General features: G+C 38.3%; 8 protein-coding genes across 16 annotated transcripts in view; 5 read left to right on the forward strand and 3 right to left on the reverse strand.

Annotated features, from left to right (window-relative positions):
* Window positions 1-2,523: 2,523 nt before the first annotated feature.
* On the reverse strand, window positions 2,524-4,071 carry LOC116246103 (LOB domain-containing protein 7-like). Its single transcript, XM_031617808.1, has 3 exons — window positions 3,955-4,071; window positions 3,203-3,874; window positions 2,524-2,755 (listed from the first exon to the last, which is right to left on the reverse strand). The coding sequence occupies exons 1-3, from the start codon at window positions 3,987-3,989 to the stop codon at window positions 2,665-2,667; spliced, it is 798 nt and encodes a 265-aa protein (XP_031473668.1). The 5' UTR covers window positions 3,990-4,071; the 3' UTR covers window positions 2,524-2,664.
* Window positions 4,072-6,397: 2,326 nt separating this feature from the next.
* Window positions 6,398-13,061, forward strand: LOC116260455 (chaperonin CPN60-like 2, mitochondrial). The gene is made up of 18 exons (XM_031638812.2): window positions 6,398-6,554; window positions 6,657-6,675; window positions 6,816-6,947; window positions 7,049-7,208; window positions 8,131-8,306; window positions 9,613-9,708; window positions 9,791-9,895; window positions 10,399-10,485; window positions 10,588-10,677; window positions 10,786-10,866; window positions 11,153-11,221; window positions 11,286-11,363; window positions 11,459-11,554; window positions 11,662-11,761; window positions 11,838-11,941; window positions 12,023-12,128; window positions 12,450-12,528; window positions 12,614-13,061. Exons 1-18 carry the CDS (start codon window positions 6,514-6,516, stop codon window positions 12,720-12,722), a joined length of 1,728 nt encoding a protein of 575 aa, XP_031494672.1. The 5' UTR covers window positions 6,398-6,513; the 3' UTR covers window positions 12,723-13,061.
* A 1,555-nt stretch (window positions 13,062-14,616) lies between these two features.
* On the forward strand, window positions 14,617-20,730 carry LOC116260461 (mediator of RNA polymerase II transcription subunit 9-like). 9 transcript variants are annotated; one of them, XR_007573938.1, is made up of 7 exons: window positions 14,617-14,813; window positions 16,320-16,382; window positions 17,145-17,225; window positions 17,433-17,491; window positions 17,583-17,675; window positions 19,881-20,251; window positions 20,335-20,730. XR_007573938.1 is itself a non-coding variant. In XM_050078908.1 (6 exons), exons 1-5 carry the CDS (start codon window positions 14,691-14,693, stop codon window positions 17,647-17,649), a joined length of 393 nt encoding a protein of 130 aa, XP_049934865.1. In that variant the 5' UTR covers window positions 14,617-14,690; the 3' UTR covers window positions 17,650-17,675; window positions 18,448-18,719. The 9 variants fall into 9 exon arrangements, 4 of the variants coding, with proteins under 4 accessions (XP_049934865.1, XP_031494704.1, XP_049934856.1 ...); XR_007573947.1 differs by having other exon boundaries at window positions 19,971-20,251; XR_007573945.1 differs by lacking the exons at window positions 19,881-20,251; window positions 20,335-20,730 and adding exons at window positions 18,008-18,098; window positions 18,435-18,719.
* Window positions 20,731-22,533: 1,803 nt separating this feature from the next.
* LOC116252609 (protein ROOT HAIR DEFECTIVE 3-like) lies at window positions 22,534-36,057 on the forward strand. Its single transcript, XM_031626990.2, has 23 exons — window positions 22,534-22,688; window positions 24,642-24,791; window positions 25,388-25,454; window positions 25,561-25,663; window positions 26,727-26,797; window positions 26,882-26,945; window positions 27,017-27,082; window positions 27,166-27,213; window positions 27,289-27,351; window positions 27,449-27,505; window positions 27,709-27,867; window positions 27,984-28,052; window positions 28,149-28,240; window positions 28,910-28,988; window positions 31,193-31,358; window positions 32,225-32,349; window positions 32,544-32,806; window positions 32,890-32,986; window positions 33,097-33,261; window positions 34,178-34,282; window positions 35,093-35,187; window positions 35,281-35,377; window positions 35,467-36,057. The coding sequence occupies exons 2-23, from the start codon at window positions 24,644-24,646 to the stop codon at window positions 35,722-35,724; spliced, it is 2,457 nt and encodes an 818-aa protein (XP_031482850.1). The 5' UTR covers window positions 22,534-22,688; window positions 24,642-24,643; the 3' UTR covers window positions 35,725-36,057.
* A 1,715-nt stretch (window positions 36,058-37,772) lies between these two features.
* Window positions 37,773-39,220, forward strand: LOC116255021 (phospholipase A1-IIdelta). The gene has a single exon (XM_031631065.2). It carries the CDS (start codon window positions 37,890-37,892, stop codon window positions 39,135-39,137), a length of 1,248 nt encoding a protein of 415 aa, XP_031486925.1. The 5' UTR covers window positions 37,773-37,889; the 3' UTR covers window positions 39,138-39,220.
* Window positions 39,221-45,811: 6,591 nt separating this feature from the next.
* LOC116254728 (transmembrane 9 superfamily member 7-like) lies at window positions 45,812-52,532 on the forward strand. Its single transcript, XM_031630281.2, has 7 exons — window positions 45,812-46,054; window positions 48,130-48,294; window positions 48,414-48,523; window positions 48,644-48,746; window positions 48,835-48,947; window positions 50,837-50,990; window positions 51,064-52,532. Exons 1-7 carry the CDS (start codon window positions 45,938-45,940, stop codon window positions 52,219-52,221), a joined length of 1,920 nt encoding a protein of 639 aa, XP_031486141.1. The 5' UTR covers window positions 45,812-45,937; the 3' UTR covers window positions 52,222-52,532.
* Window positions 52,533-54,556: 2,024 nt separating this feature from the next.
* Window positions 54,557-59,420, reverse strand: LOC116252180 (L-ascorbate oxidase-like). Its single transcript, XM_031626288.2, has 5 exons — window positions 58,853-59,420; window positions 58,584-58,676; window positions 58,086-58,298; window positions 57,772-57,978; window positions 54,557-55,787 (listed from the first exon to the last, which is right to left on the reverse strand). The coding sequence occupies exons 1-5, from the start codon at window positions 59,117-59,119 to the stop codon at window positions 54,831-54,833; spliced, it is 1,737 nt and encodes a 578-aa protein (XP_031482148.1). The 5' UTR covers window positions 59,120-59,420; the 3' UTR covers window positions 54,557-54,830.
* Window positions 59,421-67,213: 7,793 nt separating this feature from the next.
* The window catches only part of LOC116260730 (probably inactive leucine-rich repeat receptor-like protein kinase At5g48380), a 3,048-nt gene continuing 1,254 nt past the window's right edge, over window positions 67,214-69,007 (reverse strand). Inside the window, exons 1-2 of the mRNA XM_031639179.2 lie at window positions 68,672-69,007; window positions 67,214-68,433 (exon numbers count right to left, since the gene is read on the reverse strand). The exon at window positions 68,672-69,007 is cut by the window's right edge and continues 1,254 nt beyond it. Coding sequence (XP_031495039.1) covers window positions 67,423-68,433; window positions 68,672-69,007 — 1,347 coding nt within the window. The 3' untranslated portion in view covers window positions 67,214-67,422. The remainder of the gene's footprint in view (window positions 68,434-68,671) is intronic.

Raw genomic sequence — 69,007 nt, forward strand, 5'->3', positions numbered from 1 at the left:
GGATCACACTTATTCTATTCTTTATTCTTGATATATTGAACCCAAAATTGAGGTCCAATAAAGACCAAGGTTCCCGGAATTTAGCTGAGCATGAACCAATTCCAGATCCGAATTGATACTTCCTGGTTCTGGGCAAGAAATGGGTCCGGTCAGTTATATGGGTCAGGCTATAAGGAGCGATTGTAAATCTCTGAATCTTAATTATATGGTTACCTGATAATTCGGTGTTCAAAGTTTCAGGTGAGCCCTGTTTTGGATAGAATTTTTTCCTTTTTGTCATCACGCAAACGGTCGTCAGTCAGCCTTCTGTTTGATTGTTAATTACGTCAATCCGATCGTGTCGTTTCCTCTCTGATTTAGATCAGACCTTTTTGCAAGGCGGGATCTTAATGTGGATCTTAATTAGGTTCTACATGAGTTCTCTAATTTGATGAACTGGTTCAGATTTTTTGTCACATAGATCCAGGTACTTGAGATCCTTGGCTCTCAACCATACTCTTAAGCATATGTCATTGTTTTGTGCATCTACCCCAAAAATTTGTTGGCTTCATTGGATACTTTAACAAATTTTTTGGGAGGTGTCTAATGAATCAAACAAATTTTTGGGGCCCATGTATAAAACAGTAAGGTACTGGTTCCAAACAACTTTTAGGATTGTTATTCTGCTCTTGCATATACTTATGCAGAACCATAATTTGGAGTTTTACCTTCTTAAACAAATGCTTAAGTTATGATCCAGCTCTCACCAATCTCTAAATTTATGTTTTCTCAAACACTAATAGTAATGAGTTTGCCTCTTTAGTCCTATCATTACTTTTGTCTGGCTTCTCTTCTCCTTGCAGGCCATATCATATCAGTACCTTTGACTATCTCCAATGCCTTGACCTTTTATCGATCTTACCAATGCAAGTTGGTTTTCTTTGCCACAGTTTGACCATCCCTCTACTTGCCTGCTCCTTGTATTTACCCCTTCACACTTTAATTCTCGGCTTTGGCTGTATTCTTGGTGGTCGTGGCTTATTAGTTGTTAGTGGCCGATTTAGGAAGAGTCCAACAACAGGATGTTCAGAGATACTGCCGTTCTCTACTGCCGTATCAGCAGACCCAGTTCACTACTTGTGAAAGCTGGCGTTAATAATGCACTCCACGGTCAGCATTTGTCTTGGGCCATGGCCTAGCTTCTCTTTCTTTCTCTCTCTCTAAATATATATATATATATATATATATATATATATATATATATATATATATATATATATTTTTTTTTTTTTTTTTTTCTCCACTACTTCTTCTTGATTCGGTGGCTTCTTTATCTACTTTGTTTTCTTCACTTTTTTGCTGACACTTGGTTTTCTTAGTGACTACTCGGCACTCAATTTTGTTAACGAATTCTTATTTTGTCGTCAAATATTAATAATGATGGTACTAGTACTCATATTCTTCCCTATATAGTAGGCTGTTGACATCTCCATGGCTATACATATGTCCCATCTTCTGTTTGTATTTTCTAAATCAGTCTGCGTTAAGTTGTTGCTTTCATCTTAGTGAAATGACATAACTGACTTTTGAAAAAGAGGAATTTAAAACTAAATCAATGTAGTTCTAAAAAGTAAGTTTGAAAACGACATAAACTCATTTTATTGATCGTGTATATATATATACATCATCACCACCACCACCATCATCGTTCTCATTCTCTTCAAAGCTTTTAGTACTCATACATAAGAAGAAGTTATATACATGCATTTGGTATTCAATGCTTGGCCTTAACCAAGCCAATGGAAATTCAATCCTAGATTACTTAAGAAAATAAATTGCAAAAAAGAATTTCTGTTTCTCAGCGTCACCTTGTTGTGTTCTATACAGCCTCTCACACTCCATTAGCTTCAATGTAAAACCTCAACCATTAAACATGGTTCAGACCTGCTAGAGAACTAGTGGATCCATCTACTGGAAAAACATTGTGAGTCACTAAAGTTAAATATGGAAACTATGGCAAAAATTAAGTTACCTTGCAACAGACAAAAAAAAGTTAACAGAGATAAATGCGTCGTCTAAATCAAAGAAGATAATGATGAAAATCAAGATATACTATAGAACTGGGGACAACGATATCTTGATTGTATTAAATAACATATTGGTTAAACACTTGCTTACAGTAACAGGAAAACATTGTGTTAATGAGAGATGTTAGGATGTAGGTTCTCTTACACTGCAACACTTTTAGATTCTGCTCAAGGGACAGAACATCTTGACCGCCCAATGGTACAAGAGAAACATGGAAAACAGGGACTCTGTGATTAGTGATTCAAAGTTTTTGTTCTCTTTAGAAAGAAAGAATACAACATGTGGCCTTTGTATTCTTTCTGAGCTGAAGTAAGATTGAAGCATAGCCCTTGCAGCTTTGGTGTGAAAGATCATACTCTCAACTAGAGTGAGAAATTCCATTTCTAGTCGCTTCAAAAGTCATGACCTGTTTTACTTCTCTTGCACATGAAAATAAAGGCAAAGGCATTCGTCTACCATACTCAGAAAAAGCATATGCACTAACCTTATTGGCCTTCAACTTTTCATTCGCTTTTTTTATATCAATAGTTTAATTGCATCTTAATATAAACATAGTTTACTCAACAGAGTTTATTGGGACAAAGGGAATGCATGGCCCTATTTAGCAAGAATTGAAGGCTGTAGAGACTTGAGTTCTTCCTCAGGCACATGATCTGCTGATTGCACTTCCTTGAATGAAGATTCAGCACTGCATTCCAAAGGTAACAACTCTATTAGATGATCAAGAGCTTGTTGGAGAAAACTACAGGAAGGAAGCAGCATTGCACTTCTAATTAACTGCCATATGCCCAAAATATCTTTTTACATTAAACCATGATACGTACACTTTCATACAGTCTGTCCTACAAGAAACTTGAAACCTCACGTACAGATAATGTTCTTCTCGTTTACATGGATGTATGAATTATGTATGTCCTCGTTCTTTGAAACTGGTTTTTGATTAGTAACAGCCAAAAATCAGTTAATCAAAGTTCATTTCAATATGATGGCACATTTTATTTATCAAATCCTGGATAAAATGAATGTTGATGAATTTCATTTTGCTTTAAAAACTTTGCAATATATTTCAGCTATTAATTTGGAGCATTTGACCTACTGCATGGGAATAGAATAATTGCCAGCAGAAATAAATTACCTGGATTCATAAGCATCTTTGTAATCATTGATGTCATCCTTGGCATCGAAAAAGAATTGATCGAATGGCTTAATATCTTCATAGTCTTGGTCAGGAGTAGCCTGATAAAAACTCTGTGAATTGAAATCCTTCAAGTCAATTTCGCAAGGTATCATGGATTGTTGAAATGAAGAAGAATTCAGATACTCCTGCGTCATGTGGCCATTACTATTCAATTCTATGACATCACCGTACTCTGTTGCCTGATAGCAGCTCTCTCCAATAAAGGATGTCATCTGCTGCCTCTGATGATGCTCCTTTCTCGCCTGGAAATCTGACTGTTGCTGATAAAATAGGATCTGACACTTAACCAAATTGAGCTCCCTCTGTGTGTACTCTATCTCCCTCTGTAGCCTGACAATGACTCCAAGGCAGCCATATACTGGGTCTCTTTCCCTGGCATTGGCTTGATATATGATAGCCTTCATTGCCTCTGATTTTTGGGATTCATGTAGTCTCTGCAGATGCTTCTGAACATTACTTACCCCAAAGAGACGATGGACGTTCAGGAATTGCTTTAATCGATCTGGTGGAAAATATGGCGCCATTGCACAATCATCATGGCATCTTCTTCTTTGGTATTTGCATGATGCACAAGCTTGACTTGTCCCACCTTTAACTGTCATATTAAACCTGATGTTCAAATGCCAACAAGAGAATAATGACTCAGAAGATTGGAGGAGACAGAAAAATTGAAAAATGAAGAAACTTACATGAGAGAAGAGGTTTGTGGAAGTAAGGCAATCATAAAAGAAGAGAAGATGAAGATGGAGGACAAATTTTTTCATCAGAAGACAGGAATGAAAGTGAGGAAAGAATATGAAGAGAGATAGAGAGAGATGCTAAATTTGGATCATAACCAAATTATTATGTTACTTTTGAATTTAAATGGTTGACGCTTTCTGATGATACGCGTCCAAGATTGGATGCAGAAGAGGAAACGGGCCTCCGATTCAGGAGGAGAAGCCTGCACGAAAGTTTCTAGAGTCAGAGTAACAGATAGAAGATCACAGTGGTGCAAGGATATCAAAGAAAAACTGGTGAAAATATTGAAAATTTGTAAATATTTGCTTGCCATCTTTTGGCATTCATACCCTTCAAGGAGATGTGGAATTACAAAACCCTGTCTGGGAAAGCTTTAGAAGAAAAAATACAATCTAGAAGTTATTGCACTCGATCTCTTACTCAGAAAAATGTAAAGATGAATCAATTATGTAAAAGAATCCCAGAAATCTCGTGCACTTTAATTTTGTTTTGGATTAAGCTGAAAGTCAACTAAGCTTCACTTTTTACTTTTTAGTAAGGATGATCAGTTGGTTCTTGCCACTAGTTAATTAAACAGTGAATCTTTTTCACTTTGTTGGTTGGTAGCTGACATGTGGAGTTTCCATTCCTCAGAGTAGCACCTTGTACTCGTAAAGAGAGAGAGAGAGAGAGAAAAAGAGAGAGGGAGAGAGAACACTTTCATTCAACAATGCCAAATTAGCCATTATGGCTTAATTAATTAATTAAATTCGATGAAGCGACACAAGCATCTGGGGGACAAGAAAGAAAGAAGCGAGTTCATCAAATGGCATATATTTTTCAAACAACATAAACTCTTTCTCATTCTGGTGAACGTATGACTACGATAACCAGCTTAGTGGAAAAGGAAGATGCATTTATCTTGAACCTGCAAATTTCACGATGAATTTGTCCATCACAGTAAGGCAAGAATGGATCATGTGTAAATTCCTTAAAGACAGGTATGAATATAGAAAAAGAAGACTATCTTTTTTTTTAGGAGATAATTAGAAGATAAATCTTTTGTCCCGATTTCCAAAATAGAACTCTCATTTTTTCAAGTTATTAGCTCTGGTGGCAAGTTTTCCGAAAAAACTGAATAGAGATCTGAAATTAATTGACTTCAATTATCATGGAAAACATATACGTGATTTTTTTTTTTTTGTTTATCAGGATGACCATTTATTTATTCACATTTAAAAGTACATAACAAGGCTGAGCTATTTAACCCAATTTGATCGGACTGTGTATCAATGGATCTGGATCGGGTCTAAATCTGATGCAGTTAATAAGGAGAGTTGTTCTCCGATGCAACTGTGCTGGGACATGAGGCTCCCTACCCTTTTACTATGGAAGAATAAAGAAGTCAGGAGAATCTCTATCAGAAACTTGCTATATATCAAAAGATGCACGACCATACAAAGTTTCAGGTTAATTACTCCCATTGTTTAAGGGACCGGAGCAAGGGAAGGCAAGATATTGGAAACGAAATTAAATATATACATAAATCAGGAACTAATCATTCATCGATCCCAACTAACAAAATAAGAATTTGACTCGCTTGTCTTGAAAATCAGGCTGTAGGATGAACAAGATAATTGCCTTAATAAAGATAATTACTTTTTAAACAGATAAATATGAAATAATAATATTTTTTCTCAGTTAATAAATATCTTCTTAACTCAATGTCAACTCATCTCATATCCAAAAACAAATTAGGAAAGAATTACAAACTCTATGAACCTCACTTTAGATAATCAGTGGTGATTTGTCTTATAAAAGGCCATACTGACTACATGGCAGTGGTAATTGCAGCTGAAGTTTCATAGACTTCAACTTCCTTCTGCAAACCAAAGCAAAGTGTATCTCTGAGAGTTGGAGAAGTGCAAGCTTTACCACTGCTAATCAGGGTTCAAAACGAAGTGTTCCTTGGACTTGTTGAAGAAAAAAAAGGGTGCTGTGATATTTAAATTCATTACACGTCTCCTGATAGAAAGAAAACTCTTCAATTGTGCTAACACCTTGAGTTCAAGCTACGTTAAGTATTAAATGAAATGGTGCTCTTAGAAATGCAAATGGGTCGGTCATACATGAGGCAGCTAGATAAAGGTTGGGACAAAATGGAACCAAGACGAAGACGAGCCAAAGATAAGAGGACCATCAGAACTTGGATGCAACCTACCACATCAGGAATCTTCATGTTTCATTTCTGAATGCGATCGATATCGTACTTTGCAGGTGTAGCAGAGTCGAGGAACGACATCAAAGATGTTTTTGTTCATTAATTTGAAGCCCGCGGCCAGGCCACATGACCAAACAACTGTACTGACTTTACTAAGTTGACTAGAGCCTAACTAAAAGATATCTTGGTTCTAACACTGAGGCTCTTCTCTCGAACCTTCGGTGCCCTTAAACCCTTCCTCCCTTCGTCTTAAACCCTGTACCGCGCTCTTCCCATTCCACGGGTTGAGAAGACAGAGAGAGAAAGTATGTATCGGCGTGCTGTTGCTTCCCTCTCGTCGGCTCTCAGGTAAGATGCTGCTCCCTCGATAATCCCATCCGTGTTTTTGTTTCATTTTCTCTATTTGATCGTATTCTGATCGGAGGTTTCTTTCTTTGCTCCATTGTGTAGGCCGCATTGGCGAAAACAGGTACCGATATGATTCATTTTCTCTTTTGGCATCTTGGTTGGAAGTCGTTTCTGCATTTGATTTTTCCTTGCTGCTTTTCTTGTGTTCTTTTTATGTATTCATTTTGTTTTGTTATGTTTGAATTTGAATCAATCTGGAAGGTGGATAGTTCCACTTTATGGAGAAGAAATTATGCCGCAAAGGACATCAGTTATGGCGTTGGAGCGAGGGCAGCAATGCTGCAAGGAGTCCAGGAGGTCGCCGATGTCGTGAGAGTGACAATGGGTCCTAAGGTTTAGTTGTCCTCTCTTGGAGTTTTAGGTGGTGAAAATTTTATGGGCAGTTGTGAATTTGTTGCTTTTGACTCTTTTGAGGTGGATTGTGCTAATATCAGGGCAGGAACGTGATTATTGAGAGGGAAAAGGGCAGCCCGAAGGTGACCAAAGACGGCGTAACGGTTGCAAAGAGCATACAATTCAAGGACAGAGCCAAAAATGTTGGTGCTGATCTTGTTAAGCAGGTTGCAAAAGCTACAAATTCTGCTGCTGGAGATGGTATTCTTCCTTTAGGATACAATTACCTATTTGATTTGGTATTGATTAGAAGTTTCTGTTTCATCTTTGCCAAGAAAACGTTATGGTTATTGCAGACCTGATTTTGATAATATGCTGGAGTCCATTTCGTCACTTCATATATAGAGTTGCTGTTGGGATCGTAAGCACCTAAAATCGGATTAATGGGAGTAATAATTTCTTGTGGTCGTGAAGGTTAATAGGAGCACTTGCGTGATGGACCAGCATTTATCTAGCTTAGGGTTGGGCATGCTAGTGCATAGCTGAGTTTGTAATCCAAGATAATTTTTTTTTTTTTGCATTTACATTTTAGAATTGCCCAATATAAAAAAATTGCCGTGGGTATAGGCTTAGTGCAAAAATTGAAAATTGAGTAACAACTTTTGTTCACTAATCAATAAAGAAAGCATGAATAATTGATATTGACCTAAAAGATCAAACCAAGAAAAAAACTACACATTGAAGTTTTTGAATTTTCTACTATCAAAAGTAAAACAAAATTTACAAACGGTAGAGCAAAAGCATAACCTATACATTGTTTATGAGAATGAGCTAATGGACCTAAGAATTTATTACTCGTTGAGTCATTTCTGATACAACATTCAAATCGAGTCAAAGATAACTCTAATACATACCGAGATGTGAAATGATTTGGATGATCCAGTGGATGCATCCAACAGGATTGCACAGTGAATGTGGAAAGTTGGCGTTGCACATGCACCTATACCAGTGCCTGTTGCATGTGCAACATGGGTGTGTTAAAATCCATGTTATATGTGCCACATCACTTTATTGTGCTAGAAGATAATTGGTTTATGACCTTTTATAGATCATTATTCTTCTTTCCAAGACAATTTTTCTTGAATATTGCTTTAAAATCTCATACATGTTGTCTTCTTTGCAGGCACCACCTGTGCCACCGTCCTTACGCAGGCAATACTGGCTGAGGGAGTCAAGTCAGTGGCAGCTGGCATCAATGTCATGGACCTGCGTCATGGTATTAAGATGGCCGTTGATGCTGTCATTTCCCACCTAAAGAGCAAGGCTCTAATGATTAGTACACCTGAGGAAATCACTCAGGTAAACTTTTTAAGTTTTAACAGAAGAAAAGCTGCTAGTTGTTTTGTAAAATTATAATTTTGTTTATTTCCTGTCAGTATGATGTATGTTAGAAGAACATTTAATTTGTGAAATGTTTCTTCTTCTTTTTTTTTTCTAAATGATATCCATTAAGCAAGCTCATCCAGAAACACTTGAATGATCTTCTTCAAGTGGGCATATGTAGATCAATTAAATTTGTCGGGAAGATATTATCATATTAATGTACTTACCCAGTTAATTATAGTTGACGATGAACTTATATTTTACAGCCCTGACATAGTTACTAATAACATTTTTGGCAATTTCTTGATAAGGTTTTGTCAGTTTTTTGTTTTCAAACTGCAATTTTTTTCTTGGTAAAATTTTGGAACTTCTGCAAAAGATATATGAATTGTAGAAAACTGTGACATAATACTTTAGTGTGATATTTTTCCTACAAGATGGAAAACAAGAAAACCATTCATGCAAGTTGTCCAAAATACAGAAGCATGAAAATGGAAAGCATTCACCTAACATGTATAAAGTATGATTTTATTTTTCAAACTTGCAAAAGCATCATGGTATTGTTGCATTCTAAGTCACACGGGTGCGTCAACTATGGTGGCGCATCCACACTGATGCGGGTGCGGGTGTGGCTCGACATGGCGTCAAATGAGTTTTAGCCATTGGCCGAGTATTCATTGATATATTGATTCAAGGTAACATTAAAAAAAAAGTTTTAAAATATAGATAAATAAAATTACTTATATGATAAATAACATATATACGTATACAATATATATATATATATATATATATATATATATATATATATATATATATATATATATATATATATATAGTTGCATTTACAATCACATCATTGTCCTGATATTCAAAGCTGCTTCAAAATATTAAGTTATTTTTTGTCGGTGGCCGTGCCCTGACTTTACAAGTCTACCTTGATCATAATCATTTCCTGATTCAGATATTTCTGCTTTCATCTTGTTTACCTACATTCAGTCCTGGTTTTTTATGTTGATGATTCATGAAATGATTGGTTGATGATTTTTATTTGTAACCATATATCACATATAATTTTATTTTTTTGTTCTCCTTGCTCTGGTACACATGAAATGATCTGACCAACCCAGAGTCAATTTCTTGGGCCGTGCAAATATGATTCAAAGTTATGACTAATTCATGAACTTGCTGAATGGGGAAAACATGTTTTCCTTCAATTCATTTTTTTATGTTCCATGTTTGACTTCGCCTTCTGCACTTTTGTCATATATCCACAAAGCAGGTGGCAACAATATCAGCAAATGGTGAAAGGGAGATTGGAGAATTGATAGCAAGAGCAATGGAGAAAGTTGGAAAAGCCGGAGTTATCACTGTCTCTGTAAGTCTTAAAGCTCTAGGGATATGTTCATTCTGGGTGTATTCTATGATTGGTGTTTTATGACAGTTCAATCACTTTGCAGGATGGTAATACATTACTTAACGAGTTGGAAGTGGTAGAAGGGATGAAGCTAAGCAGAGGTTATTTATCACCATACTTTGTTAACGATCAGAAGACTCAGAAATGTGTAAGTCTGAACTGGTGCAAGATTATTAATGTCTAATCCCTTTTTCTAATAGACAGGCCTGAACAGAGAGCACGAACAGAGAATATTCATTCAAATTTTAGATCCAGAAACGCTTCTGGGAAACATTAGATGTGCCCCTTGTCATGACAATGCACTGGTTATATGAGGTTTTTCTTTTCTTCTATAGTTGTTTACCTGAAAGAACCACCAATCCATACATGAATTGACTCATGGTGTGACTATTTTCATTTATTTGTTCTCTTTTTTTTTTTTTTTTTTTTTTTTTGCATGCCTGACCAGTTTTGCTTCTTTTGTTTTATCCCTTTTCAGCCAATGTAGCAATTTTGTTTTTTCTTTTTTCCTTTTTTTTGCTATGAATCTAAATCCTATGTGTGTATGTTTTATTGTAGGATGTCATTCACCTTTTTCCTGATCATATGGGTCTAGCTAACACTAACTGTTGTTGCATTCTTGAAATCTAAACAAATTGTTCTATTGAACAGGAACTAGATAATCCCCTCATCCTTATTTATGACAAAAAAATAAAGGACATGGATGTGATGGTGAGGATATTGGAGTTAGCATTGAAGGTAATCTTCGTTTGTGATGCACATGTTTGTGATGCACATGGAAATAACTTAACTATTGGAAATGTGATGTGAAGATCAGCAAATACTTTCTTCTTTGTGCAGAAGCAAAGACCTCTTTTGGTTCTGGCTGAGGAGTTGGAAAGTGATGTCCTAGCTATGCTTGTCCTGAACAAGCATCGTGCTGGTATAAAGGTTATTCATATAGCTCCCTAACCTAATGCTGAAGTGGATGGTACTCGTTTGTACATCTGATTTTTCTATAGTATCCATGTAGTTAACATTCTTTGTTACTGAATGAAGGTTTGTGCAGTTAAATCTCCCGGATTTGGTGATAACAGGAGGGCAAATTTGCAAGATCTGGCCATATTTACTGGTGGAGAGGTGTGTATACGCCTAGGCACAAGACTACTAGTTGATTTACTTTCCAAATTCCTTGAAGCTCGACCTTTTTGCACATGGCTATCAGACTTAATGGCCTTCTGGTTGCAAAACTTAGTTTTTCAGGAGATCTTCTGAAGACTTTTACTTTTTCATTTTCTTCAAGTTCCTTAGCTGAACAATGCTAAGTATGCCTGCATTTTTGGTACAGTGATGTTGAAAATAAATGGTTCAAAGTTCGTTTGATTAATCAGATTTGTCAAGGGCAATTTCTTTCTTTTGTTTGCAGGTTGTTTCTGATGAACTTGGTATGAATCTTGAGAAAGTCCGGGTTGAAATGTTGGGTACTGCTAAAAAGGTCAGTGCTATATTTCTTCAATCAATTATTTTTTTACTAGCATACTGATGTTTATGAATGACAGGTTACCGTCTCTCTAGATGATACCATTATTCTTCATGGTGGTGGTGATAAGAAGTTAATTGAAGAAAGATGTGAGCAGGTGCCTAAATCCAACTGTTCCTTTTTTTTGTTTCTCTAGGTTACTTTCTATACTGAAGGGATTTTATCATTGTAAATCCATTTAATCTTTAATAGCTGAGAACTGCAATGGAGAAAAGTACTGCAGCGTTTGATAAAGAGAAAGCCCAGGAACGACTTTCAAGGCTATCTGGAGGTGTTGCCGTTATTAAGGTTTGCAAGAATCGCTTGTTTCCATTTTTCTCTTTGGTATTGTCATCTATAAAGTGTGTATGAACCACTAGATGAGCAGTTTAGGACATTGTCTTCTTTCTTTATAGGTTGGTGGAGCGAGTGAAGCTGAAGTTGGGGAGAGAAAGGATCGGGTTACAGATGCACTAAATGCTACGAGGGCAGCGGTGGAAGAGGGTATTCTTCCAGGTAGGTTTATCTTCCGATTTCTTCCTTTAAATAGGAGATATCTTTTAATATCCCATTGAGAGATTGTGCCTTCCAGGTGGTGGTGTAGCACTCTTGTATGCTTCAAGGGAGTTGGATAAGCTCCAAACTTCAAATAGTGATCAGTTAGCAGGAGTTGAAATAATAAAAAATGCGCTGAAGGTTCCTAAATTAATACTCTTTGATGCCTTCAGATTAGAGTTTTTTAGGAGTTAGATTGATGTTGGAAGCAATCTCATGCAGATACCTGCCTTCACAATTGCTAAAAATGCTGGTGTTGATGGATCGCTGGTCGTTGGTAAACTGTTGGAACAAGATGACTTAAATATGGGTTACGATGCTGCTAAAGGTATGGTAATTTCAATATCAGTCCTGTTTACCTTTATTGTCTCATTTTTTCACTAGTTTCTAAGGCCACACGGAATATGGTAAGACAGTAAAATTCCACAAGTTAAAGCAGGCAATTCAGTTGTTGTGCTGTTATCCTTGCTTGTCTTGCCATCCTCCAGCGTAGGTTGATGCTGGGTAGCTTGGCATCAGATTTGCAGTTTCTGCCAAATTACGTCGGTGGTTGTGCCTCATAACTGATGAAAAGATGCTGACTTATTTTTTATATTTGTTCTGAACCATTGATTTTGTGAATTAATGATAATGCTAAACACATTTCCAGATCAATATGTTGATATGGTTAAGGCCGGAATTGTTGATCCACTCAAGGTTATCAGAACTGCCTTAGTGGATGCTGCTAGGTACACCTCTATTCTCTTCTTATTGAATCTTAATTTTGTGTCCAAGTTTGCTTAATCACACCGGGCTTATGGCTTTTAATTGCAGTGTTTCTTTGTTGTTGACAACAACCGAGGTAGCTGTTCTGGAACTCCCTGATGCAAAATCCTTCAATCCTCGAGCAGGCATGCCTTCACCAGATGATTATGATCTTTAATGACCTCCACAAATGATATTTTCTACGATGAGAATTTGGATTTGAGCACGAGAGCAGGAATTGGAATTTTTCGGCTTTGATAAGTGTCAACTAATCACCTGGTTTTCCAATGTGAAGCACAGTAACGTGGGTCGTGTGTGTGTTAGATTGGTTGGTGAGAGGAACCGTTGGCTGATCCTTGTTGATGGCTCCCTATGAAATCTCGGGAGAAGTATGGGCAGTGATTGATCCACTGCCCATTTATTACTTGGGCAGAATCCATTTAGGTTCATGTACACTTTTAAACGCTGTAATCGTAATCATTAATGGAGACACCAGCAATTTCATGGTTGCCTTTTAGTTTGATCTAATGAATCTCTGAATTCTTAAACCTATTTCCGATAAGATCCCGTTTTGTCAAAAAATCGGATGTCAGATCAGTTTTATCCCAAAGTGAAAATTCGGTTGCTCTTTCAGCAGAAAAAAGGCCACATTTCTTCTCCGCTTTTACGACCTTTTCGGTTTCAATTGTGAATGAGACGTACTAAGATGGGAACCCACCACCTGGAGCAGGTTAAGAACAAGTGAGCTAGGTTCAAGCCTCGCTCAGCTTTACACTGAGTCGAGCCAAGCTAAAGTTCATAAAGAAATTGAGCTAAAGGAGTCGAGTATTGTTTCATCTCTAAGAGTGTAGGTCTATATGTCACAATCATTCAAGCAGTCATTTCAATAGCTGATAAATGGATTCTAAACTATTTATTTGCCAACAAACATTCAAGCATTTGTTTTAATAGCTCATATATCTACTCTCAAAGACTGGATTTTCAACTTTATAATTGTGAAAAAAGGAGAGAAAAAGTAGGTGCGAGGATGAGAAGCAAATATAAAGAAGGAAATCTCAAAATGAGATTGGTAGTAAAAGAATCATTTGGTCCGAGGAGAATATATTTTTGTACTTGGGTTTCCTCAATCATTTGATCCGTAGAAGGTAACACTTATTTTCAAGCCCTCCTTTCTAATGACCTGTCATATAAGTTTGACTTAAAGCTATTTACATCTTTTTAATCTTAGTTTCCTGACCCTTTAAGTGATTAATTGTGGAGCACTTTCATATACCGAAACTGTAAGAAGGAAGTTATTTTTTTGAATGAAACGTGGGATGTTAGGGATGAATTGAAAAATAGGTAAGAGAAGGTAGCGCAAATGCACTTTTCAATAGTATCAATGCATTTCACTGAGAAGATAGCTGCAAACATGCTTCGGAAACGGGATTGCCAAATCTTCAATTATGCAGAGATGGGTTTTCTTAGTCGTGAGGACATCTATTAGGTGTCTCAGATTAACGTCTTCCTGTTTTGAAGATCACTAAATTAAGATTGAACTCCTCTGTTGCAGCTTTTTGATCAGACCTCTGACAATGAGAACAAAGGTATATGTATTGATGAATTTGAGATCATTAGGTTGCAAACACATTCGGTCTTTTAGCAAACTCTAAAAGTCATTAGTTGTTAATGTGAGAAGAATTCTTCAAAAGGAAAACTTCATGTTAAGTCACAAAATTTTGTGAAGACAACACCCGTGAGGAAGTTTTGGTAGCTGAATGACGATTTGCGATCTCTTCAGCTTGACATCCTTCCCATTCTCTTTCTTACCTTTGAAGCTTGAGTTGCAAAATGAAAAGGCCATTATTCTCGAAGATTGATGATGGAAAAATGTTCAGAACTTTGGGAAAAAATGGTATTTTTGAAGGCAAATTTTGAATATATCAGGTGAAAGACATGAATTTTAGCTTTTAGATTGAAACATTTCGTAGAAGAACCAAAAGAACAACTTAATTTCAGAGAAGGCATCATGTTTCTGAATTTTCATTAACACGACCTGGCGACTTTTGTGCCCTATAAAAGATTCGCCCTCCAAGTGTCTCAAGAGTTCTCCTCTGGTTGTGTCTTTCACCGATCAGGGGGCAACGCGAGCGTGTGAAAAGAGAGAATGGAACCCCAGGTAGGTGGAAGTTCGTTAGGGAGTTGGTCTTCCATCCCAGCAGGCCTTCCAAACCCTAACATCGACAGCACCACTCACCAGTCTCTGGCTTCTCACTTCCACCTCTTGCCCGTACTTCTCTCTCTCTCTCTCTCTCTCTCTCTCTCTCTCTCTCTGTGTGTGTGTGTGTATTGATCTAATGTTTTAGTATTCTGGGGAAGTCCTCCCACGTTGGGTCTTCCTTTTGCTTTATTTGATATCTTGTTTACGGTTTATGATGCATATCCCATGTTTCGGGTTAGTGTTTAAAACATTTTTTCCCTTTTTGTGAATGTATTAAGCTTGTCTGTTGTTTCGATATCTCCTGAGTTGGGTGCTTGTTTGCTTTTGTCTTCCTATTATGGTTTCTTTTCAATGAATTTGGAGAATATGGTCAAGTTGATCTGCTGTTGAAATGAATATGTCTTTGGTTGTGCTTCCTGACTGAGGATTAGTTGTGTTTTTGCTTCCCCTTTTCTTTCTTTTCTTACTTCCTTCCTCCAAGTTTTCATTGTTCATTTGCTTTTAGCTGGTTGAAAGAAAATTTCATGACCGAGAAGCCTCTCACTGACATTCCTAGTGTCGTCAATCGCTCTCAGTTGTTCAAATACGATGCACCATTTCTTATCGATGCTTAGGCTGTCATCATTGTTATTGTTGTCATCATTATGATTCGTTGTTGTTGTTTATATTATTATTGTTGTTGTTGTATTGTTAAACATATCCAACTGTTACCAGTGAATGAGTAATGCTCATGTAGTAATTATGCAAGGTTCATAATCAAATTTCCGGATATTGCTTGAATTAGCTTTGCAACAAGATAAAGAAATATAATGCTGCAACTAGTGCTTGTATTCCTAAAAAATTAGAAATATTTTTTAAATAAATTACAGGAAAATCTTTCTTTCATTTACTTACAACAAAAAAAACATCTATCTTCATGCCCAAGTTCTAAGTTTTGTACTTCGGGTAATTGTGTTTATTGGTGAACCACTAGCAGCCCCTTCACTTGCAAAAGCTTGATGATAGAGTTGGTGTTCTTATCTGGATTTCAACTATGCATGGTCAGAGTGCTTGGGCCTTTGAATTTGTATAGGGGACTATTCTTGTTAAAGATGGAATGCAAGGCCATATTTTAAATTATTGTGTCGCACAAAGTTTTGATGGGTGCATTGACTGCCCCAAGTTTCCTCCTATTGGAACATGTTCATCTGGCCTCAATTCATAGTCTGATTAGAAAAGTAATCATTATTTTTTTCTTTTGATTTAGTCAATGGGATGGAAAATTTTTCATTTTCACCTGATCTTCACCAGTAAGATCAAGGTTCTCCCTACCTGATCCTTAAGAATCGAGATTCATTTACCTCAACAAGATAATTGAGATCCCTCGACTCTGTTCATACTTGTAAAAATTCCTTTTTCTTGTGTACTAGAACCTGCAGATTTTAAGACCTATTCTGACTTTGAGTTGGTTAAATCTCCTATATGTAGTAATGGAATTCTGATTGAGATCTATTTAAGTCCCATTTACCTTGTGCAACACCTGGCTGATAAATCATTGATTACTTTTGTATTTACATTATTTCCTCTTTGTTACAGCTAATTGACAATTTAGCAGAAGCAGTAGAAAATGGAACACGTGACCAACATTCAGACGCGTTGGTTAGTCTTTTTTCTGTGATTTTATTGCTGAATAATTAGCAACTTTGTCTTATGAAAAGTGAAGTTTGGAAAAATGGTATTTGAAAGTGCAAAATCTACAAACTAGAGCAGAATATGGCTACAGTTATCAACATTAGGCTGGGCCCATGAAGTTATAAGTATAGATTTTTCTAACATTAGACAGGGCCTTGCAGTTTTGCCAACAGTAAAATTTCTCAAGAAAATATCCATTTGTGTTTTCACGTGTATTTTTTTGAGCTACTACATGAATATGACAGGACTAATGTGATATTCCGAATGAAAATCTCTGGATGTTTTATTTTATGATACCCGTGATAGAGGTATTTTTTTGAGTTACTACATGAATATCACAGGACTAATGTGATACTCTGAATGAAAATCTCTGCACGTTTTATTTTATGATATCCATGATTTGTATCTTGTACTCCACTATGGTGGTTTCTAGTATGTGTTGTAAGGGGATTTTAACAAAACATAGCCCTTTGTGGTTTCTTGTGGCCTGCTTTTCAACAAAATTGCATGCTTCTCATTTTTTTAATTACATTCTTTCTTCTTGAGGTGCATGAATTATCATAATAATAAATATCAGCTGGAATCTCTCAGATTATGTTACAGTGACAAGCAGTTAAATTTTTCTTAGTTGCATTCAAAAGGTCCAGCATGAGATTTCTGAACGGACTTTTGTATGCTAACTTTTGAAGCATAATTATTTAGTGATGATTCATGACTAACTTTTTGTAGGTTGCTGAATTGACCAGCCATTTTGAGAGGTGTCAACAACTACTGAACTCCATATCAGGAACTATAAGTTCCAAATCTGCAGTAAGCAGAAAATATATTTTGTTGTGTGTCCTCTTTTTCCAGTTATATAAATGGATGCGAACTTATGAGGCTTTGTCAAATTCTAAATTACCCTGTGTTGCCGGCTATTTGGCACCAAACACATAACTGCACCTTTGATCCTGTGTCCACTTGTCACCACCTAACTTACTGTCATATATACTTTGTTCTGTTTGCTGCTAATATTAGACTGTGGAAGGCCAAAAGCGCAAGGTAGATGAATGTCAGCAACTTCTGAATCAACGGAGGTTTGGATATTTATTTTTTCTATACTTAAATGTAAATTTTATGATCGATGGTTAACTGTATTTGATGTTCATTTATGAGTCATGGTTTCAGGGATCTGATCTCGCAGTACAAGAATTGCGTGGAGGACTTGATCAAGTCAGACACTAAAAAGCTGTAGTGCTTTCCTGCCGCTTCTCTTGATGAGTAATACTTTTTTTCCTCCGCTGACGGTCCTTCTGAGGCACAGGCATTGCCTCTTTTTTTTTTTCTCCTGCTTGCACTTTGAGAATTTGTGGCTCTTATTTGGAGATCAGTTGGAATCTAGTCTGGCATAAACTTTTGCTACCATACCTGGTCTCTTTGTTGATCAGGGCCCTATAGGCGTCACCTGAATATTTAAATGAAACCTCTTCCTTTCATCCCCAATCCAGACCTTTCCAGATGTGTTAGGTGCTGGAGTTAGGCCCTACCTGATTTTTAGGTGACCCTGGAACCAAATTATGGATTATGAAATTTTATTTCTTGATTTATTACAGTAAAATTCTTTGGCGGAATGTACAAGTTTGCAGTATCAAGTGTTCATAAACTGCAGTTTTAGGAGCTACTGATAGATGATACGATATTCAGGTAGGATCTCTTTGATGTACCGCTTGGTAAATAGTAAGGTTTAATGAAAAGCATACCTGTCTGAAGAATGCTAGAAACTTTGTTAGGCATTTATTCGTGTATCACTTGTAATTCTTTAGAAATCATAAGTACTTGACATCCGGGATTCTGGTAGTAGTCTAGATACAGTTAACGGTAAATTCTTGAACACCCAATTCTCGGTAACCTTTGTATTGTCTATTTGCAGGAACCACTGCATGTTGATGGAATATGAATCTTTTTGTTTGTACAAGATGTAGTGCTTCCTAATATGTGTCATACTCTTCGCTATTTTTTAAAATCATAGTGCTGTGGTAGTTTACTGTTACAGGGGCGTTAATTTATGGAGGCAAACCATAATGTCCTGCATCTTTTCGCGTCCTATTTTCTCGTGTTCATCCGTGGTGGAAAATGTTCTAAATGTTCGACCTTGTAAAGTTAAAGGCTGAGAGGGCCCTGGGTTCGTGTTGGTTGCTTCCCATTTCTTTCACGGGGTTGTGGGTCTAATAATGTTGGCTACCACCCTACAACGAGGGTATCCAAGCAGTTGCACTTGTTCGTTCTCCTTGTTCAATATATGATCCTTTAGAAAGGATTATGATAGATTATGCTTGTATTTTTTTTTACTGGCAGTCTTTCTTGGCAGTTCTTATATGTTTGCTTCTAACTTTTATGGGGAAAACTTTTTTCGTACCGAACCAGCCCGCCTGGCCACTCCATCCGCCCCTGCCCCCTCTAAAGCTTATCCGCTAGATTTGATTGGCTTTCTTTCACTTTTCCATTATTCTGCATATTGAACCTTGTGAGTACGGTGCTGTATGATTTAATACAAAATTAGTCTCCAATAAAATTACGTAATTTTGATTAGCTGTAATCTATGCTGTCCAAGATTAAGATAACAAAAAGAATGCCTTTGTTTGATGTGACTGAATTAGCAATTATTTATAAGTCCGCAAATCTAGTTGAGCACAGAACCCAAAAAAATATGTTGCAATCGGTAATTGCTTTCAAGTAGTTGATGGTAGACACTCTCGCCGGCCTGGTGTCGTTCAAAAGAGGTTTCGACCGGTTTGGTAGGTTAGGGCGGCGTTCTTTTTCACAAAGCAGAGAATGTACAACCCTATCAAAAGAATTTCTTGGCCTTGCTTGCTTTGCTGAGTGAAAAGTGAATGAATCATGACCACCATAGTGGGATTGGCCCAAGCACATCAGCATCATCACCAATGACATCCGTAGATCATCAAAATTCAGGTGCTAAGTTACGTGAACACTTCATGTTGGTCCTCATATGAGTCATGGCACGCCTACATGGGAACTTTGGTACTGGAATACATTAGGACGTGTTTTGGATCGTGTCTAGAACAGGCCCGATCCCAAACACATTAAATTCTTTTTCTTTTTAACAAAAATGTATTTCTTTTGCAGGATTTTGTATATATATATATGGTATACCCCACTTAAAATGCATTATATATATATAGTTGTATTTGTATCCCTGTGTTCACGTTTTCCAAGTATCTGCTTCATGTATCCATACCCGCACTGGTTTCCATGTAACCTAGTTCAGATGAGTATTTTGTGTACTGTCATGACCCTGTTAATTGAAAAGATGTCTGACGTATGAGGATGTGAACATCCACGTGATTCCTTGCATGCATGCCTTCTCGGAAGGATGGTGTGTGAGTGTGTGAGATTGTGTACGCTTGTCACTTTGCATGACCTCATTCTGTCTGGCCTTATTTGATTTGCATGTGGAATCCACAGTTAAAAGACTTGAAGCTGTGGATGCGGATGCATATGCTTTGTTCTTTTTGCCAGTGACTGAAGGCCCATGTTCTACGGATCTCATCGCAGGGAAAACGTTGCCGTGTGCTTCCTTCACAGTTGGATTTCCTTTTCTTTTTCCCAGTTAGATTTCATATGAATAAGCCGAAATGTAAGGTGCACCTCCAAAGGTCAGGGAAGTTGAACCGAAAGGATTCTGCCAATGTGACCTCCAGGGTTGAGGACCATCTCTTCCTTTCCACTCAATTCTATCCAAATCTGTATGTGAACTCGAGATGCATCCTGATCATATTCTTAGACCATGTTTAATTATCTTGAGGGGGTTGGTTCAATGGTTGGAACAAAGACTGGTCAGTCTCCATTTCGACTCACTAGTGCGTCAATTTCATATGAGAAAAAGGGGGTGTATTGATATATAAATTGAATTTTGCAGGGGCATCATTTTGAATGCAGAATTGGTACCTTGGGAGCCGAGAGGAAGAGTGGGGGTTTCTGCTTTCTTGTTGAATAGGAATGTGAAGTATTACTCATGCTCACCTAACTTATGCCATATTTAACTAGATGTTTAGCTTTCTTCACTTGTTTTCAAAGCTTAAAACTTGTGGCAAAGGCACCTGGTTGGCCCAACAACTAACCAGTAGGTAGTTAGTTGCTGATTCAAATCTTACATATGTTTGTCCTTTGCGCACAAGCCCATGCATGCCAAGACAACCGGGACAGGGGAATGGCTTTGGGGTTTTATGTCTCGGCTTGACTAGGAGTCTCTTGTTGTGGATGGTTTCTTTCCAAGAAAAAGAAAAAGAAAAAAAACTTAAATTTTGTGCTATCAGGCAATAAGTTTTTGGAACTACTCACCACGTCTTTGCTTTCCCTTCCATGAGGGTAAGAGAACTTCTGAACGAAGTCAAGATTATATACGTAAGCAATCAAACAAGAACTTAAAAGATCACAATATGGTGAAAGCTGCCTTCTATTCAAATCAGGTGCGATCTGCTTAAGGATGGCGATCCGAGAATAGTGTGTTCCATTCGGATCAGGTTCGATCTGCTTGCTTTCCTGCCGCCATGGTTGGATCCAACCTCAAGAATCATGGGCCCACATACTCGGGCCATCCACCGCCGTCCATCCATTTTTTTCTCAAAAGATGGACGGCCTTGACACCCTGTGATGACTTCGCGAGGAATCAATCCAGAGCCGGCCGGACGGTGCCAGGCTTTTGAATTTTTGAAGGGCCCGATCCCGTTTGGACTTCCACTTTCGGCGTCAACAAACAGGATTTGGATTCCCCTGCCAAACGGGGACAAGCGGAAAGAAAAGCGACAGCGACGATGGGATGGGAAAGTGAAAAATAAGCAAAAGGGACAAGAACATGAAAAATAGCGAAATTAAGAAATCATGAATATCATGAAAAAGTTCGAAAAGAGCAAGACGTCAGAGGGTGGCTGGGTGGGGCGGTCGGTGCGGGACCCACTTCAAAGGTCGGCCTGGTGGGGCACACACTCCCTCGAGTCTCAGTGTCCCGGGACGTCAATTACAGTAACACTCTCCTAACTTTCTCCATTTTCTTTCCTCTCTTGTACCTGAAAAAAAATTCATGGATTCTTTTACCATGTAAAAAATTCCTGGATTGGGGTGGAAGGGAATTTTTCTCCCACCCATCCCAATTATGTTTGATAGATACACAAAAAAGTTTGGAAAAAAAAAATCAAATGTTTGATATTCATGAAAAATTTTCCTGGATTTATATTAAGCAATGGACCAACAGTGGGACTTCTTCTAAATCAGAGTAAAAGTTGATGACAGTCACGAATCCCTTTGTCAGCTCAGCATTGCCGTGCCACGAGGGTATTTTAGTCATTAGAAAGTCAGACGACATTGTTGTCAAATTTTCTGGACGAAGCGTTTCGCCCACGACGCGAAGGAAACCTTAAGTTTTCATCGCGACGTCTTTTGCCCCCACAACTCTACGAAGGTGTAAAATGCGAGGCGGAAAATAACGCCAGGAAATAAAGGGGCCCTTTCTTGAATTGTATCACAGGACTACCCTCACGCTAACGGGGCCTTAGTGTGACCTGCGGAAGTTTGCAAGCATGAATCCTCCAGCTGAATCCTTCCACGTGGATTTTGAAGATAACTTCAAATTTTCACCCCGGCAGCATATGAAATTTAAGGTGGAGAAAGAATCATATCCAAAGTTTAGAACTATATGCGAAAATGTTAGATTTAGCTGGACTTAGGTTCAATGCATATATATATATATATATATTTCTTATTTGAATCAAAGCCCATTTTGGCTTCATCGATTTTCATTCTTTTTAACTACCTAAGTAAAAAAATGATCAAGAAAAGTCGCGTCCTTAAGAAAAAACGAATATATTTTCCTAAAGGAAATGATTGAGTTTAAAGATTAAGTGATTGAAGCTTGAAGGCGCCACGCGTATGAGTCGACCCTATGAAGCATTATGGCAAATCACGAAAATTTCGTTAGACACAGGGTCCTTCTGTTAAAGCAACCAAATAACTAGCCTCCCCTTTCAACTGAGAGAGCACAGGAAGCAAATCGTATAAATTTGTTAGCATACGCGTATTGTACGGAAGCAAATTGGAAAAGACGGTCGTCTACATTTAAATGACGGCGATGTGAGAGCATCTCTCTCTCTCCTCGCTCTTTCTGTCTGGCCCTCTGCTCGTCTCCTCCTTCCTCGTGGAGAACGGAGGATCTCGATCGGAGAAGTTATCGGGCGATCTTTTCTGGTTCTGCTTTTCCGATCGAAATCCCGTTGTGAGGTAGCCTTGGTTCTATTGTCCTGGTGTTTTCTTTGTTCGTTGTACTTCTTTGCTCTGTTTTCTCGATCTTCGAAGTTCTCTTTAGGGATTTCCCGATATTGAAAACAACAGTGCTTCTTAGGTTTTTGGATTAAGGTTTTTATGGATTAAGGTTTTGGGGGCTGCAACTCGTCCGAGTAGGCTTAGTAGGCTTGACGAGGTTCGCGCGTGCATCGATTCTCTGATTTTTTTTTTTATCCGGATTTGAGGATCAATGATGAGTATGACCTTTAAGGATAGTGATGCGCTTTGGGGCGATAGAGTTTAGTTTAGTTTTTGTTTTCTTCCCCATAATTGCACAACTAATGCGGGATAATAGATTGCTCGATCCATCGGGCTTGCTGATTTTCTATCTGTTGCTTATGTTGTTTTTGGGGAACTTTTGCCATTTTTTCGATGTAGACTGATCAGTGTTTGTGAGGGTTACTAGATGTATTTCAATTAAGAGGCTGGTGGAAATTACTGGCATTCGTTACATAGTCCATTAGTTGATCGAATTAGCTCGGAAGTGATCTTTTCGGCTGCGTTGGTGGATCAGTAACTGGAGTTGATTGGTTGCTTCTTGCTTTGTACGAAGAAACTGGTTGGACACTTGGGAGTTGCCTTTGTAATAATGAAATGTTGGAACTTCCATGTTTTTCATTGTCTATTTGTTTCAGATGTTATTTTAAATGTGCGTTTTCTTGAGAGTAAGATGATTTCGCTTGCACCGTTGCTTCTGTAGGATAGATTGGGAAATCTTCGTGGTTTTACTTCTGTAAATGTATATACGACATGGAATTTAAACTGGAGCTTAGTTGTCATAAAAATTCTCGTTATGGTTAAGTGTAAATGTTTGATAACTTATGCATTTTTTTCATTAGTAAATAAACAGAGCTTCATACGATAAATTGTTTTGGTTTCCTGGCATCAAAACCTGGTGTTCAAGAATGCTTTGGTTGGATGCAGTACAAATCTTTACTGTAGGCTTTGCCCGCAAGGGATATGGACATGTGGCTGAGCATCATTTCAGGAAGCAATATCCCAAGCATTTTTTATTTTTTTTTCAAAGAAAGTTTGAGATAGGGTGCAGTTTATTTATGGTAATTGAACAGGCGTGGTTATGTTTCATGTAGATATGCAAAATCAGTTCTATACTTAGACTTGGGTAACAAGCCATGTCAAAATTTTTAGGGCCATAAGCTTCCCATCCTTCTCTCCCCCGAAAGGCTGCTTTGAGTAACTTAGCCAAAATAGGGTAACTTAATCATATTCATATTGATTGATTTATCTGAGTGCTGATCTTTCAGATCACAAAAGGAGAGTTGAAAAAAAATCTGAAATGGCCTTTGGTTGGTAAATCTAGTTTTAACTGATTTGTTTTGATCTTTTTTGCACACCTCTGCTCATGTCAATAATTTCACTCAGCTTCTCAGCTTACTTCTTGTTTCTGAGTTTTGATCGACACCTGTGTAGATCAGCTTACTGTATTCATGTTCAATGCTCTAATTTTGTTGGAGTCGGCTTGAGATAAGAAGCATATGATTCCACTTTTTTTGGTTATCAGGTCATTGCTCAGTTGCAACCAAATGGAAGCACCAGACTGACAGTATTGTTGATCTAAGTTTGACTCTTAAGTTGCCTTTTGTTTTAGCATCCATTGACACTGGATTTTTCTTTTTATATGTCATTCTTTAAGTTATATCTTCGAAAGCTGGATAATGTGGATTTGTTCGTTTAGCATATTCCCTTGAAAAAGAATGATATCTTAAGCTTTATCCATAAGACATGCACAAACATTGTTTTACCCTGTTTGTATGTTTGAGTGCTTTAGGGCCTTTTTATTCGGTCTTGGCCTTTTATACCTTTATTTACACTCTGTAGTCTGATTCTCAGTGGTAATTGTTTTCATTTTACTTTTCTTCATTAATGCAGAGATGGAGAATGAGAGTCATTCTATACAGCTTGTTGATGGTGATGGTGGCTTTAATCTTCATGGTATCACTGATTTCATGAAAGCAGTGAATTTTGGTGAACGTGGGCTTTCTTATGCAGTAGTTTCTATTATGGGTCCTCAAAGTAGTGGTAAATTCAGCTTCTTTGCCTTCATCTTTCTTTATTAGCATTGGCATGAGGTTCCTGTTAAACACATACTACTTTAAAGCTCCTCAGATTTGTCATTTGGTTTTTGATACTTGTTGCATCCTAATCAGTTTTGCACGTAAAGCACAAAAGGAATATCACAGGCTGTTGGGTATATGTATACAGTGTGACGAACTGACGTTGAATAAATTTTGGATTCAAGTGAAAGAAAGGGTTCTCTAAATTGCTAGTATAATGCAGAAAGAAAAGAGTGAGAAAAGTTTTTCTGAGGGATCGACATTAGTTAACTAAACATCCTGTTCTACGAGCAGGGAAGAGTGGATGTGTCAAGAACAGTAAATGCTGTTGACATAGTGCTGCTACATCAGCTGTTTTATCCTGCTAAAGACCTTGTTGATGTATTTAATTAATTAATTGTGCAGAATCTATGTGGGAGAAATTTGTGCCGCTGTGCATGTTTATTTTTGTGTTGTCTAACGACTTGTTTCTACCATTGAGAAAATTAAGTTTGCATCAGCATTTCTATACATGGTAAACATGTTTTCCCACATTTCCTTTTTTTTTTTTTCTTTGAACAGGGAAAAGCACTCTTCTAAACCATCTCTTTGGAACAAATTTTAGGGAAATGGATGCTTTCAAGGGGAGGTAACTGTGCAGATCTTACGATTGATGCTTCCTTAAGCATTATGCTTTGTCTTAGTATCTAGTTGTGTTTGGCTGAATATGAATTAATGTATAATTAAATCTTCAGGAGTCAGACTACTAAAGGTATTTGGTTGGCAAAGTGTGCTGGTATTGATCCTTGTACAGTTGTTATGGATTTGGAGGGTACTGACGGAAGAGAAAGAGGAGAGGTGATTGTATACAAATGCAAATCTGTTTTACTCTCTTTTTGCTTTCATTTTAACTCATTTATCTCAAGTATGTTACAGACTTTTATGCTTACTTTGGTGTTATGCTGATTGGAGTTGGGCTCTTTCTTGAATTTCCATCAAATGTCGATTGCATTTGGCTAGTTCCTATTTTATCATTCAGTTAAGATTTATCCTGCACAATCCCTGGTCGTTATATTATGCATGACCAAAAAAAGTTGAATTGCTTGAATTTTGGAGAATTCTTAGTCTTTGATGTAACTTGTTTGAAAGTTTCCTAAAGTTTCTACTTTGGATCATAGCTTTGCAAGGGCTACAATTGCAGTGTGTGTGCAAGTTAGTAATGCCATGGTATTTTCCCCAGATTTTCAAATTTTACAATTTTTTTTGAATTACCATGATGACTGACTACATTTGGATTGGTCATGAGTAGCAAAAGTTAATTTTATTGATGTGGGGACCTCATGTTCTAGGGTAAAAGGGTCTAGGACACAGCTTACTCTTTTCACTGTTTTGAGAATTCAATAGCTTCATAGTGGCTTTTACATGCTGCAAACAAAATGATTATTGATGCTATCATGGTTCATCATGACGAAAATCACTGGGACATGCTTGAATTGTCAATGTGATAATACCTCAAAGCTTCATGTTCAAACTTGCACTCGGTTGTGTGTCAAACCTGCACCAGCATTTTATCATACCTCATTACATTTTATGGTATTCTTCAGTTGGGTGCTGTAACCTGTATTGAACAATTAATGATCATCTCTCCCCTTCTATGTTCACATATTGTTGTTCTCCATTTAAAATATGATGTCATTCTCCATTTTATGGACTTCTGGATTTTCAGTTGTTGTTTTTCTTTAATCTTTGATCTTCTCTTGCACATTTGTTATATTTGTGATTTGTATTTGTACATTCTGGTGTTCTATTGGGATCCTAGCACCGTGACTTGTGTCAGACACCAAGAACAATGTGGTGCTAGCATTCTTCTGATGCACTTCCTTGCATTAACTAATTGTGTGATGTACTTGCTTATTTTCAGGATGACACTGCATTTGAGAAGCAGAGCGCCCTTTTTGCTTTGGCTGTTTCAGATATAGTACTTATAAATATGTAAGCTGTTTAATTCATTACCTGATTTCCCCTTCTGCTCTCTGGGGCTTCTGCATGTTGATAACAGTTTGAAATTTATTCCAGGTGGTGTCATGATATTGGTCGTGAACAGGCGGCAAATAAACCTCTCTTGAAGACTGTCTTCCAGGTACTGTCCTTTGGTGGTCACACAGTCTGATTCTTCAACTGCTAACCATTTTGTTGATCTGGTGATAACAGGTTATGATGCGATTATTTAGCCCTCGCAAAACAACATTGCTCTTTGTTATACGTGACAAAACAAAGGTTGGTAACTTTTTGATCTACAAAAACATTGTCTAGTCATCTACATTCATTGTCCTTACTTTTCCACCTGTTTTTGCATGTAGACACCTCTTGAAAACTTGGAACCAGTCCTGAGAGAAGATATACAGAAGGTAACTCATCAATAACTACCTGGATCTCAACTATCAGTTGTTTTTCCTGTGCTACAAAGTAACCTATTCTTGCAGATATGGGATACAGTTCGCAAGCCACAGGCTCATAAAGACACTCCACTTAGTGAATTTTTTAACGTATGATCCTATTACATATAATGTTGGTCTTGCATAGGATTTATTGATTTATATCTGATTCCATGGTTGAAATTTGTTATTCATATCTGACATCCAGGTGGAAGTTGTGGCCCTTTCGAGTTTTGAGGAGAAGGAAGAGCAATTTAAGGAGCAGGTATTATGTTCTATCATTCTGGTAAAAAGAGATTCATGGCAATGTATTCACCCTTTCTGTTACAAAGTGTTGCCTGTGTTGCATGGCTGTAATGTTTGCATTGTCTAAGTCTGTGCTGGATTATGTTGCCTTTGTGCATAAGCATTGATTTTATGAATTGGCTTCTGTAAAAATGCCTGATAATGATTTGAATTGTTATGAAGGTTGCATCTTTAAGGCAGAGATTTTTTCATTCAATTGCTCCTGGGGGATTGGCTGGTGACAGGCGGGGGGTTGTGCCTGCCTCAGGATTTGCTTTTAGTGCAGAACAGATATGGAAAGTTATTAAAGAAAATAAAGATCTTGATCTTCCTGCACATAAGGTGCTTCTCCATTTCTGGTTTTCTGCCTCTTATGCCATGGATTTGAAAAGTTAGAATTTACGTTTGGTCTCTAGGTTTCTCATGATGAAATGCTTACTTTTCACTGGCCATCACAGGTAATGGTGGCAACTGTTCGCTGTGAAGAAATTGCCAATGAGAAACTGTCTCTTTTATCATCTGACAAGGTAAATGAAGTTGGACATTCTGTTCTCTGCTGGTTGTTATCTTTGATTGTTCTAATTGCTGCAAGGTTCTCCCTGGTGCTGTTCTTATTTTAACAGGACTGGTGCGAGTTGGAAGAGTCTGCACAATTGGGTCCAGTTCATGGGTTTGGAAAGAAGCTCACAGCAATCTTAGATGCCTGTTTGTCAGGGTAGAACTTCTACTTGGCTGTTACTTAAGCATCTGAACCTAGTGGATACCTCCATATGATTCTTTGATCTATTGGAGTTAACAACTTAAGAACATGAATGTGGTGGGTTTTTTATCAACATTGTGGGATAAACAGTTGGGGCTACATAAATTGTTTACAGCGTGTCCCAGTTTGCTTTTACAAAACTTTTTAATGATTAATGTCTGTATTTATCTTGATATCTCTGCTTCCTTGATGACCAATGAGTTGGTGATTGATCATCATAATGAAGTGTATTCATGACACTTGCATTTGGTAAATAATGAATTATGTCTATTTTTGTGCTAAAATAAATGAGATTAGCAAGCAATGGTGCAACATGGCCCACAGTGGAAAGACTGAAGTTTGACCTATTATGCAAGTTTATAAATTTCATGAGTTTGGTGTAGTTTCTTCTGTAATTAAGAACAAAAAAATTCTAATCTGAACCGACTTTTATAGTCAACATTTAGGTGTTTTACTCAGCAGATGGTAATTGCCTTGTCCTTGTCCATGTAAGTAGGTTTTCAGCTTTGATATGAAACCATCATATGATGATATGAAGTAAAAGTATTCTATCTTTTCTTCCAAAACTTCTGGATTATTCAATAATTCGAGATTGAAACCTAACTTGTATTTCTGCTCCTTCAGGTATGATATGGAAGCTATCTATTTTGATGAAAGTGTTAGGTCTGCAAAGCGCCAACAGTTGGAATCCAGAGCATTACATGTAGAGACACAATATCTTGTCTTTGAATTTTGAAGTTTTTTACATGTCTTGAAACTTTGAAGTTTGAACTGATATATTTGATGATCAATTACTATGCAACATAATTCTTAGTGAGTTTCATGAGCAGTGCACCTTAATATTTTTGCTAATGCTATGATGATTTGTAAACCTTCTTTGCATCGTTTCTACTCATATGGTTACCCATCCATTTTCGTTTGGTTGTTAAAAATTTGTTGTACATCTGCGTTGCAGATCCTTGCAACTCAGTAACCATTCAACTGAAATTTTGGCGCTTTGTTGATGATTACCACACTCTCTCTATTAGTACGATACCTCTTGTTTCATTGTACCCCCTGAAATCATGGTTCTCTTTTGTTCTCCGTATCCTGCAAATTGATTGACTTTGTTGTAAATCGATTTTGGAATGCAATATGCATGTTTTATCCTTTCAACCAAGTGGTTTGCTTGGGAGAAGGTCTGTGGTATGCATTTCACTCAGTAATTCCATATATATAGAATATGCCTTCTATCATCATATTTTGCTGAATACAAACTCATCTGTTGTACTTAATCAAAATGTGGGCATGTGTTTATCATAGCTTGTTCAACAGGAGACATGTTCTGGGCTAAGTTATTTTTTCACTTTCAGCTAAAAAATCCCATTCTTTCTATTTGTGGTTCCGGTTAATTTGGTTGTTGGTTGCTATAGGAAAGCTTGTTTAATGTTAATGTCTTTTATTTCCTATATAAACTATAGGCTTCATGCTTTAGGGTGAAATAAATGGGTTTTGATGAACAGTTTGGTAGTTGTTAGTGGCATAAGTAAACTTGGTGTGTTGCATCTGCTAGCAGATCAGATCTCAAGGGATCTAGTGAAAAATGTTTTCTAACCCCCAAGGTTGCATCCCTTGTATCAAGCTCAGCGGTTGCCTTGAACAGACGATCATAGAAGATTTGGTAAATGGCATTTATTACTCTTTGTATAGTTTTTTGTTCCTAAGATGCACAATAAACAAAAACTCGATGTAAATATGAATGGAACCTGGTAGGCTGGTAGATTGGAGCACTCTAGGGCTCAACAGGGCTATGACTTGGTATGACAAAATTCAAGCCCTTTGCATTCAAGTAAGTATATATATATATATATACACACACACACATAGACACACAAAAATGCCTATGCAATATGTATGGCATTTATTACTCTTTGTATAGTTTTTTGTTCCTAAGATGCACAATAAACAAAAACTCGATGTAAATATGAATGGAACCTGGTAGGCTGGTAGATTGGAGCACTCTAGGGCTCAACAGGCCTATGACTTGGTTTGACAAAATTCAAGCCCTTTGCATTCAAGTAAGTATATATATATATACACACACACACACACATAGACACACAAAAATGCCTATGCAATATGTATATCAAATTCATCTAATGAGCAATATCATGCAAGGGGAGTTGCCTACAAAATTACAAATAATTAGTCAAATTTGTCTCCCAAATCACAGCCCAAGGGGTCAAGCATCATTTTAGAAAGAAGGGATGGGCCTACACGTACAAGAGTGTGAGAAGGAGCTACTCAAGGGCCTAGCTCAATGGACATGCAAATAGCCAAAAACATTAACCATGAAATGTAAAAATGTGGTGAGAACAAGAGGCGGTTTTCCTTTTTATTTTTTTTGGTTACCCTTACACAAAACAAAATAAGGAAGCAAAAAAATGAAATGTTCTCATGGTTGGCCAGCTTAGACGCTGACTAGGCAACCCACCTATGTTGCCCTGCCTAGGTGGATCTCCTCGTTGCTCAGCCTGGCGCCCAGCGTCTAGTTGTGCCTTCGACTACTATGCATGTTGGGGACAGATGGTACTGAAAAGCTGTGATTTTTTCTGTTCTTGATTCAGACGATGGATCCCATGCAAGAAAGGAAATTGTCCTTTGGAACTTTTCCTTGAAGCACCATCATTTTATGATAATTGTTCTACATAGCTCTTCCTTTTTCACAAATCACCGGATCAAGTGTTTTCTTAATCCTTTTGGATCTTGAACAAGCATTTTTGTCATCGACTGCATATTTGAATATGTTGTGTAGTGGAGATTTATTTTCCAAGGTTCATAATGTTCTCCAAAATTGTTTTCATTCGTCAATCGAAGAATTTTGTGCATCAGTCGCTTTCTTATGGTTCTTTTATCTCAATTTTGTAGCTTGTCTATCCTGCATACCAGTCCCTGCTTGGACACCTAAGGTCCAGAACACTAGATAATTTTAAAATTGTTTTTGACCAAGCTCTGCAACAAGGTGAAGGATTTGCTGTTGCAGCTGAAAATTGTGCCACTCGGTGCATGTCAGAATTTGATCAAGGGTGTGCAGGTAATTACAAGGAAACCTTCTTGCTTATCTACTGGAAATAAAAAATAATGTTGTTTGAAGCTTTTGTAGTTTGGCGAATTTTATCCAGTTATCCCATTGTTATTGCCTTATTGGTTTGATGATATATGTTTTGTCAAGTTCTACAGGTGATGTCAAATGTGTTATATCATAGGCAGAGTTTACTAGGTGGACAGGAACAAGTCATTCTTTTGGCTGCAGACTAGATAATAATGCACTGAGAAACATGACTGTTAGTTTCTACCTGTCCGTTATTATTTATGTGGTGCACCTGTGGTGGTAAATGTGGTATGCACAAATATCTGGTGACCCTTATGTGGGGCCTTCAGTGGCTATCTCTTGGATCACTGAAACTCTTCTCTTACAGTCTGAAGAGGCAATTAGCTATCAGATGGAACACTTCCTTTCAAATATTTAATGGAATTTGACTAACTTTCTAATTCTGGCGTTCAGATCCCTTAGAGTCTGAAATTCTAGCCTTTACTGGGTTGCCTGCCTTCAACTCTCCCTGCTTGTCTTGATTCATGGAATCTGGTCATCTTCCTTTATGTGTATGTTGCGTGCGTGTACCATATGAACATTTCTAATGTCCACATGGTATCATATTGGGTGGAAAATACAAATTTTTATTTTTTCCATCGTTTTTGGTGGATCAGACCCTGCAGCTGTGATCCACTGGTTGAAGATGGTGGGATCATGTAGTTCGCATGCACAAGCAGGCTTTCCAGGGTTTTAAAACTTAATGTGGTCATACTTGCATAGTTTACTAGTTTAGTATTATTCAATATGAATGTGGGTAGTTGTATAGAAAATCAATATATGTTGCTAATGCCTTGTAATGATATCAGATGCATCTGTTGCGCTTGCCAATTGGGATCCTTCTAAAGTTAGGGAGAAACTAAGACGTGATATTGATGGGCATATCTCTTCAGTCCGCACTGCAAAGTTGGCTGAACTTACTGCTCAATATGAGGTACGCTGGTCTATACATGTAGAATTCAGCTTTGCTGTTTTGTTTTGTTTTTTTCCCCGATGTAAGCATTCAGCTTTGTTGAGGTTATATTTTAATTCAGCTATTTGGTTTACCATAATGCTATTTTTTGATGTCTGCTGAATTTTCATTCTAAAGTGTCTAGCTGTTGATTAAGCTACTTTGCATCCTTGCAGAAGCAACTTAGTATAGCACTGGAAGAACCTGTGGAGTCTCTTCTTGATGCTGCAGGTCACGATACATGGCCAGCAATAAGAAAGCTCCTTAGACGAGAAACTGCAGCAGCAACAGATGGCCTCTCTCGTGCCCTCTCGGGCTTTGACATAGATCAAGTAACCATTGAGAAAATGCTTGCAACTCTTGCTGACTTTGGTAGAAGTGTGGTTGAGAAAAAAGCTAGAGAAGAATCTGGGAAAGTCTTGATCCGTATGAAGGACAAGTAAGGAGTTTACATCTCGTCGGCATGGTGATTGTGTCTTATTCTTCACTCTTCAGTAACATTGACAATCAAATGGCTTTCAGGTTTTCAACATTGTTTAGCCATGATGCTGATTCAATGCCTCGGGTTTGGACTGGGAAGGAAGATATCCGATCAATTACGAAAACCGCTCGTTCAGGGGTAAAAAGAATGTTGTTTTCTATGTTAGAGATTCTTTCTGATTGATTGATTGTTTATTGCCATTTTTCTGGATCAGCAAAGGAGGCTAAAAGTACTTTCTTCTTTTGCAGTCCATGAAGCTGTTGTCGGTGATGGCTGCTATTCGCCTGGATGAGAAGCCTGACAATATAGAGAACACCCTCGCACTTGCTCTCATGGATGCTGGCAATGTCAGCTCTACTAACCGAAGCTTAACATCTTCAATTGATCCGCTGGCTTCAAGCACGTGGGAAGAGGTAAATTGCAATTCTAAGGAAACCATACATACTGCATGAATACAAGTAACATGAATGAAGCCTTTGTATCTTGCATTTTATCTATAAATATGTATGTCAATGTTGTCATCAAATTTGTTTTTATAGACGTTTATGGCAAGTTGGATCCTGCTTTTTCATTACTAAAGTGTGTTATTTGTTCTTTAAGGCCACATCTCCATCTGTTAATTTGGGATGGTAAATGTGATTGATATTTAAGATGTTTTCTGCAAATTGCTCTTCTGTTTGCTTGCATCACATGAGTTATGCAAATTTTGATTCTGATCAGTCTTATTAGTCTTTGATGTATTAGTCTTTTAGACATAGCCAAGCAAGGGTTGGCTCAATGGTATTTGAACCCAGATGCCCTTGGTGGAGGTGGAAAGGCTATAGTTGGTCCTGCCTACCTTATGTACTCCCAGGTTTTTCTACTTTATACGAGTTCGCATCAGAATTTGGTCATCTTCTGATCACTGAATATTTTTTGTTTATTGATTTTGATCAAATTGTATGCATTTTATGTCAACCGTTTGACCATGTTGATGAGCTGGTGAAACTAGTTGGCACCTAGAAGAAGGCTCTTCATACAGTAAAACCTGGTTCGCATAAGCATGCATTCTTAAGCATCATCCCACAAGAAAAGAAGGAAAATTTATCAAAGTGGAAAACAAGACAGTGAGATATCTAAGGCAAAGAAAACAATTTCATTAAAAATATTTTGGCAAGTACATAATCTCTGTATGGATGTGTACCACTTTCTCAAGTGGATATCTCTTTTCTTGACATTTTGGTTGGTATGGTGGAACAATTCATAGCTGCATCCTTGTTGCTGCTGCGATTTGTTTCTGAGTTTATGCTCGAGCTTCTGCTTAATTAATGTGATATATGCATGTTCCAGGTTCCACCAAACAATGTCCTGATCACACCTGTCCAGTGCAAATCTTTGTGGAGGCAATTTAAAGTAGAAACAGAATATGCTGTCAGTCAGGCAATTGCTGCACAGGCATGCTCCTTACACTGGCACTTGTCTTCATCTCTTATATGTGCCGTTTAGCTATATTCTTCTGTTAAATGTGGGTATCTTGGTTAGCTGGCGATGTATTGCAGTATACATTGAGCTATGTAAAATCTTCTGAAGTTATTGGTCTTGAGACTGCATGTGTATCTGACTAGTCCAGTCTGCCTGCTTTTTCTTTTTGTTAGTTTTTTTTTGTTGCAAAATAAGAAAAAAAAAAGAAGGAAATTTCAGCTAAGTATGCCAAGTTCAAATTTCCTAACTATGAAGTTGCTTGTCCTTTTGCATTGCAGCTATGGTGGTTCTTCCTTGTAGGTCTAGTGACATTGAGGCAATACTTGTACTGAATTCACGCAAATGGTAGTAGGTGGTAGACTGTTAATTGTTAAATGCTAGTCATGCCTTATACTAGATATATTTTTCATGCTAGAGTCAGCTTGTTATGTTGGGGGAAAGAGCTTGGGCTGATTGCTGTTGGCTTCAACAGCCTTATGTTTGAGATAGTTAAATTACATGCCAATTCATTGCATGCTCTCGCTAGAAAATGGCACAGCTGTGATTTGATAAATTACTTTCAGATACTGCAGTTTGTGCACCCATTCTTGTATAACGTTGTTCAGCACTAAGAATGAAAAAGCAGAAGCTTTTTATTCTTTTCCTATAAAATGTGGCGCTTCTAAAGCAAATGTTTTGCTAACGATGAGGAAATTTTAGTAGACCTACTCGTTCTTGTTCTGCTCTTTTTATAAACATTAAACAGGTTTGTTTGACAAATTAAATTTGCCTGATTTCTTTCAGGAAGCTAGCAGACGAAACAACAACTGGTTGCCACCTCCATGGGCAATTGTTGCGCTAGTTGTCTTGGGATTCAATGAATTCATGACACTTCTTAGGTGACTGCCATTTATGGATCTCTTTTTCTTCTCATCTTTTTCTCTTCTCAAAGAAGCAGTCTTTTCAATGGAATGACTTCCTTGTGTAAACAGGAACCCGTTGTACCTGGGTGTCATTTTCGTAGCATTCTTGCTTGGCAAAGCTCTTTGGGTCCAACTAGATATATCTGGGGAATTTCGTAATGGCGCTGTGAGTATTGGTTCTTATGTGCCGTGACTGCTTTTCACTTGCACGTGGGTTTTTCCTTTATAACATAGCACTTAATTTCTTGGATTCAGCTTCCTGGACTACTTTCTCTCTCTACAAAATTTCTTCCTACTATAATGAACCTTTTGAAGAGACTTGCTGAAGAGGGTCAGATGCCAGCATCTTCAGAGCCTCCAAGAAATCCTGGACTAGACTCCCAGAGTTTCAGTAATGGTTTAAACAAGGACTCGATCTCAAATTCATCATCAACTGTTTCATCAGCAGAAAGTGGGACGGAGCATGCGAGTTCTTTGAGACAAAGACATGTTCCAGTTGATGGGAGCTCTTAAGTTCTTGGGCTTGAATTGTCGGAGTAGCTTATACCAGAAGCGGACCATCTTCACCACATTGCTTTTATTGTTGCTGCTATGTGGGTGAACCTTAATGCGTTTGTGGCCGGAGTTGTAATTTTGATCTTGCAGATTGCCATATCTTGTGAGGATTCATTTATCCGTTGTCAGGGTGGGACAAGTCTGTGATATAGTTGTGGAATATCTTTCCCCATTGCATGATTTGAATGTATTATTTTACATATAGTCACCTTTTTGGTAATGTAAGCGGTTGGAAAACTTTTCTCACAGAGTTACTATATCAAGTACAATTTTCTTGAGTTTTGATCATTATGTTCGAAGCTACAAAAGCTTGCTTGTCTGTAATCTTCCTTTATGTAAGTTTGGGCAGTTTTTTAGTGTTGCCTCAAGCATGCAAAAGATGAAGCAGTCTTAAGAGAGAAAACTCTTGAAACGAGCAAAAAAAGAGTCTGCTCTTCTGAACAACCAAGTGTCCAAACAGGTTGTATATTCCGAACATGTATTTCTTTATATAAAGAATTCCAGGTGACAAAGCCATGGCATACGTTGGTAATCGCTTGCTGATTGGAGGTCACGACATCTATGACTTTCAATGACTAGCCAACCCAGTCTCTCTTGGGGAGGTTCTCGGATAAAGCAGAGGATGGTGAGAAAAGCCTGCTGACCATGGAAAGCAGGTCCTTTCAAAGAGATTGATGCTCTTCTTTTTTTATTGCCGCATACTCATCTTGTGTCTGTCGAAAACAATTTACAAAACCTCTTCAAACACGGTTACTATTGAGACGATTCAAGATGTGAAGCTAGCTTAGATACGCAAGAAAAACCAGGTGGTTACCGCATAAAAGCTTGACATGTTTGCAAATTGTTGTAATCTGTGTGGAAATTTAGTGCACGTTTAGGTCTGCCCTTTTGTTTCTCCTCGTTATAGTTAAAACAAACTTTTCCCCTTATAAGCCAACATTTTTTTTCTAGAGGTACCCAAAAAGAAGTTGATTTTGACGGTGACAATGATGGATCTAAGACGAGGAGGATTACATGTATCAGCCTTCAAAAGGAAATGATATTGCGTTTGGTGAAACAGGAGATATGATTAGGCATCTAAATGCAATGCAAATTGTTTATGAAACTCAATACCAAATTTGGTCTCCAATTTTATCATTGGTGGATCATAAGGAGGAAAGGGACCTGAATCGCTAATTTCAAAATGGAGTATACATATTAGGTAGGCTTATATAGTGGAGTCTAATATAGGCGGACAACCTAACGGACCTACTCCCAAATTTTGGAAAGACCATCAGTTAGAATTGGAACGGATGCCAAACCTGCTGACACACTTAAATTAAATTAATGACGCCAGTTGACTGAAAGAGATGCGTCATACATCTAATTTTCCCAAATAATTAAGGTTGCCAATTGGCCTCTGAACTAAGAAAACAATTTTCTATATTGTCATGTTTTTTCCATGCATAGAAAATGTCAGAATAACAAGACAAACACGCTTTTGCGATGGCGAAGCCGCAATGGACGAAGCATGTGACGAGGAACACCAAAAACGCTGGTACTAATGACGTCACATGCCATCTACCAGTCTTCCAGTTGAAGGGTCGAAGCAGGATCCGAAATGCATGCTTTTGAACACACAGAATCTGGATATGAACACAAAGGCAAGTGGTGCCCAATGAGGCAGTGTTTGAGTTGAAGTGGACATAGATTTTAGGATGTAGCAGTTAGCAAGGACAATTGAACTCTGATTTGAGATTGATCAAATAAGAAATGCACTTTTACCTTTATTATTTTAAGACACATTAACTGGTGTGTGCTTTGGAGGTTCTTCACTGTTGAAAATGTATCAAGGATTGGGAGTTAAGAATAAAGAAATATCTTGTGGGCAGAGATCCAACATCAAGCTTAGCAGCCACAGGACAGTCATGAGTTATGACAGCACATACCATAAGAAAGTCTAATTTGTAGGGCCTACTACAATGATGGACACAATAGAAAAGGATAGCACAAGGGCCAAGGTCATTTACTGACCAACGATTCTCCTTTCCCATTAAAAGGTAACTAGCCTCTGATCCATCAGACTCCCCTAAACCCGCCGCCCCACCTCTCTCCGTCTGTCTGGCTCTCTCTCTCACAGAGACATGGCTGCAGTTTCAGAACCTTCATGGCAGGAACTGCAAGGAAGCAAGAACTGGGAAGGCCTTCTTGAGCCTCTTCATCCTCAGCTCCGGACCTTGATCATCAGATGTGGTGATTTCTGCCAGGCAACCTATGACACATTCATCAACGACCAGAATTCTAAGTACTGTGGCTGCAGCCGCTATGGCAAGAAATCCTTCTTTGAGAAGGTGGCCATGTTTCCGACCGGCGTGCAGCCGGACTACGCCGTCCACAGCTTCCTCTACGCCACGGCCAAGGTCGACGTGCCGGATTCCTTCATCGTCAAATCCATGTCACGCGAGGCGTGGAGCCGGGAGTCCAATTGGATCGGCTACGTCGCGGTGTCGACGGACTCGGCCGCTCAAGCTCAAGGCCGGCGCGATGTGCTCGTCGCCTGGCGAGGTACGACTAGGAACCTTGAATGGATAGATGTCTTTAACCCAACTCAAGAATCCATTTCCGGCCTACTCCACACCCAAGAAAAACCAGGGCATTTTTATGATGTTCTCTTGGGCAAGAGCTCCCCAAAGGTCATGGATGGGTGGGTCACAATTTACACAAGCGACGACTCAAAATCCCCCTTCACAAAAACAAGTGCCAGGGTGCAGCTCTTCACATTCATACAGGAAATAGTAGAGAAGTACCAAGATGAAGAATTGAGCATTACCCTTGTTGGGCACAGCCTAGGTGCCTCCTTAGCAATCTTGAGTGGCTTTGATATTGTGGAGAATGGGCTAACCAGGAGAGAGGGCAGAGACCCAATTCCTGTTGCAGCGTTTGTTTTTGGATCCCCAATGGTTGGGAACAAAGAGTTCTGTGAAAGATTTGAGAAACTTCCCAACCTCAAAGTGTTGCATGTCAGGAACGAGATTGATTTGATTCCCCATTACCCTGGGAAGGCCTTGGGCTATCAATGGACTGGCGTGGAGCTTATGATTGACACAAGGAAATCACCATACCTGAAGGACTCCAAGAACCCCAGTGACTGGCATAACCTGCAGACAATGCTGCATGTGGTAGCAGGATGGCAGGGGAAGAATCAGGAGTTCAAGCTGCAGCTTAAGAGGAGCATTGCTCTGGTGAACAAATCGTGCGAGTTCTTGAAGGACGAGTGCCTGGTTCCTGGATCATGGTGGGTGGAGAAGAACAAGGGGATGGTTCAGGATGAAAGTGGTGAGTGGGTCATGACTCCACTGGCGGATGACGATGTCCCCACACCTGAATATTAGGTGTGGCTGTAACCGTGTCGGGTGAAGTCCTTGTTGAAAATTTTATTTACTTTGTTTAAATAAAATTTGTTTCTATTTTGTCATGCTACTGCATATGATATGATAGTGGTGTCGGTTCCCGATTCTTCATGTCCAAAATCAATGGATGTATGCTAAATTTTGATTGTCGCCAAGAGTAGTTATGCATTGACTGGTGTTAAGATGTCTATTCTTTTCTGTTAATAGAAGTAGGAGGCTTAGTCGTCCACAGGTTGGTTTCATATTGGTGCAAGTTGTCAAGAATAATGTAAGTGGTCATCTAGCAAGAGTGATGACGTTCACCCATTGGTGTGTTTGATCGTATTCTTTTATGGGAAGTTCACGGAAAAGGGTGGAGGAGAGTGCGGGAAGGAACAGGGTAATCCGGGAAATTGTTTCGCTTATTCTGGAAAATGAAGGTAAAATATTGAGTGAGAGACCTGGAGTTTCGCAGTTCTTACGGATTTTACTTTTTGAAATCTAATGGAGAAAGCAGAGCAGTTACCAATTGTTCCTCCGTTTCAGCAGGGAAATAAGCATGGGGAATCTGAACAGAAGAATCAGAGGGTGAACTGGCAACAGCGTTTTAAGATAACAAATTTCACTCTCATGGAAGATCAATTCCAGGCTGTTTCATAATTGAATTTTGTCTTACCTTCATGACTTCTTGTTGGGGGCTCATGCATATGAACCCCCGTCCCCCTCCCGTCTCTCAATTGAGCTCTCTTTTTTCTTCCCATCTCTGTGGATGCTAGCGCATATTGATCCTGCCCTTTCTCTCTCTCTTAAGTCACTGGGGCAGGTTTACTGCCCAAAAACCTTTTACCTCTAGGTAAGTCATATTGGATTCTCGAATGTGATGAAGGTCGCAATTAAAAGAAGGTGAAAATATCCGAAAGGATTTCTTCCTCTTTGTACATTGCAATTGAAGAAAGGTGAAAGGATCCGAAAGGATTTCTCTTCCTTACCAATTGTTCCTCCGTTTCAGCCCCTTGAAAAGATCTGTGTAGCGTCTGAGGTGATCAGGTTGAAGGAATACAATGGAGAAGGTGTATGTTTGGAGCAGAAAGTTATCCTTTGTACAAGAAGGGTTTCTCCCCTTCTACAAGAAGCCACTTGCCGAGATCTGTGAGACTCGTCTTCCGGGCCAACTGGAGGTTTCCCTCCAACTCCCTTGTGGCGTCTCTATGTAAGAAACCATTGATAATACATTTGCTACACATAGATTGCTCCAGGGAAGATGATGATATATCTAGACTTCAAGCTTTTCCGACAGAAGGTGGGGAGCACGATGACAGTGCTTCCGAAGTCTTTCTTTTACACCTAAGAACAAGCACCAAAATCTTGTCGCGATGGATAAACTTCAAGCTTGATCAGAATGATCTCAGCCTGTCAGTATGGCCGAAGGTGAAGCATGTCCACAGAAGGAGGACGAACGTGAAATCTCCATTATTGAGAAGCTTGGAGGCATTCTCAAGATGGGATACCACTGTTGGTCGAGAGCTTCTTCGGATGATTCTGTCTCATGAACGAATGCTTTTCCATACAAGTTCCGCATAAGCATAGGATGAATCCTGTCTACTCCTATGCTTTCTATACTGGTTGTAATCAAGCATTCATGGCGATTAGTGGGCGGCATTTCCTTGCTCGTTCGCTCTACCTTCTGCATATTCATCTCACTAACCGATCCCAAAGGTTCTTGGATAACCCATCTTTGTAAATCAAGCATAAAAGCAAAAGTTTTGGATAACATCATCATCTAGACGATCAAACTACAACTAATTGATCCACCCACCAGAAATTAGTCTTAAGAGAAACCACCCAGGCACCTACCACAATTAGTCTTAAGAGAATACTTCGATTGTCATGGATCTTACGCCTGGATTTCTCCGCGGAGCCATCAAATTTGACCAAAGTTTCAAGTTACACTTGAAAACACTCTGAGGCACATCGTAAAGTAATGATTTCTAGTTTTAGTTGACAATCAGTAGGCAAGTTTGTCATGGAAGTCAGATAACAGAGAATGCTTGCTTTCTGGTATTTGTTCATTACTGAATTTCGCCAAGGGAGATCATGCGTTTCAAATTCAACCGTGCCTCCTTTTGTTTGTAAGCTTGAAGCTGATTGTGCTCTCTCGGACAAGAGAAACGAGAGACCGTGAGGGTTTTTGAAGCTGAACGCCAGCAAAAATGCATTTGGCAATGGTGGATTTTCCCACTTGACTTAGCCACAAGAAAAATGCATTATTGGACTAACCTCCACGATTGGAAGGCATATTACCCAGTCGGACTGGCTGGCCTATGAAAGTTTGACTTAGTCGCAAGGAAATGCATTATTGTACTACCTCTATGATTGATTGAAACAAATATTGCCCAGTTGGACTTGTAGGCATGTAAAAGTCCAGTTGTCAGTTTGATTCTTATGGGTGCTACTTTTCTGAATTACAAATGGTAAGTAAGTGACACTCTAGTTAACAGGTATCCTGCTTCCCACCCACGTCCAAAAGTAGTTGTGAACCCTCAAAATAGGAAGAAAATGGGAAGGGCATTGGCCTCTTCAGGGCACCTGCCCCACCCGGCCTCTTCTCAAACATTGATCTAAAGCAACATCTTCCCTTCTAGTTCCCTGCTCACCACCTATGACACAGACTGTGCTGTGGGCTTTGTGGAACACAGACTCCTCTAATAATGGGCCACGGCAACTTAGTAACAAGTACTTTTCTTTTGAATTTTATCGATTTTGTGCTTAAAGAGGAGTATTCTTCCAATTGTTTGCCACTTCTTGTTCGTCATTCGAATGCAATCTGCTTCGCTGTGGGAATCCCAAGTATGAAATTGAAGCTGGGTTTTGCTTGTAATCTGAATTTCCAACTTAGCAATCAGAGAAAAAGAAAAGAGGGAAGGAAAAAGCCATGATCGATGGACGGAGTTCGATGGTTTCGAGCTTGGTTCTAATCACACGATCAGGATGGTCGTAACAGGTAAAAGCCAGCCTGGGGCTCGCCATGATCATGAGATCTGATATAAGAGGAAAAAGGGAAAGAGAAACTGGTGATTTTCATTCATTCGTCATACCTATTGTCTGATATTCGACCTTAATTCAACTCAAAACAAGTTGAACTTAAAAAAAAAATCTAGATTCAACCAACTGATAATCAGATACCCATATGGTCTAGGCCCTTCTACCAAACTCAACAGTCTGATTTCTGAATCCTTATTACATTGAAGCTCGATTTAGAAGATCACATCATTACCAAACGAAACCCCTCATTCCATATGATCCAACGGCTAGGGGTTCTTAAAATTAACCACAAAGGGTAAAAAAAAAAAATTCCACCGTGCCAATTGGGAAGTAAAATCTCTTTCACACATTGGTGTTTTTATACATCAATCTGAGATACTAATCTCAGGAGATTTTATTTTATTTTACCATATCAGGTGGGCCTATAGTGACTTACATGTTTCAGAGATCTGGGCTCTCCATGCTCCTAAAACAAAGGGCAAATAGTACATAAAACTGGAGCATTAAATTCACAGTATAAAAGCCCGAGTACCAGACCAAGGGGTTGAATTTAAGTCCTTCAATTTAAACGAGAGCAAGAGTTCAGCACTGCTGGTGCATCCCCATAAGCATAGTTTGGTAGAAATCTGGCAACTAGAACTCATGCGTGACTAATGTTATTTCTAAACTTGTGTTGGTAGATCCAAAGGCCATTTGCTAGTCGTATCCAGTGCCCTACTTTCCTAACTGCCACCTCCAATCCAGTTGAAGATTAGTAGCAGGGATCCCTGGTTTTATGTCCCTTATATGTAGTTAGTAGCTACCCAAGTGCCCCAAAGTTTGAAACCAGAATTCAGATATTAAAGAAGTTCAAATGCAGATCTCAAATATCAGAGAGCTGTGAAATCAAGATCTTAGATCTCAGGACCTAAGCTGACATGGGGCCTAACAGTGTAGCGTACGTTCCATGGCAAAGATCTGATCATCTTCAGGCGTAAGATCTGCATGAGACACTTACACTTAGAGGGCGTTTGATTACTTCGGATTTGAAATCTATGGATATGACATGAATGTGGTAAAATCTATAGTTCATCAAACTAAGGATCGCAAGTCAAATGTAAGATCTACACTCAAAATTCTCATTTTTCCACTCTGCATTGAAAAAATAAGATTTTCAAATCCTGAGGATGTTAAATCTGTTCTATGGATATGCCATATCTACCACCATCGGCATCATGACCATCACAGCATTGGCATCATGTAATGTTGGTAGCCTTGTTTTGAGTAAGAAGTCGGCATCATCCTCACGAAGATGTTGCGCGTCATCCTTTGATCAGCATCCAGATGAACATCATGCATACATACAAGTTATCACCATCTCTCACTTTTTCCCGTTCCTCTTCGACCCTCTGAGGTGAGGCTGAATGGTTGGTAAATATGTTCTAGAGAAATTTACGATTAATTGCTTAATGTTTGATATATTTACAGATAACCACCTAACTCTTGAAAAAAATGTATATATATAAAAACTGCATTATTTTATGAAATAGTTCACAAACACATGCTTCATGAATGAAAACTATTAAAACATACTCGAAAATATTATTTTTACTATTTCTATAAAGGATGATTTCTTCCAAACAAGAAATTTTACAGGCTACATTTTAAAGTAAAATTTTCTAGAATTTCACATCTCCCTCTCTCTCTGTCGTGGAGAAACTACAAAGAATGTAAATCATAAAAGCCTTCTAACTAAATGGTCGTATTGATGCATTCTAATACATTTAATTTACGAATCATGTGCTTGTAATTATTTTGTAATATTGGGCACTTATTTGTAATATCACAAATGTTAACCAGTTATGCGTAAACATGTCAAAAGTTGAGTAGTTGTTTATAAATTTCTCTATCTTTTCATAATCCAGGACGTGACACACCTAAGATCCTCTATTAGATAAACTACAATTTTCAATCTTCTCATGTGATTCGGCCAGAAAGGCACATAGTAGGTACTGATACATTAGCAAATCTAAGATAATCATTGGCTTGAACCAAATGATCACTTTTTTGCGATGCAATTTGAATTATAACTTCGCTTGACTATGCAATTCAACTTTGCTAGTGCAAGAATTTCGCATAAGTTTTGGTGCAAATATATGTTTGATAGTGCCCTTTAAATTATACAAACAGTAGGGTAAATTTTTCATAAAAATTTGAATAATTTGGGAAACGTGTGCCCCATGTTGTTCTAGATAAATACTTGAATATCTTGATCCAGCAGATACTTGAGCCCCTTGAAAATGAGGGTTCTAATGCGGATCCACATTGAATTTGTTTATAAATGCTGATTCAGATCTGACCCGAATCCGAATTTGACCTATTTACAATCAGATCCGGGAACTCATATATGGAGGCTGCTTTTTTTATCCGGTTTTCCATTTTTTTTTACTTTCCTTTTATAAAAGGAAAAGGAATTGAATCTAACCTTTCTCTGATTTTGCCAGTGAAAAATGATCTTGCAATTTCACGGGATTTTCAATGCGGGTATTTTAACGTTTTTTTGAATAAAAAATTATCGAGTAAAATGTGGGGGCCTCGGGCTATGGTCAAAAACTCTGTTCAGTTTCACGTTAAGATCGAGGGTTTGACCTTATTATATATGAATTCTTTTTGCAACGGGAACGCTGGCTTATAACGATATTTCAAAATGGTGTTCCTTTTGCACACATTTTCAAATTAGTTCCTACTTGCTACTTAGCTTTTTCAGAACGAAAACAACAGGAGGCCACCGACTGTAATGGCATGTTTGGCAGAATGAAGGCTCAGCAAGGTGGAGGAAGTATTTTGAAGAGGTCAAAGTATTTGCGAAGAAGCTAGTATAAATAATGGACATGAAGATAATTATACAATTCTATAATATGTTTAAAAAACTCATTCTTTCATTCAATCTGATGATGATGAGATGGTACTCATTCTAATTTATTTTCTAAAACCACCACATATTTTTTAGCTTTCATGAAGTAAAATAATATGATGTTTCATCCAATAAAATTTGTCGCGTTGCACTATATAGTTTTTTAATTACACTCATGTTTTTTTTTAACTATCTGATTGCCTGATCGAGTAGCTAAAATTAAAGCAGAACATCCAATTACTCTTCATCTAACAAACTAGCTATAAAGTTTTTAAGATGAAACATTCCTTCTACTTACTTGAACTATAGAGCTCTCATGTTAGTTCTAATCTAAAATCAGGAATAAAGTGAAATTCACTGTTGAAGCAAACAGTGCATTTTACAGTTGCATGTTTGATATAAAGAGCATGGATCTCAAGAAGAACTTTATAGATTTGTGATGCTTTTGGATCTTTTATAGGAAACTATCAAACATAGCCTTAGAATGGATCAAAATTTGTAAGAAATTGGATTTCGAACTTACAAAAGAGAGTAGTAAGAAGACCTTAAAACCATGCCCGTCCTGTTTAGAAGAGAGGCAAAGGTTGTGTGCTTCTAGAATTGTCAAAAAGAAAAGTTCATCATATGGAAAATCATAGAAGAATGGAGGGTTTTCTGAAATTAACGGTTAAAATGTCTGCCTCAAGCTGTCCAATATTGAGATCGGACTCCAAAAGATTTATAATAACTGCTCTAATTCTCATCTTACTCTCCCTCGTTACGAAGCAAGCGAGCAAGGTTGGTCACAAGAAAGAGAAGCAGAGGGTTTCTCCGTCTCTGTTCCCCTCTCTCTCTCTCTCCTTTCTCTCTCTCCCCGCGTCCACCGACGATGGGATCGGCGACGCGTCTTCCCGCTGCCGTCTCGGCGATGCTGGTCGCCTTCCTCTTCGCCTCCGTCGTCGATGGCTTCTACCTCCCCGGCGTCGCCCCTCAAGACTTCATGAAGGTTCCGGAAAGAATGACATACCCAATTTGTTCTGTTTCTTGCTATCTCTTCCGCTCGATCTCTTGCTTTTTCTTCTTTAGCTTTTTGATCTGGAAGCGAATTTATTGCGGATCTGTTTGGTTCGCAACTTACTCGTTACTGTTAGGCCCATTTCTGCATGGTACATCTTGATCTACTGTTTGCAGTGTGGTTTTTTGGTTTTTGATCGGATTGTTTAGACGTTCGATTTTGATGGGCTTGCTTCACTTGTGGTTTCTTGCTGGATCTGGGTGTCGGTCGGTTCATAGGTACTAGATTGGAGTGTACATTAGTAGATTTTGAATGGCTAACTATTGGGGTTTTTCTTGTACTTATTTTTCTTCGTGTCAATTGGCCAACTCGTTTAGTTGGGTAATGGGTAGTGATAGCCTTGTTCGGATGTTGAATACTTGGGATCCAGGAGTGATTGCAAATGGATCGTTGGATGCATTCCAAATTATGTGATAGTGATTGTGGTGTTTGTGAGGCGAAGGCTGTCAAAAAATATCTGGATTGATTTGTATTTTGAGTTGCTTTGTCCCAGTTTGAGCGGGTGTCTTACTTGGTTTGTCTCGATCATGACATGTCTGTACTCATTGGAACGAGAATTATGGATCCCTGAGCTGAACAGTGAGGTATATGTACTCGTTCTCGCAGTCAAGTAGTTGGATTTGCAATGGCGCAAGACCAGTACGTTGTGATTCTGTAGAGATGATTGTTCTGTTCGATGAACAAATTGCTTGTTACAATGCTAGCCTTTTGAATGCACCAGGGCCACATTTCGTGTGAGGTTTAATTTAAGCTTGTGTATTTTGCTGTTAGAATTATATTCAAGTTATGTTTCCACACGTTGAGTGGCTCAATTGGTCGGAAATTTTCCTCATCCTCTGTACCGGTAGTGTTGTTCAGCTGGAAGGTCGTTAATACGTCTGTGTCTCATTTACTGAATCTGCTCCTGAATTGGCCCAACTATATTTGGCTTGGACTCTAAAAGCACATTCTTTTTGGACTCGATCAGCACGTGCTTAAATTTGGACAAGCTTAGCTGAATAAGCCTGGTTAGAACTTCACTAGATTTATGAAGTGGTTCTTTTCAACGTTCCATCAGTAGATAAGAAATTATCTTTGTAGATTTCTTGAATTTCTAGTTTACTGAAAAATCATTTCATATATTGTTGAGCGTCAGCATAGTTACCATTATGTCTCCTCGTCCTTTGTTAGTATCTATGAATGTTTCTGGTCTCAGTGAAACAGAGTACTTTTCTTACCGCCAGACGTGGTTAAAAGTTAAAACATCTAGCTATCACATAAATTCATAATGTTGCTTATAGAGTCTAAAGATATCTCATGCTATATGGGCCATTTTTTTCTATTTTAATCCAACTTATGCATTATATTTAGTGAATCCCAAGAGCTTGCAGGCTGGCTGTTTTGCAGATTAGCATATATTTTATCTATTGAGCTTTAGCACGAGTGAGTTGAGTTGATCCAATATCTTTAATATGTCATAGCTGTACATGAAGTGACAAAATTTTCTTGTCAAGTTTGGTTTTATGAAATACAAGTAATGAAGATATCTCTTTATGTAGTAAAATCTTTCTTTATTTTGAAGCTTGGAGCACAAACACATTAATATGGTGTACCAGCCTGTGGGCTTTGTGGTAAGGTAATAAAGATGTTACTTGTTAGGGTTCATGGTCAGAGTTGGGCCCTTCAGTAGAAGGTGATGTATGAAAAATGAAAGTAGCCCTGACTAGGCAAACATTTTTCTGCTTTAATATGAAATGCTCCAATGGCAGAAGCATGGCAGGTGCAATACTGTAAGCGATAAACCATCATAACCCTTGAACCACTAGACTGCACTGCAGATAATGCAGAGCATAGAGGAAAATGAATTGAACAGTCCTCAAGTAGTTGTTTCTTATGACATGGCGTGCATTTGCTTCCTTTTATTAATATTACACCCATTTACGTAATGTGTATGTGGTATCACGTTGTGCAACTTCTTTGCCAAGTGCTAACTTGTTTCTTTTGTTTGACATTGATTTCCATTTCAGGGTGATAATTTACAAGTGAAAGTGAACAAGCTTTCATCTATAAAAACCCAACTTCCATATGACTATTATTTCCTGAACTATTGTAAGCCAGATAAGATTATGAACAGTGCAGAGAATCTGGGAGAGGTTCTTCGAGGTGATCGTATTGAAAACTCTCTTTACTTGGTAAGCTTGAGGTTTTTGTGATTTAACAGACCTGGAAAGCAACATTTTTTAGCTTTGTATTCTCTTATCCCTTCACAGTTTATCCAGTGTATAACATGAAGTGCATTACATTGGTGCAGTTCAAAATGAGAACGGATGAGTCATGCAAACTTGCGTGCAAGACAAAACTTGATGCTGAATCAGCAAGGAACTTCAAGGAGAAAATTGATGATGAATACAGGGTCAATATGTAAGGGGAAATTTTTTTATTTTTGCTTCAATTTAAGGCATTGTCTTGGCTTGTTTAGAAATATTTTTGGAGATTTGCTGGAAAGTTTATTCCTTATTTGTTTGTTTTTTCTTTTAATAGGATTTTGGACAATCTTCCAGTTGCAGTCATCAGGAAAAGGAGGGATGGGAGCAAGACCTATGAGCATGGTTTCCTTGTTGGTTTCAGAGCAAGTTATTCTGGGGTATCAAACTGAAAAATATTGGTCTTTATTTTTTTTTTCTATGATATCCTTTGCTTGCTTGCTGATTAACTCCTGAAATCCTGTTTAGAGCAAAGAGGAAAAGTACTTCATCAACAACCATCTGCAGTTCAAAGTCATGTATCACAAGGACGTTGAGACTGATTCTGCTCGTATTGTTGGTTTTGAGGTTACTCCATATAGGTCTCTCTCTCTCTCTCACACACACACACACTCACACACACACACACACACACACACACACAGAGACATGCACACACATTCATATATGAATGTAAAAAGGGACAACATTAAAACCTTGTCTTAAGATTGAGATTACTACATCATGTTGCAGTATATTGGAAAAAACTAAAAGTGAATAGCAGCGATAGCATGGTAATGGTATTTTTCATTTTTATTTCTTGAACAAAATTATTTTGTTTTATTCATTACCAGAGTTTATCTGGTCGGAAGATTTTTTCCGAGACTCAAGAGTCAATCTGATGTTGTTAATGCGTCCTTTCTATTTGCATTGCACAGTCTGTTCCTTTGTCCCTGATACAACTAATGTCTTCTCTTTAGAGGCAGGATTGTCCTCTCTCCCTTGAACTTTTCCCCGTCCCTTGGCTTCCTTGTCACATGGACATGGCATATATGCTGCCACACCCTTGTCAGCTTGGGTGCTGTTATGGGTTTGCTGTTGAGTGTGGTTGTTTATATTTACTGTTTTACACATGCACACGTGCACGCGCACACACACAGGTGCACAAAAAACACACTCTTTACCCCCCTAAGTCAATTTTATATCATTTTTCTTATATGTATAAGCTTCTTTAGATATGTACAAGCTTCTGCACCCACATTTATGTGATATAGCTCCTCTCTCTCTCTCTCTCTCTCTCGCATTTACCATGTCAATACGTTTAATCAGCTTAAATGTACCATCATGTTCATAATTTTGAGAGGTGAAAACTCAATTTGCTGAAGATTTCTTAACCTAAGGATCTTTGGAAAGATCATTTTGAACAATTTTTCAATATAAGTAATGAATAAATTTTTTCTGAATATGTGCTTAAGGATGGTTCTTTTTTTTTCTTTGAGGTCAGACCTAAGGTTCAGACTGTGGGTCTCATGTAGCATTTTGAAAAAAAAAAAGCTCGGTTTGTCTGTGTGGGGGCAAGGGTGTGTGTCTCTTTGGCTATACACATAAATGGTTAACAAACATTAAATTAACGACTAACAAACTATCATTCGTTCAATGACTCGACAAAAGAAATAAAGCTAAGGATGCTAGTTTCTAGTCGTGGTCACAGTCGACAGTAAAAACTGGCAAGAGGGAGCTGAAAGAGAAAGGGAACCCAACACTCTCTGCATTGTTGGTTTCTGACAAAAAAAGGGAGCAGTGCAGAAAAGAGATGGAGAGAGAATAAAGCGGGTAGAGTTGAATCCTAACTGAATGGTACATTGGGATTTTCATTTGAAGTCAAATGGAGGACAATATTAGACTCCTCTGAAATTATGGATAGCAAAACAAGGACGTATACTTTTTATGGGACTGCAGTCACTAAAATATTAAGTGTATGGACTTATGACTCTTTCAATAACTTCAAACTTGAGCTAGAGTCAAGCCTAATGTGCATGTGTATATGTAGTTGACTGTACTTATCAATACCGACAATTGCATTTGTTGAGTTGGAGTAGCAGCAATACTAGAAGCAGGTGCGACATGTGTGTAGAGACCTACCTAAATAGTCCTTCTTACATAGCAGACATGCTGCACATACGTGCACTCTTTCTGAAGATGTGGAAGATAAGAGGAGTATTCTGTATCTTACATTTGCTCTACAAATATGTGAAAGTTAGAAACTGGATTCTTGTATTCCTCTTTTTTTATTATCATCAACGTTCTTTCAAACTGCTGTTTGACATGTTTGTATGTGGTGCATGGATTCTAGTCTACATTACTTTGTAATTTTCAAATGTGTTTGCCTTATGTGCTTGTCTTGTCTTTTTGTTCTATCTTGAGCCCCACATGATAGTCTAAAATTGGGCACACAAAGTGCAAGCTTTGTCTTACTCTTTTCCCGAAACAGTGTCAATCATGAGTACAAGCAGCCATGGGATGAGAAGAATCCTCAATTAATTACTTGTGGTACTGATTCGAAAAATATAATTCAAGGGAGCACTGTTCCTCAAGAAGTAGAGGCAGATAAGGAGGTTATATTCACTTACGATGTTCTCTTTGAGGTACATACTTTCTGCTGGACTTACCTTCTTGCTTTAGTTATCCTCTAGTTTCTAACTGCTTCTTTTCTCTCAGACAAGTGAAATTAAGTGGGCTTCTCGCTGGGATACATACCTTCTCATGAGTGATGACCAGATTCACTGGTTCTCTATTATCAATTCTTTGATGATTGTCTTGTTCCTTTCTGGAATGGTGGCCATGATTATGATGCGAACTCTATACAAAGACATTGCCAACTATAACCAGCTGGAAACACAAGATGAAGCACAGGAAGAAACTGGTTGGAAGCTTGTCCATGGAGATGTGTTCAGGCCTCCAGTTAATTCTGGCTTACTATGTGTTTATGTTGGTACCGGAGTCCAGTTCTTTGGGATGACACTTGTCACCATGATATTTGCATTGCTCGGTTTCCTTTCACCTTCCAATCGTGGTGGGCTGATGACTGCCATGGTTCTCCTGTGGGTCTTTATGGGTTTGTTTGCAGGATATTCATCATCGAGGCTGTATAAAATGTTTAAAGGAACAGAATGGAAAAAGAACACGCTGAAGACAGCAGTCATGTTCCCTGCCATTCTCTTCTCCATCTTCTTCGTACTCAATGCTCTCATCTGGGGAGAAAAGTCTTCAGGTGCAATTCCGTTTGGTACCATGTTTGCACTTGTGGTTCTTTGGTTTGGCATATCAGTGCCTTTGGTTTTTGTTGGAAGTTATCTTGGATACAAGAAGCCAGCAATTGAGGACCCCGTGAAGACGAATAAGATCCCCAGGCAGATTCCTGAGCAGGCATGGTATATGCAGCCTGTTTTCTCTATTCTAATTGGGGGCATATTGCCATTTGGTGCTGTTTTCATTGAACTCTTCTTCATCTTGACATCCATATGGCTGAATCAGTTCTATTACATCTTTGGGTTTCTCTTCATTGTCTTTGTTATCTTGTTGATAACATGTGCGGAGATCACAATTGTCCTCTGCTACTTCCAGCTGTGCAGTGAGGACTACCACTGGTGGTGGAGGGCTTATCTGACTGCAGGCTCCTCAGCTCTGTATCTCTTCCTATATGCGGTCTTCTATTTCTTCACGAAGCTTGACATAACTAAAGTCGTGTCAGGCATTCTCTACTTCGGCTATATGTTGATCATATCGTATGCCTTCTTTGTTTTGACTGGAACTATAGGATTCTATGCTTGCTTCTGGTTTGTGAGGAAGATCTATTCTTCTGTGAAGATCGACTGATGGAGAAACTTGACAGAGGTCGATAATGAGAACATCAGAAATAACAATGGGATTTGAGCAGGGAGGGGTGCAAAAAAGGCAAAGAGCAAGGGCGCAGTACCCAAGAACCAAAGGCGGGCATCGTTCTATAGTATCACATTTTGCCGTGGATGATGGTGATTTTGTAGAAGACCAGCATAGTTATGTATTGTTTTTTCTTTCAGAATTTAATCTTTTGCTTGTTTGAACATCTACATGATGAACTCATAGTTTTACTTGTCCTTACATGTGAGAATCTTAAATCTTTTAACCAGGGAGCCAGTTGTACATCATACTTTGACTGTGCAATGTTTGAAAGCTCTCTCTCTCTTTCTCTCTCTCGCCCTCTGCAATAGGTCCGGACTTCACTTGATTTAATGTCACAGATAGCTTTAAATATAGTTTTCAGCTTACGGAACTCCCATATACAGCGCGCACACACGTATGTAGTACCGTCTGTATTTATTTGCTGCGTTTGGTGGTCATTTCATCCTCTTCTTGGGTTCGTCTTTTACAAATCTGACAGAATGATCATGAAAGATTTAAAAATATATGTTCAGGAATAAAGAAATATGATGTGTGAAGTGGACTGTAGGGGTTTATTTAAGTTTTTTGTAACTTATTTGTAGGGTTAAGTTCTGGAAAAATGCTTAAGGTCATTCTGCGATAACATGCCGAGCGGTAACCTACGGTTCAAGTTATTTTCTAAGCTATTTTTATAAAAGAACATTGGTTTTTCTACTATCAACATTTTGATGCTATAAAAGTAGTTTATTGTTTATTATTAACAAATGTAATTAAAGTCAAATTAAAAATATAACTAAAGTAAAAAAGATTAACATGATAAATGTTTCTCATGAAATCACTCTGGTGCATAAAAAACACTTTCAAAATTATTTTAGTAGGTCTGGTTTTTGTCCTACTTAGGTGGTCCTGTATTTATTACTCTCATGACATAATATATATATATATAGAAATTAGATCGTTAAGTCAGTGAAGAAAACCAAATTGTTTAAATGTGAATTTACATTGTTTTTTTTTTGCAATCTAACTTTGTGGATATAATTTTAAGAATAAGTTGATTCCAAACATATATTAAGTTAATTATTTTTTAGATCTTAATAGCGTTTTTATAATAAGCAAAAATAAATGGCTCCCATACCATCAACATTTCTTTCATAAAAACAAATAACAATTTACAAATCATGCTTTATATCAAAACATTTTTTATCAATTAGGATTTAAAATAATTTTTTAGCAAAAAAATTAAAGGGTCTGCTTTTTGTTGGACCTAATGGTCTAGTTTCTGCCAATTTCTCTCTCTCTCAAAATCTTGGCAAACTTGACCTCGTGAAATGTACACATTTATCAGCTGTAGAACTGTTGGATGTGGTGTGGTTCCGTGTGTCCTGACGATGGGCGTGTAACTAATCAAAATTTGCATTTAGATCCTATACCAATGCAAGGCAGCTTCCAAATTCATGCGTAAATACGGGCTCTTTATCATTAGTGAAGAAAGGGATGATGTACAAGCCGAGTCATAAAGAACTTTAACGATGATAGAGATAAGTCATCAAGAAGGTTGGCACAAAGGTCTGAGCAGAGGTTATTAAGAGATTAGTTTTTATTTTGAATTTTTGATATGTCAATTCTTGCTGCAGATGAAGTTGAAGTACTGCAAGTTGAAGTACGGTAGTGACTGCATTGAAAGCGTGTGTGAAACATGAGCTTATGATCTGACATTAGGTTATAAACCCACTTGCCGATTGATGCTTGTCTTCATTGTCCAGTGTTTCAATTTTGAACCACTGCAGATCTTTGAATAACAAATAGACGTACGGTTAAAAGTTTGTCGAGTTCTTCTGATTAAATCGACGTGCTGTTGCCTTTTGGGGAAACACGTTAGGATGATCTAATGATTAGCTAATGAATTAACCCTTGAATTTACAAGGAAACCCAAAGTTGGTTTTGATTGAAGAAAGCTTCAATTATAAACAGAGCTAATCACCGGTTTCCAATGATAATTCTGTCACCAAGTATGATTGTGTCCCACAAAAATTAATAAGTACAAGATGTTGGTGCTTCCGGTTACTCTATGGCAATTTGGCAAACATCTATATATGTAAAGTTCTGTGGATGATGTATGCTTTATTGAAGTTGATGATGTATGCTTTTATTGGTGCACGGAAATTTCATGTGCCAAGACAAATGCTCGTTTACGATACGTGCATACCATGTGTAGGGTGCATATCTAATACATAGTGACTAGATTATAAAACATAAATGGCTCACTGTCACACACACATGTACAGAGATAGAGGGAGAAGACGTGCATATCTATTAAATAGAGGCTAGATTAATGAAACACAAATGGCACACTGAGTGTGCATGTAACCAGTTTCACACTGGTATACATATACAAAGAGAGAGAAAAAGAGTGCATATCTAATAAATAGAGACTCAATTAACAAAACACAAATGGGACACAGTCACACAGACGTACAGTCACAGAGCAAGAGAGAGTTGTGTTCGAATGCCAGGACCGATGCATCATCAAGAACCAGGTCGCCCTCAAGCCACGACTGTAAGGCTCACCCGTGGATCAGCAGATTTCTGGTTAGTCCACAGCCCAGTGCAGACAAAGGTATCTTCCCCACAAGCTCCTCCCCCTCCGCAAAGATCACCCCCATGCCCATGTGCAGGTGCGGCTCTATGTGACAATGGAAGGGCCACACCCCCGGGTTGTCTGCAACAAAGCGGAGGGCAGTCCACCCATAAGGGAACAAGGTCACTGTGTTCCTCAACGGCGGATTCCTGAGGTTGAACCCCTTAACATCCCTTTTCTCGTCAAACTTTCCATCTCCATACCCCAGAACCCAGAAGTCATGCCCATGCAAGTGCCATGGATGAAGCTCACTGTTGTTGCTAGTCAACGTGTTGGCGTTTTGGAGTATAACATCCACCGTGGCGTTCAATTCAAATCTGAAAATACCGGTGCTGGTCGTCGTGTTCGGGTTCTGCGGCGGCAGCATGATGTCGTAGTCGGCCGGAAAATTCTCCGGCGGCACAACACTGTCAAAAGCATTGCTGAGCCCGAACTTGATCGAGCCCAGGTAAGGTGTGACTGGCAAGGAAAGGGAGACGTTGTTGATGGACCACTTGGTGTAGCCATTCATCTTGTTCTGGGTGTTGAGGAGGATGATGCGCCTTTGGGCGACAGGCGGCGGCCTCGGGTTGAGGGATGACTTGCCAAGGATCTTTCTAGCGAAGGAGATGCTGTAGCTGGTGTCATTCCAAGCTGGGGAGGGCGGTGGGGGTATGGCGGGCAGTTTGGTATGTGGGTTCGGGTAGTAGTTCAGTATGGCTAGCCCAGGTGGTGTACTGGGTTTCCTCCCTCTAACGTTTATGGAGACCCAGTAGTTGGTTGATGGGCTCTGGTCAGTTCTGATGAGCACAGAGTAGCTCTCCCCAGAGTATATGTCTATCTTGTCAACAGTGGTAGGCTCTAGGTAATTGCCATCTGCCTCAACCAGCACCATTTTGTGTCCCTGTGGTTGAGAATGACATCAGTACTTAAAAAGTAAATCAGTGCCAAAAACAAATCAGTATTAAAAATAAATCATTACAAAAAATGGGTGCAGAAAGAAATTGTCAACTATATAATGTAGAGTAGATTATTGAAATGATCAAATAAGATGCTTATGTGACCGTTTTGACCGACTTGTGACTTAGTGAAGCCTTGCAGACTTGGATGAGTTGATTCTGGCTCCTCAGTCTAAGCAGTTTGCTACGTCTTTTGTTGATTGTTTTAAAGAAAATACAAATTTTCAGATCTGTAATCACCTAACTTGGACTAATATGGGTGGCAGGCCAACTAACAGAGATGGCGTCATAAATCTTTGATGCATAATATAAAACTGAACATTTCAACACATAAAAGAAGAAAATTCAGCTTATATATCTCATATTTGAGCTGTATATCGTTACAAAGAAAAGCTTATCCCCATATGTCGGGCGAAAAAACCTGGCTCTTTTGGATGGACTCTTCTTGGTAATGTGAATGTGGACAATGAGGACATGCTTTTGTGATTGAGGGGATAAGTGCTCCTCAAAATAGTTGGGTTCAAATTTTATCTGGATAATTTTTTTCTTGCTTTAACGCGTGCCTGTGGAATCCACTAACGCCAGTGACTCGGGCGGCATGTCTAGACGCATCATTGCAGTAAAATCATAGTCACAGTATATTATTTTCAATGATCGCGTCTCTTATACTCTTCTATAACGCCAAACCAGCTTTAGAGTCAGAGAGTGCTCCTCCTTGGAGTTAAGCCGAAATTGGCTTCTAGTCATGGCCGATATCATGGCACAAGGCCTGCATTTTCACTTACTGAGTTGTTTCTTTCAAGATAAAATCGAACCAATACCTTGGATATCCGTATATTGCCTAAAGAAAGGAATAGCTTAATCTCTTACCTGCTAAGTAAATTCTAATCACAGAAAGATGGAACATAGTGGATGAGTGGGTAGCTAGTAATGTGTTGCCATAATAACTGCATTGCTGACTTCCATGCATATATTTCTATAGTGGGTAACGCTCGAAAAGCGCGTATCCCACACAGATCTATCTCACACACATCAACATCTAGCACACAAGGTCAAAAAGATTGTCTAGGTAGAGTCGCATTCAGCCACCAGCAGTCGTTCTCTTTACTTTGTTTAACTGGTGACTGGGATCGCATCTCTCTCAATAAAGGAAGAGTTTAACTTTTACCTGATTTGTTAAAAGATACAGGAAAGGGACAATTCCGGCTTCCGGCCTTTACACTATTCAGGCAGTTGTTGGGTGCCTATTCCCGGCAGGTTCTTTTATTCTAGGTAGAGTGGGGGGAGAGAGAGAGAGAGAGAGAGAGAGAGAGAGAGAGAGAGAATTCCTGTCTAGAATGATTCCACGTGAAAGTTCACAAAAGGTGGTGCTTTTCTAAGCCCACTTCTCCAATGTGCCTAAGAGAGTAGGTCATTGATTGCCGATCATTTCCACTTATAGAGAAGGAAAGGAAAGAAGGATCTTTTCACTTTTTCTTCTCAAAAAAAATTCAAAAGAAAACTCCACCTACCGGCTACCACCGACTGCTTCCTTGTTGGTCTCCAGTTGGTACTGACGCTTTTGAGGTCCAAGGCCCTACCTACTCAGAACCGTATCTTATGTTCACTTTGCAAGCTTGTAGTTGCTCGTAAACTTAATGATATCAGTAAAGTTGATTAATGGGGAGTAAGCAAATCCTTTTCAAGGATGAAAATCATGTCAAAGATGCCGGTGCACAACTTGGGAAGGCTCTTGTTTAGCTTGTGGCTCACCGTAACTTCAGACCTCATAAATTCTTTTAGCATTTTGGACCTAAAGAACCGTAACTTGATCTTCAAAATATACTTCTGAGGACATAAAGACGATATGGAAAATTCCCTGTTTCGTAATGTTGAGATCTGCAGAATCCCACATCTAAAGAAGTGATAAACTGTGTGGAAAAACCTTACCCCAATTGCAAAATTAAGAGAAGCAAGCGAAGTGACGCTTGCAATCCTCAGTCTGTAAGTCTTGTTTGGTTGGACACGAAGGACGTGGGGTGTGCACTGGGTGTTGTTGAAAGCACACATGGTTTCAGGCCATGGATAAGTCCAAGTGGTCTGCGAATAACGCGCAAGCGAGCAATTGAACTGCCCTCTTCCCTGAATAAGCAAACTCTGCAAACACGAACAGAGCAGAGCAAAGAAAACGATGAGCGAGAACAAAAGGTAAAGTGACGATGGCATGATATCTTAGAGCAAAGACTTCAGTAATATTGGCTTGCCTGTGGCTCTCCAATCCATTTGAAGGGGATGGAGGAGAGTCCAAGCATCTGCTGATAGATGTTCTGGTGCCACCAGTCGCTCAAAAGAAGGCTTAGCTCCCCATCATAATCAAATGGCTCCTTTTGTCCATCCGCAACGTTCACTATTAGTGACCCATATAATCCCGCAGATCTTTGCATTCCATAGTGCGCATGGTAGAAAAATGTTCCAGCCTACAACAACAGAACTGTCAAAGAGTGCACACACACACACACACACACAGAGAGAGAGAGAGAGAGAGAGAGAGCTCATAAAGTATATGCACAAAGTAATTAAATCAAAGAACTATATGACGAATATAAATTGTCATATGCAATGTATTACTAACTCGTCATGATCATAATGTGCTATACATAACATTAGTTTTTCAAAAACAGATATCAAATATAATGTGCTACTATTGATTTTTTTTGTGTGTGCATGTGTGTATAGAGAGATCTACAGAGAGAGATTACTACCTTGTCGACGACAAACCTGTAGACAAATGTCTCTTCCGGATTGATAGCACATTGTGATATGGCTGCAGTTCCATCCGCCCAAGGTGTTCCGAGCTGAACCAAGAAGAAAAAATGAGGTTGGACGAAACGATGAAAAGAAAGATACAGCAGGAAGACTGACGATTACTACCAGAGACATACAAAAACACGTAAACGAATGAAAATGGAGCTTTAAAGCTAGCTAGCTAGAGAGATGGATATATATATATATATATATGGAGATAATTAACCTGTCTGATTCCATGCCAGTGGATGACGACGCCCTCAGTGGGAAGCTTGTTCGTCACCTCCACCACGAGGGTGTCTCCGGCTTTTGCTCTGACGGTTGGCCCTGGGTATTGGCCATTGATGCCGATCACAAAGGACTGCACACAGTCGGGTGCCCAGTCGAGATAGCCCAGTTCCCATTTCAAGTGCCTTGCCTTGGAAGCGCAGGCTGATTGCAGGAGGAACACCAAACAGAAGCAAAAAATGAAAGAAGAGAGATTGGAGGACATGGCTGAGTGGTAATCTACTGAAAGAAAACCAGTCTTAAGCCTCCACAGGCAAACCGCAATGGGCAGCAGCTTGGGAGTAGTACTACTATATATAACCTACTTGGCTACTCCTCTCCCCCCATTGATCGCTGTTAAGCAGTCATTTTCTGGAGAGAAGAACAGTGTGAAAGGAAGAGAGTGGGGGTTTGAGGGGGGGACCGATGGAGTGTGTACCTCAAAAGCACGATTTTGCAGACAAACCCACAATAATATTCTTACATTGAAGGCTTGATTTACTGCACCTTCTGCACATTTTCCTGTTCTCTTGTTGTTCTGTTTCAGTTGGGTAATGGCGATTCATAATCTGGGAGTCCTTTAGAAGTAATGGATTAATTGGCTTTCTAGGTGCAATGCATTTCCTGGCTAAAAGAAAAGGTCGAAAGTAGCAAGCTATTGATCTAAACATTTAAAATGTGAAAGCGGGCTAAACTTCAATGCAGATGCACTTTTTCTTCTCCCTATTGGCAGCCACGTTTATGTGTATATATGTATTGGAATAATTGCTATAAGTCAAAGACAAAAACTAGACTGCTTAAATGCAATGATAAAGGTATCCTTTTTCTTGTTAAGACATGATGTCAAGAACAAGTTGATTTTGGAAAACATATAAGAAGCTCATTATTTTTTGAGTTTAATTGTATTCTTATATTAAATAAATTTGCACCCCCCATATGACATCAAATTTTGATTGCAGAGAGATACCCATTTTTCTGTAGAAACAACCTAAGAAACTAAAACATGTTTTTGTATTAAATAAGTTTTATAAACATTTAGGACATTTTTATTTTGTTTAAAATAAATTTTTAACAACAAATTTTAAGTGTCTGGCTTTTATTTCTAACATAGCATATGAGATCTACCAATTTTCATTGTATATGACATGGATTTCTAGTATATATATATATAAAGAGCTGACAATTTTGACTAGCCTTGCTATATATATATATATATATAAAGAGTATGACAATCTTGACTAGGCTTGCGATCTCTTTTTCTGAATTTTGTAACATTGAGCATTTAAGGGAAGAAGATAGATAAAGAACTCTGAGCTCTTAGAAATATTAATGGAGCCAACACACACTTGTCCCACAAAAACACATAAAAAACACGTGTAGTGCAATATGAAGATAAAGTAAATACAGTGAGTTTTATTGATGGTTTATAGGGTGTCACATGTAAAGCTACCTTTTTTCAGGAAAAATGAATCCCAACATATGGTTTAATCATAGGTTATCTCATCAACCTAAATTAAGTGAGCGATAACCTATGATTTAGTCATTAATGAAACAATATTTTTGATTGACAGTATTAAAAAATTATATGTAATTTTATTATTAGATTTTTGGAATTTTTTTATCAAGAAAATTTCTTTCTCCCTCTTCCTTTCCTCTCTCTCTCTCGCGCGCACGCGTTTTTCTTTCAGTAACATTCGTTCACATTGTAATCTCAGGGAGAAAACTAAGCATTCATTCACACAATATTGCATGCGGAACCCAAAGTTTGATTCGTAGACCTATTTATGTTGGACATTAAGTCCGATCGACTTTAGATCTTTCGTTTGATAGAACTTGAATGTTGGTATTAAATTCTTATCACATCTGCATAAGGGTGGCAAAACAGGGACAGAGATTTAGAATCCAAGGCTTTCTAAAGGACCCCTTATCAACTGCATTTCGAGCAACATTATTGGAGACATGAATCACTACTGTTTGGAAAATTTTTCTTGGATTCATTCCCGCTGGCGGTATGTGCTTTGGACACATTTAGCAACTTGGTGTTTGCTTCAAGATCTTCTTTCTTAAGTGTTTGTAGTTTTCTATTCTGAGCTTGCTGGTTAACTTCAAAGAAAGTTACTTTCTTACCTTTCCTTCGCTCGATTTGATAAGGGACAGCTCGAGAACTTCCAATTAAATACATTATTTTCTCCTTATTTTTACCTTCATGTGTACTCTAGCTAGTAGGATAACTATGTCCTCCTCATATGATCTTTTGTGGTAGCTGAGTCTTCAGCATCATGTTCGGTAAAGTGGGGATGCAAATCAGATTTGGCTTGGCGTTTTGCGATTTTCCATAAATTGTTGAGCTATTTGGATCCCATCCGGATCCATCCGTCTGAATGCTAATGCATGAAGCATCATATATAGTCATTAGTATTTTTCATGAAGATGGTCGAATTATCATTTCAAAATTTTAACACACCTGAAATATCATTTTTCAAAATTATTATATAAGGCAAGTGATTTTTTTTTAAATTTTACATATAAATCTCTTAAAATATTTTTTTTTAAGAGGACGGCCAAGGCCCCTGCTGGGTCCATGTTTCCGCCCCTGGTTTGGTTTCAGACACAACCATAAACCCTAAAGGCAAAGGGCAAATGAGAGGGAGAGAGAGAGTTTTTATTTTTTATTTTTTTTGGGGTTTCAAAGTTCTTTTTTTTTCAGTTAATTTTAATTGATTTTTCAATTTATCGGCTGTTGGTGTGCCAATTTGAGATGCTAAATGTTGGATCAATTTATAATAACTAGATGATGGATGATCAGTGCCACAGATGTGACTGAAAAAAGTTAGTAGTAGAAGATGCATAGAGGAGGGGAAAAAAAAGGAAAACAATAAAAAAAAATTATGTGAGTGCGTGGTTGGCAGTGGCCATTCAAGCATTCAAGGAACCATTTGTTGCTAATGAACATAATAACTTAGAAAGAATAAGTATCAGACTAATATTTTCAAGGAAGGAGGAAGAAGCCCTTCAGAGAGAAAGAAACTGTATGCCGATAAAATAGGAATGCAAGGAAAATTTGAGGACAAGAAGTTCTCTAGATACAAGAACAAAACAAATCCTGCAATAAAGAACTAAAGAACTGAGAAACAGTACGAACAAAGAAGTTCAACAGTAAAAGGCGCCAACAGAATTTCCTTTTATTGTGGCTCATTTGCGCACGTTATTGCCATTTAGACGACCTCTATTATGATATGAAAAGAATGTGAATCATGTGTCTTTTCCAGCAAAAGGATATACAATAGTCGATGCTTTGGATTGTAACACTCGGTAGAAGTGATGCGTTAAACTTATCAGTCTCCAGGAGCTCGGTAATAGGTTTTTACTGTACAGTCATTTTACCCTAAAATTTGGAATAGATTTACTATGTTACAGTATTTCATGAATCTATACTAATTATTTGACGAGATAATAACAATTTGTTACTTGTGTCAAACAGTTTCTAAGATTGGATTGCTAACAAAAGATCTTAATTAATTACATGCCAAGTTGTGAAATCCTGCCGCTCTCGGATCTGGATTTAGCTTTACAAACTCAAGACCAAATTCCAATTTGAGTTTCCATTGCATTGAGGAACATTTGACTCATTGTCCGCAAGATATTTCGTGACTTTTTTCTCGATTTTTTTTACTAGTTTCTCATTTATTTCATTTTTTCCAGTTGTTAGGATTTTTTATTTTTAAAATTTGCTGAAATCTTTTCAAAAACTTCTTCCTGAAAAACTGCATCGTCAAAAAATACCTCAAAAAGCCTTACCGATACTTTCTCAAATATTTGTGACGATCATTTGACCGAATGGGATGTGGTAAATGGTGGATTGCATCTTTAACTATGAACAAGCTACAAATATGCTCATATTCTGAAAACGCAAAAACAAAACAAATTGGCAATCTCTCTCTCTCTTTCTATATATATATATATATATATATATATATATATATATAACACTGTAGCATTTTTTGGCCTTTTGACGACACATAGGTCCCCTTGTTATAACTGTTCATTAAAGCTGACAATCCGAATACTGATGATGTCGGTCGATGGAGTAGCGGGTCTCTGCAAAGAAGAAATAAGGGGAAAAGAGTTGCAGCAATGAGTGCATACTGCAATTATCAACGTTCCTATGAATAATGCCTTTTTCCTGCAATTTTTTTTACTTTGTGTTAGCATTTCAGTGCTTCACTTCGCTTTGAAGAAAAGATTTACTGAAGATCAGACTTTCCAGCAAGTATGTGAGCCGAATGAACTAAAATACATAAGAATTCGGGTGCGGAGTAACTTTGAAACCAAATCCAACCTGTTTACACCAATATATACTAGCGATGTATGAAGCTATTTGTAACACTTCAAAGATTTAGTTTTGTAATGAAAATTGTGAGAGATCTTCAAGTGTTTATAAAAGAAGTTGTTAAATAAACGATTGTCCTGATTTCCTAGCTTTTTTGAGATTTGAGCTGAAACTGCTAGGAAGCAAGCTGAGATCGATCGAACCAAGAGCCGAAAGCCTAAAAATGGGTCGAGTTGTTACACTGGCTAATGAGTTTTGAGGCAAGCATTGAATTGAAGATAACCCAGATGAAAGTCGGTTAAGGTTACAGTACTCTATGAATCTGTGACTCCAATATTTGGCGTAGATATATGAAACAGTTACATACTGTCGTTGTTGTCAAACGACGGCTAAGTTCTTCTTCCAACTCATGGAACAGGTAAAACAAACTACTCTTTGAATATCCTTTCATATTGACCCGCATCACGTGACAATGAGTTAGGTGTTGTAACTAGCACCGGAATGACAGGTTAATAAAATTTGGAAAGAAAATCTCATTTCTTAGCAATCTTTCTCGTCTCAACGAGTTTAACGGAGTTCTTAGTTATATTTAGAGGTTCAAAAAAAATTGTAAGAAATTCTTATTTCTTGCTCTTTACGATGCGCTTAAATTAGTTCTTAACAGTTACAAAAAACGCATTACTTTCGAAAAAATGCAAAAAAAAAAAAGCAAGAAATTGAAATGCCATTTAAAACTAAAAAAGAAGGTGTTTTTTTTGAAAAAAATGTGAAAAACGAAAAAAGTGCATTTTTAACTTGTTTTTTCTCGTTTTTTTACTTTTTTTCATTTTTTTATTTTTAATTCCAAACAATTTTTTTTATCATTTTTTTATTGGTTACAAATCTACTTATTTTTTGATGTTTGTATTATTATTTTCTTACTTATTTTATTTTTTTCCATTTTTAGTTTTTTTTATTCTTAAAAAAAATACATTTTTTTCATTTTTTCTTATATTTTTAAAAACTACCATATTATACTGAAGAAAAACCTAACCGTTTAAAACTCCAAGTCGTTATATTTTCTAGATAAAAAGCTCTACTGACACAGTTTGAAGAATCATATAGTCTTCATCAAATTCAGATCATAATTGGAATCAGATCTTTTGGATCTAGATCCGATGGGATTGTACTGGAGCTCATTTGGACTTTGGCTCTTACTGCGCAAGTCAATTTCATGGACCATGGTGTTGACTGGGAAAGCATTGCTTTAATTAATCATAAAGGTAAACGAGTTAGGTCATTGAATTTATTATAGTTTTGAAAAGTTGTCTCGACCAAGCCAACCGGCACATACGTAAGCACCCACTTAGTCAAGAAAGTCAGATCCACTGGCGAAAGTGCTGCATATGCTTTATTAGAGAATTTGCTTTTAAAAGTTAAAAAGTGACCATATATATATATATATATATATATATCCCGATACCATCCTCAATATCACAACATAAAACTACTACCATATTAATTTCCACATCTCAATATACTCTAGTGTTTTCTATCAAGTGGCTATATTAATTGTCCAAAAGTAAGCGGCTTTCTTTATAAAACTTTCATATTGAAAAGAACCAAGATGGGCAACACTTCTAATATAATCTTCCAAAATTTTCAGTTTCAGACCTTAGCTAAGGGGCTGGGTTCGATTCCTAATGGACACCGTCGCACCGACCCTTCATAAAGATCCTTTTACCGCTACTCTCACGAGGACTGGTAGGACAGAGGGTGCACTTCAAAAGATTGCCTAAAAAAGAGTAAGACCAAAAAGTGCACTTTGGAAGACAGAGGCCCGAGAACTTCAAGCTCCTCCAAAGGTGGAAAAAGGCAGGAGAGTCGCATGACTGTCGACGGCAAACTCGCTTTGCTTGTTGCTTCTCACTCCATTCCTTCATAAATTCTCAGTCAGTTCTGTCACTCCTCTCCTAACCTCCTTCTTGCTTGGCCATGTTCCCTACTTCTTCAGATACTAATATATGTATAAGCTTCAGGCCAAAGGATCATAATCTCTTTTCTTCGACCTCCTTTTTCTGTCTATTTTCACATCAAAATCTATAATCTATCCCCATGTTCATCTTTGTTAGTTTGGACCTCTTTATTTTCGAGGATGAAGAAATTGCTGTCACGACGTAGGAGACGTGACTGGCTGGTTTAACCAGTACCAGCTTACCAGACGGTTATTACTTTCCCAAGTATAAAACTCTACAGGGAAGGCTTCTTGAAGCTCAAGTACTGTCGAGGCAAAGACAGTAAAAGCTATTGTGGTGGTGAAGACAGATGGTCCTTCCCGTCGTGCTCGTACCAGGAGTTAAGAATTGGGGTTTGGCCTGGTAAACGAACAGAACAAGCTATACTCACCAGACGGTATTGACTTGCCGATCAAAACTCAAGCTTAAGCCGGCCTCTGTCCTTGCTCGAGTTCAGGCCAAATCCAGCCAATTAAGGGCGAAAGTATAAGGACAAACTTATAGATCTAGCTATGAGCATGTCAACAGCTCTAATCTTGAGAATCGCTCAAACCTGTCCCTCTGTAGCAAAAGTTGTGGCCAAGGGGAAAATTCTAAGAAAGATGTGATATAGTTGATTGAAATGATCTCAAAAGAGCTTGCGGTTACAATGGCCAGAGATAGATCATCAATAGATGTAGAAACATGCAATGTACGTGGTTTCACTTGAACAGCATTGTTGTATGAAGGTCTTCCGGCAATGGCTGTTATGAAGTGTAAAATCAAGCAGAAGACTTCATTGTAGATGAAAACATCCTTTATTCTCACCTTTCCCCTATTTATTTCATTTTCCCCAACAGATAAAATGGAAGAATCGCCAGTTTAGTTGGGTTAGGTGGAATTTACTCGGATGCCCAACCACAGTAGCCAGCTGTTGTCCAAAACTGTCGGAAGCTCAAACGTACTTTTTATGTTTCAAAGCAACAAATTGGGAGATTGACATGCGTCAAGTTGGTCGCAGGAGAGGACTTAGCTTAACTGTCGACTTATTTCTCACCTTTGCTGCTTCAAAAGCATGCAACGGGAAAACAAACTTCCAATGCAGGCATAGAAGCAAGTAAAGAAAAGTGGCATGACAACAAACGGCAAGTCCACAGGTCACTAGAATAAATCACTGAAACAATGAACAAGAACATGAAGTGAAAAAAATTTGAAAGGGAGCACTCCCGTTAAACAACAAAATATGTTATCATGCATAATTAAGACAATAAGACCTAAAATAACAGAAAATGAATACCAAAAAGGGAAATGAAAAGCAATACAAGTTGTAAAAAAAACATTTTTACACCATATAATCTTTAAATATTTGCCACATGTATTCAATGAATAACATATATACGGATACTAGGAAATGAAATACTCAAACTTGACAAGGGTTCTTCAAAAGCATTATCAATAGCATCGTTCAGCAAAACTTGCTAAGCAGTAAGAACAAGCATATAGCATACTAATAGCGAGATGAGTAAATAAACTACGGCAAGTCATAGCGAACAGAAAATAACACATTTCCTCAGTACATCCTGTCATTCGAGCATGCATCTGCAAGAGGTCCAAGGTAAGCAGGCATAATAAAATACAATCACTCGTCCGTTAAGTATGAGCACAATTACTGGCAAGTTATTTACTATGTACTTGACTGAGGGTGAACATTATCAGTGAAATTTACCTCCAGACAGTTGCATAATTTTGACTTGTTTTTCGTTAATCCTCTTGCAAGAGGCTGAGAGGAGCCTTCTTAACTAGGTCGATTAAGAAAAAGAAAAAGAACATGCACTTAAATTCTTCAGTTACAAAGGAAAAGTGGAGACAAGACAGAAAGGGTACGAATCACAATTTTCCTTTGAATGATCTACAAAATACAAAGAAACTGAAAATGCATGTATAATGCAAGCTGACGTCTTTCATATCTAGTAATTATATCCCAAAAGCTTAGGAAGAAAAGAGTGGAACACAAAGATGATCAACCATAAAACCGCTTGAGGGATGTGATACTCATAACCAAAAGTATTCATACTATGCAGGTAGTAATAACAACGCCTTAGATTTACAGACAAATCTAGCACAATATGGGAAAAGGAAGAAAGAAAGGGACAACCGTGTCAATATTTAGGGAACTTTCTTACTAAGTGTAGCATGTATTGCCAACCTTGCACCCTTATGTACCAATCACCTTGCATCAGTTGCCACAATTAGTTCATCAGGAGGGCAATCATCAAGCACATTACTAGGCTCAAGGGGCATTTCATCATAAGTTGTTGAGAGATACTTCTGCCCAATAGCTCTAAGCAGTTGATAGACTTCAAACATAGAGGGCCTTTCCTTGGGAGCGGAGAGCACACATGCACATGCCACTCGTAAAAATTGCAGTAACTCATCATCAAAACCACGACCTGCCAGGGATCGATCTATGGCGTCTTGAACAACAGAATTGCTTGAAAGTTGAGTAATCCAATCAACCAGATTTCCCTTGAAGCTTTCAGGGGCATTTGCCACATGAGTGGATTCTTCACCAGTTACTATTTCCAACAGAACCACCCCAAAACTATATACATCTCCCTTTGGTGTAGCAACAAGTGTCCGTGCATATTCAGGGGCCACGTAACCCAACACACCAAATTCACCATTCACGTAGGTGCTAAGATGCGTGTCAACAGGATTCATAAGGCGTGCCAGGCCAAAATCAGAGATTTTTGGCTCATAGTCATCATCCAACAGGATACAATGGGAACTAATATTCCGGTGGATGATACGTGGATTGCAACTATGATGAAGCCAAGCCAAACCTCTTGCAGCCCCAATGCTTATTCTCATTCTCGTTGGCCACGCCATAACTTCAGATTCAGCTTTAAGTACATGTAACTGTTGATACAAGGTGCCCCTGGGCATGTGCTTGTACACCAACAGTCTCTCCCTTTTAGCAACACAGAAGCCAAGGAGAGGAACCAAATTATGATGCCTTACTTTCCCAAGCGTTTCCATTTCAGACTTGAATTGCTTTTCAGTATGTTGAGAGTCCTGCAATCGCTTGACTGCAAGAAACGAACCATCTGAAAGTGTTGCTTTGTAAACTGTTCCTGTTCTTCCTGAGTTTATGATATTATGTTTGCTGAAGTTGTTTGTAAACTTCATCAGATCTCTCAGCTTCAACTTCGGAATAGAATTCTCAAACACAGAAACCTGGTAATCCAACGCAGAAGGCATTGTTAACAAATCAAGAATTTCAAAGGAAATATATAAATCAAACAGGAAAGGTATCTGAAATGATGAACTACATGAATCCACACATGCAAACATGGTGGTATGTGGACAAACAGAACCAATTTGTCGACCAAAGATGAATAAAGTTGAAGAAAGAGAGAGCGAGCAGGGAGGGAGGGAAAAAATTTGAAGAGTGTGTAAGAGTAATTTTGCTTGCCTTTACTCCCTTCTGTGCAATCATGTCCTTGGCCCATTTGTTGCCTTCAATATCTTCATCCTTCTTCTTGGGCTTCTTACGGCAAAACAGCATCAGAACAATGATAATGAGCAGGGCAATGAAGAGGATTCCACCACTAACGGTTGCAGCGGTAACAACAGCATGGTTGTTCTTTGCTTGAGACTGACAATTTGGTAACGGAGGCCCGCAAAGCCCTTCATTACTTGCAAAACTCTCAGGAGGTTGAGGATTCACGAATGGAGGAATATTCCCCGTTAATTTGTTACTTGCAACGCTGAAAGTCTTGAGCCGACTTAACTGCCCGATTCCAGGGGG

The sequence above is a fragment of the Nymphaea colorata genome, chromosome 1, assembly GCF_008831285.2.
Source record: "Nymphaea colorata isolate Beijing-Zhang1983 chromosome 1, ASM883128v2, whole genome shotgun sequence".
Lineage (NCBI taxonomy): Eukaryota > Viridiplantae > Streptophyta > Magnoliopsida > Nymphaeales > Nymphaeaceae > Nymphaea > Nymphaea colorata.

Excerpts from the sequence above, each read along its gene's own strand:
- LOC116246103 (XM_031617808.1), bottom strand. The coding sequence starts at position 3,989 with ATGATTGCCTTACTTCCACAAACCTCTTCTCTCAT. Across the intron at positions 3,875-3,954 it reads CCACAAACCTCTTCTCTCAT|GTTTAATATGACAGTTAAAG; the intron begins GTAAGTTTCTTC and ends TTTGAACATCAG. Across the intron at positions 2,756-3,202 it reads AAAGATGCTTATGAATCCAG|TGCTGAATCTTCATTCAAGG; the intron begins GTAATTTATTTC and ends TTTGGAATGCAG.
- LOC116260455 (XM_031638812.2), top strand. The coding sequence starts at position 6,514 with ATGTATCGGCGTGCTGTTGCTTCCCTCTCGTCGGCTCTCAG. Across the intron at positions 11,555-11,661 it reads GAGGTGTTGCCGTTATTAAG|GTTGGTGGAGCGAGTGAAGC; the intron begins GTTTGCAAGAAT and ends CTTTCTTTATAG. Across the intron at positions 12,529-12,613 it reads GCCTTAGTGGATGCTGCTAG|TGTTTCTTTGTTGTTGACAA; the intron begins GTACACCTCTAT and ends TTTTAATTGCAG.
- LOC116260461 (XM_050078908.1), top strand. The coding sequence starts at position 14,691 with ATGGAACCCCAGGTAGGTGGAAGTTCGTTAGGGAGTTGGTCTTCCATC. Across the intron at positions 16,383-17,144 it reads ACCAACATTCAGACGCGTTG|GTTGCTGAATTGACCAGCCA; the intron begins GTTAGTCTTTTT and ends AACTTTTTGTAG. Across the intron at positions 17,226-17,432 it reads CTATAAGTTCCAAATCTGCA|ACTGTGGAAGGCCAAAAGCG; the intron begins GTAAGCAGAAAA and ends TGCTAATATTAG.
- LOC116252609 (XM_031626990.2), top strand. The coding sequence starts at position 24,644 with ATGGAGAATGAGAGTCATTCTATACAGCTTGTTGATGGTGATGGTGGC. Across the intron at positions 27,214-27,288 it reads TGAGAGAAGATATACAGAAG|ATATGGGATACAGTTCGCAA; the intron begins GTAACTCATCAA and ends CTATTCTTGCAG. Across the intron at positions 28,241-28,909 it reads TTAGATGCCTGTTTGTCAGG|GTATGATATGGAAGCTATCT; the intron begins GTAGAACTTCTA and ends CTGCTCCTTCAG.
- LOC116255021 (XM_031631065.2), top strand. The coding sequence starts at position 37,890 with ATGGCTGCAGTTTCAGAACCTTCATGGCAGGAACTGCAAGGAAGCAAG.
- LOC116254728 (XM_031630281.2), top strand. The coding sequence starts at position 45,938 with ATGGGATCGGCGACGCGTCTTCCCGCTGCCGTCTCGGCGATGCTGGTC. Across the intron at positions 48,524-48,643 it reads GATGAATACAGGGTCAATAT|GATTTTGGACAATCTTCCAG; the intron begins GTAAGGGGAAAT and ends TTCTTTTAATAG. Across the intron at positions 50,991-51,063 it reads CTTACGATGTTCTCTTTGAG|ACAAGTGAAATTAAGTGGGC; the intron begins GTACATACTTTC and ends CTTTTCTCTCAG.
- LOC116252180 (XM_031626288.2), bottom strand. The coding sequence starts at position 59,119 with ATGTCCTCCAATCTCTCTTCTTTCATTTTTTGCTTCTGTTTGGTGTTC. Across the intron at positions 58,299-58,583 it reads ACAGGTTTGTCGTCGACAAG|GCTGGAACATTTTTCTACCA; the intron begins GTAGTAATCTCT and ends CTGTTGTTGTAG. Across the intron at positions 55,788-57,771 it reads CTCTTAATTTTGCAATTGGG|GGACACAAAATGGTGCTGGT; the intron begins GTAAGGTTTTTC and ends TCTCAACCACAG.